Source organism: Pyrgilauda ruficollis, unplaced genomic scaffold (assembly GCF_017590135.1).
Source record: "Pyrgilauda ruficollis isolate IOZ18807 unplaced genomic scaffold, ASM1759013v1 scaffold51, whole genome shotgun sequence".
Classification (NCBI taxonomy): Eukaryota; Metazoa; Chordata; class Aves; order Passeriformes; family Passeridae; genus Pyrgilauda; species Pyrgilauda ruficollis.
Genome location: NW_024526711.1, coordinates 294,403 through 366,491, shown reverse-complemented (window position 1 = coordinate 366,491; position 72,089 = coordinate 294,403). Strand labels below are relative to the sequence as shown.

At 41.2% G+C, this 72,089-nt stretch overlaps 1 protein-coding gene across 1 annotated transcript; it reads right to left on the bottom strand.

Moving 5' to 3' along the window:
• Positions 1–15,435: 15,435 nt before the first annotated feature.
• On the bottom strand, positions 15,436–52,177 carry SH3BGRL2 (SH3 domain binding glutamate rich protein like 2). The gene is made up of 4 exons (XM_041480356.1): positions 51,755–52,177; positions 32,226–32,411; positions 20,767–20,847; positions 15,436–19,691 (listed from the first exon to the last, which is right to left on the bottom strand). Exons 1-4 carry the CDS (start codon positions 52,175–52,177, stop codon positions 19,677–19,679), a joined length of 705 nt encoding a protein of 234 aa, XP_041336290.1. The 3' UTR covers positions 15,436–19,676.
• Positions 52,178–72,089: the final 19,912 nt, after the last annotated feature.

Below are 72,089 nucleotides of genomic sequence, written 5' to 3'. Positions count from 1 at the left end.
GCTCCATTATTCCCTTTCTCCGGTTCATTTTCTGACTTCCATTCTGCCATTGCTCACTGAGGCTCTCGCTGCAAACAGGACCAGGGAGATGAGGAGCAGCAACACTCCTGCAGTGTCAACAAACTGCAGTGCCTGGGGACGGAAAAGCCGTGGAGGGGAACAAGTGGTCTCTACCAAAGGCATTTGTGTGGCGGGAATTTGTCGAGCTAGCATCACAGTGAACAGCAATGCTTCCTGTAGGAAACTCTATGAGAGAAAAAAACTCCAAAACACTCCAGAAGGTCCTTCAAGACACAGAAGTGTGGTGGTCATCCATGCCTGGCCACTGCAACACAGACATAGCTGAAAGTCTCATTCTGCTGCTCTCCTACAAGTGTGAAATTCATTACTCTGTAATAATGGGTGAATGATGAGAAAAAATTATAAGAAATATAAATGCTAGAATGTTTAATTTTATTTTACTTTTTACTCTATTTTCAGGGACAATACCACTTCAAAACAAGGGGAAAAAAGTCACAGCACAGGTGGAAAGAGACGTGGACAGTTAAAACTCTCCAAAACTGAATCCAGTGAGGGGCATGATGCAACAGGCTTCTTCAACTGTATCACTAGAAAAAGAATGCAGGAGATATATGGGCCTGCTGAGGAATTGTACAGGAGAACTGGTGACAGAGGAAATGGGAAAAACCAAGCTTGATGCCTTCTTTCCTTGGTTTTTATGGGTAAAACGAGTCTTCAGGAATCCCAGGTTCCCAGGGCTGGTGGGAAAGTCTAGAGCAAGGAAGACCAGGTTCGGTATCATTTCAAGGATCTGGGCACACACAAGTCCATGCACCCATCAGTGCTGAGGGCACTGGCCAGTGTCATTGTAAGGTCAGTCCTGGTCATCTTTGGAAGGTCATGGCAAGTGGGAGAAGATCCTGAGGACTAGAAGAAAACAAATGTGAGTCCCATCTTCAAGGAGGGTAAGAAGGAGGATTCAGAGAATTACAGGCTGGTCAGACACACCTTCATCTCTGGAAGGTGATGAAAAAAGCCGGTGTCCTTAATACCTTCTTTGCCTTGATCTTTTCCAGTTAAACCAGACCTTAGAAATACCTGGGACTGGATGTGGCTTCCTCCTTGAAGGGAAAAGGAATTAAAAGACCTAATTTTACACCAAGCAAATGGTCACTGTTAGTGTCCTTTTCTGAAATATAGATAAATATTCAAATTGAGGATACTAAAGGTTGTATAATTAATATTTTTAAAGGTAACTTGAACAAGTATGAAAATGCATCATATCACACTGAATTTTCAAGATAGAGGCATAGTTCTACTCCACTCTATCAAGACAGTCCCTTAAAATTTACACATACACACATATATATTTTTAATCTAAATGTAATATAATGTACAGGAAACTTCGTGCTTTAGGGCATTCAATGAGTGCCATGGAAAAGAAATCTCTGGCCTTTACCTGAATTTATTGTTATTAGTTCTGCTGAAAAATAGACATTTGATTTTTCCTGCAACCATTTTTTGTCTTTTGTCAATTTTGTTAAACTCCCCAAATTACAGCAGATTATCATCACTATCACACCCATATTTCTTCTAAATGCTCATGCAGACAAAGCAACCACACATCTCTGATGCAGCAACAATAATTTTGAGCAGGGCCAGCACACTGCCTTTGCAGTCTGAGACCCTCTGAAATTTGTGTGGACTGAGATGACCCCTTGGGCAAGGTCAGCACAATCTCAGCCACTTGCTTCCCAACCAGCTTAGCCAGTAAGCAGATTATGGATGCACTTGGAGTCTTTCTGAATGCTTAACCCAATGAGAGCCCTCCCATGTTTTTACTCCCAGGCCCATGGAGATGTGCAAGGCTGCAAAGGCTGTTCCATTCTCAATAAGACAGTGCTTGGTGCTGAACTATTATCTGCCAGAACAGCTGGTTAATAGGGAACAGTCCAGCATAATTTGTTCACAAACCAGCTCCTAAATGACGAGCACTACTCTTTCTCAATTCATACATGTCTCATTACGATTCACTGTAAAGAGGAAAAGCCAAGTTAGCAATGTACCTGTCAACAAATGTTTCACCTTACCGGCCCCTGCATTAAGAAACACCTATTGAATGCAAAGATTTTTTTTTTTCACAAACAAAAACAATGTTAAAAGCCTCATGCAATACTTATTTTCTTCATTTTTAGAGAAGGCAAGATGAATTTTATTACATTTATATTTAGGATGGGTGATAACACTGTGGTTTTTTCCATTGGATGACTGCAGTTTTATCTACCTATTTATGAGGTTGACAAATGTAATGGAAAACTCTAACAGATTGACAGATTACACCTGGGTAATTTCCAAGGTGTTCCAGCTCTGCCACTCCTCTCTGTGCCCTCCCACTCCATGTGTCACTTGCAGTACACTTCCACCCTTCTCTAACCTCCCACACAAATCCTTTGGAATAATGGGGAGTCCAGTGGATCATGCAGGGTGTTTCCTTCAGCATCCTGATGGGCTTCAGATGTGCACATCAGCTTCAGCACTGCCTGTTGGTGTCCATGCTCCTGCCAGTGGACACATCCCACCTCCTGATGTTCACAGGATGGTTTATTGATGCATTCTCCATTTCCCTCCACCCCCCAAATTCTGCTCTTCTTTTTCACCACCCCTGCCTACCTTTCTCCACCCAGTCTCCTCCCAAACAAACTACCTGGTTATCCCTGTTTTGCTACATTTATTTCCAAATGCCTGACACCACTACCTGTGCAATCTCAGCACTAAATGTCCTTAATGATACAGTTTCCTAGGCACAGATGCCCTTACAAGGCTCAGTTCTCCAGAGATCTTGAATTCCCCTTGAATTACCTCGTTCATACTAGTTTCAGTTGGCTTGTCTTGCATGCTTTCTGAGACATGATTTCTCACCTATGTCTTGATTCCCCTATTCAGCTTCAAGTAAACTCAAACACTATCTTGTCCCATATAAAGCTTCTCCTGTAACCCATTTTTTGGGGGGTTCAGAGAACATCCAGATTTCCCTTCCCTTTCCACTCACAAGTCATTAGCCTGAACATGTCCTTGGGACACCATCCTGCTCCCTGCAAAGGCATCATCCCAACACCACCCTTATCCTCTGCCACCCACAAGGCTTTCCTGGTCTTGGAGGGACACCCAGTCTGAGCACACCACCAGGCTGGGCACTACAGCAGGGGCAGGACAAGGGACAGGTACAACCTCCTCTTGACTGGAGGCTGCACAAAATGTCTCTGGGGCTGAGGTCTGCCTGGATCTGTCACCGCTGCAGGTGGGTTTGTGGGTGTCAAGGTTTGTGCTTGAGCAGGTGTGCACACTGCTGCTTTGGTTCAGGGAGGAAACAAATTTTCTGGGTGATAGAGCTTTGCTGAGACTTGACCAAACCTGGATTTGGCTAAAAGGAGGATGAAGAAAACAAAAGCATTTTGCTGCTTTACTTGACACCTGATGGGAAAAACAACAACAATTTTCCTTTCTAAGTATCTGGAAAAAGTATTTTCTGTTTGCAGATATTTTACTCAGAGGTGATAAAGCATTTATTGTAATAATTTTAGTAGGAATACAAGTTTTGGGAGACCTCTCTTCTCCTTGCAACAAGTCAGTTCCCCTCTCAGGCCCTGGCTGCAAATTCAAGACAAGCAATTTTGTGAACACAAAAATAGGAGGTTATAATCAGGACACCTGATGAAAGGGTACAGGAAAACACAGAAGAAATCTGGGCTTCCTTTGAAATGGAAGTGCAACAATTAAAAACAGGGGGTGATGTTTTACTACAAAAGCACAGATGAACAGGACTTTGCTTTTATTCCTATAATTTATAAAACTTTTTTTGAAGACAGCTGGCAGTGTGAAAGGAGTCATTTGCTCCATTGATTGATCTTCCTTCCCAACACCTAAACTAGATGAAATGCCACTTGAGCAGAAAAGCCCGAGTAAGCATTTTCTGTGTAAGAGGGTTTTTTGTATTATCTGGTATCAATAAAGACCTGATTATGTTCTTACCTGATATCAGTAAAGAAATTATTATATTGTTTCCTGATCTCTACTTCATAGGAAACATTTTTAAAGGTTATCATTGCTCGTGTCAGTGACATTTCTGCTAAGTTCTGTGCCACTCCTGCTCCTTCCTTTGCTGCCACAGCTGCATTCCCTGTAATCTTATCTAAAAGGTCCTTCTGTGTTGTTTCTAGTTCAGTAATCTACTGTGGTAACAAACCATAGGCAATGGGTATTTATAGAGGTAGCTGGAAGAAGGAGATTAATTAAAGGCCATTTTGAAAGGAAGATGGTCCCATTGCTCTAAAAAAAAGATATCAAGACCATGCAGCTGTAAATGCTTTGGAAGATTTACTTTCACTTTTAAACCAGATGTCTCTGTTGTGATTTAATTATGAATAAACTGGAATAGCTGGATGCTATGGGAAATCTGCTGCAAAAGCAGATGTCAGCCAAACTATTTTAGTTCATACAAAGCACTTGTAAACTCCAGAGGGTTATGGCCTCTTTTAGTTAAACCACAGAGCCTGCAACATATAGTGTTTATTGTTTATTTAATGCAGTTTGTGAAGAGCAACTTACTACGGAATGTTGAGATTGTCCCGTTCCCTGACTTGTCCTTCCCTGAAGAACTCTTCAAGGATGTTCTGCTGGTTTTTTGCATGTAAAATCAGGCACAACCACGTTAGTACCTTATTAGCACTAAGAGCATTTTCAGTCAAAAAGAAATGGAATGCAAACGTACAAGTTTGGAGAAAATCTTGAGCACAGCTGAGACCTTCAAAATTCTTGTAAGACCAAATTTCTTCGACTGGCCTTTCATTTTTATGCTTAAATGAGTTTTTTTTTTTACTAAAAGGTGGAACTTCTAAAATTACCATAAGCAGACTTTTTCTAATTTTCCTCCATCTCCAAAATCTTACCTCACAGTGACTGCAGCAAAGTTTTGGGCAATTGTAGCAGAACAAGCAAAAAGAGTGTGTTCCTGGAGGTCTGGGATCTGTGACACTGGTGAATTGGAGATGGATATGGGATAAAATGTGGAGCTCTCTTATCTTTTCCACAGAAGACAGGATTTGGGACCAGCATTAGATAGCCAGTTGCCTGCATTCAGGTAGCCTTCTGTAGTCATCCATTTACAGTAATGAGAACTTTGATGCCTTGTGCACACAAGAACATTCATTTACTTATCTTAAATTGAGCTAAGCTACATCCATCCATTACATCTTAAACTGAGCTAACTACGTTAGTATGTTTTCTAAGCTGAACAAAAGGCTAGAGGATGAATTTAACTTTTGGACTGCAGCTAATGTCCACAGAATGATGACACACTTATCCAGTGGTAACACCAGCTGATGAGGTGGGGGCACCTAGAGAGTTGGTATGATCATTTAGAATCCTTAATGTTGAAGGGTTATAATCAATATTTAAACAATTGAGAGCATCACTGTTTATGTCTTGTGGCTGCTTTCATCAAACCGTGGTTTGCTTTAACAGAGCTTGTGCTTCAGGTGGTTTGGGTTGTGAGAAAGCACAATGCTGTTTTCAAGATGCAAGCATGCAGGACCACCATTGATGGCAAGATTCTTCCTGCAAGTGCATCTTTAAACCCAGCAATGGGAGGGCTAACTTTACTCCAAGAATTTTGGTGAACTTGTGTCTTTCTACATAATTTCAGTCTGGCTGCTCCGTAAAGTGTGTAGGAGAAGCAACAGAGATTCACAGGGGCCTGTCTAATTGCAGCCTAATTTTCTGACTTGACAGCAGCAGCACTGAAATTCTCTGAAGGGAATTTTCCCATTTCTGTGTGCCTGTGCAGGGAGAGGCATTTCACTCTGCCTCTCCCCCAGCGGCGCAGAGCTCCTGTCAGCCTCAGCAAAAGAGCTGCTTCCCTGGAGAAACCACTCCTAGGAAGCACATACTGCTGTGGAGCAATAAAGCAATTGTCTTAAAATTGCCTTTTTTTACTTGAAAAATGCATGTGGATAATATTTCACTCTGCATATAATTATTAATCTGTATTTCAGCTTTTCTTTAATCTATTTCTAGGCAGAGTAGGGATGAAAACAGGACTTTATATAACCCTGAAGAAAGCATCTGTCAACAGGAAAGAAATAAGTACAAGACACTCGTTAATAAAACAGTAAAACTATCTGGAGACATAGCATTACAACAAGGAAGCTTAGTGCTCTAATTAAACCATCTGCCTTTGAAATTGATTTCCTTTAGCAACTGGCTTGATTGCTGGGGTGTCCCTGTGTGGCACTGAGCTGAGCCCCTGGACTTGCCTCCATCAGTCTTCCCTGGCCATGGAGGCACTGTCCTCCACACCAGCTGTCTCAGATGGTGCAAAACGGCCCCCAAAGCATCATTTTCATGCAGGAGTGCTCCAAAGAGGTGGCTCCTGTCCTAGGGGGGTGATGTCACCTAAGATAGAGCCATTTCTACCTCATCCACACACCTCCTTCACGAGGGTCTGTGCTGAAACAGTAAATGACAGCCTCACTGTTTGGAGGAACAGGGAGGAGGAATAAAGTAACCTTTCTCCATCCACAGAAGAAATTTCCTTGATAGTGATTACTGACTGGTTTATAATATGAAATAATAAATATTTGGAAGTCTTGATCCAGGGCATAACTGGAGCAACTTTGCAATTTTAAAGCTTCGTGAAGAAGTCAGGCCTCATGTCATTCAGCTCTACTGAAGCATCATCAGGTATCCACTGCCCAATTTATTTTCTACACATAACACGCTTTCACTGCAGATGAGCAGGTTTTCCTACTTTCTTCTTGTTTTGTTTGTCTGCTTTTCCTGATGTGGTGTGCAGAAGAAGCAGAAATGCCATTTCTGTCACCACAGGTATGAGGACCATGCTCACTGTTGACTCCTTTTTACTGAAGATCTTTCATCAACCAAATGAAATAAAATAAGTACCTGCAAATGTCAACCACTGGGATCCAATGCTTGCAAAAGCAAACGTGCAGGAGCCTCCCCAGCAGGAAAGTAGGCAGCAGTGGGGGTGGCTGACCAGAGCCAATGTGCAGAGCTGCTGGGAAGCAGTGGCACAGGTTACACACACTGCCTTACCTGCTCTCACTGAGCTCAGCCTTGTAAACCCAGAGAGCAAAGCTGAAAGTGTGGGAAAAGCTAATTAAATGCAGCACTCAATTAAAATCTCTCTAAACATTTTTATTAGTTTTGTGTAAAACAGTTTACTCATCCTTTTACTATTCTTCTCAGTTTCTTTATGAGGACAGACTAATCAGGGGAGTTGAAAAACCAAGGTGCAGGGTAATCTGTGCGCCTGTGAAATTAACCCTTTATGTGCCAGTTTGATGGGTGGTCTAAACAGAGTGCTGAGCTGCTGCCTGCATTCTCAGCTATCCTGAGAGGAATCATAGAACCAGAGAATACTGGGTTGGAAGGGACCTCATGGACAATCTGTTTCAACCTTTCTTGACAAAAACATTGTCTAGGCAAGATGGTCCAAGACACTGTCCAGCCAAATCTTTAAACTGTCTAATGCTAGGCAATCCACCATTACCCAGGAGAGATTATTCCAATGGCTGATTTTTCTCATTGTGAAAAATTTTCCTCACATATCTGGTCAGAATCTCCCCAGGATTAACTTTTACTCCTAGTATTTCAATGTGACTCCTTGTAAAAAGGGAGTCTCCATCTTCTTTCTAGTCATCCTATAAATATTGGAGCATGGTAATAGTGTCTCCCTTCTCTTCTCAAGGTTGAACAAACACTTTTCCCCATATGGCATCTTTCTAGTCCTTAAATTATCTTTGTGGCTCTTCTCCAGACCTTCTCCAGCCTGTCCGCGTCTCTTTTTGCCTAGTGGAGACCAAAACTGAGCACAGCATTCCAAGTGTGGCCTCACAAGTGGGATAATGACTCCTTTATTATTGTTGATGCTGCTCTTGTTGATGCAGAGGCAGCCCCTTGGCTTGAAGTGGTTACTGACCACCACCTGGGCAAAAGAATTGACCCTAGCCCAAAGAGCAGCAAATGGTTAAAAATAATCCCTCTAAAGCTTCCTGGAAATGGTAGGAATTACTGTTTGAGCCTTTTCTGTTGTTTTCTACGTCTGCAAAAGCTTGGTGTTGGCAGAAAGACACAGAGAAGGTGGTCTGTCTGTAATAACTTTTATTTTCTTTCTCTTCAGCTGTGCCAACAAGTGGAGCCTACTGTGAAAATATGCCTCTAAAATTAAAGCTAATTTATCAGGAGCACCTCTACTTATTTTCTTCAATTTTAAAATCCTTATCTTGCATTAACAGAGGCTTGAACAACATGTTCTTTATAGGCAGGCATAAAGTGCTCGTAATGCAAATGGATGTCAACAGGATCACACAATGCTCCTGGATGCTCCTCCAAGCAGATGGATCCCATCCAGCCCCCAGCCAGAGTCCAGTGGGGCAGGACACACACCTTGTGTTAGGGCTTGTACCCTACAGCACCCAGCAGCACCCCATAGCCCCCTACTGACCCTGAAGTCAGCACAGGGTGCCAAGCACATCCCATGGACAGCATTAGGGACAGAGGGCTCTGCCAGCCCCTGGCCCCCCTCAGCTGGCTGAGCACAGCCCGTGGGCTTCACAGCCACAGCAGGGGATGGCCCTGCCAGCGTGCTCCCATGGTGGAACTTCTGGTGCTGCGAGTTGGTTTGGCCAGCCTCAAATTTTGTGTTTGTTGGGGAGAGGAAGAAGAAGGCGCCCACAGAAGACGGCTGGTGCTTCACAGACAACAAAAAATGCCAGGCTAGTGTTCAAACTGGGTAAAACACTTAAAGGTGCCATGAGTATGGAAAGCCAGCAAGTTTCAGCTGCAAGTATCTCTGTGCCTGTGAGTGGTGCCGGGCCAGGGAAGGCTCCCCACACTCGGGGTTTGGTTACCTCATGTTTCACAGTGTACAGGCTGTCTGTGCTGTCCTCTAGATGTCAGTGACAGACAGCGCATCCCACTCCCTGCTTCCACCCACACCCCGTCATGGCTGGGCCAGGCTCTTCCCTCCTTCCCTTCCCCTGACTTCACTGTCTCTGACACAGGACTGACACTTTGTGGCGGCACCAACGTAGTTCATCCTCCAAAGCAAGCCAAGATGCAAATCCATGACTTCCATTTTTTGAAAAGGCCAGTTTGCAGTTTTCCCATGGGTTGCCACTCCTTGGTAACATGGCGCCTCACTATGCACTGGTGCACCACCCGGATGGCTATGAGAACTGGGCTGTGCTTTCCCAAAGCAGCTGTGCTCTCCTCAGAGGTGATCAGGTGATCCCTGATGGAGGTGGGGAACACCACGCCAAGGTGTGCACCAGGGTGTTACTGCAGGATCTTCCAACAACACATAGCCAAGGAGGGGCAGGAGAAAGAGAAGGCAATTCAACAACTTCCTGTGCTAGGTTGTATGAAGTGAACTTCTTATTAATGGAACTGCTAGTAAAATAGTTTACCATCAAAGCCTTTCTTGATGAAAAATGAGGTGATTGAAAGTGCACCTAAAAAAAAAGTCAACATACCTGCTCTCTTTGGGGCTCCTATCTTTCAAGAAAAATGCAAAAAATAATTATTGCATTGGCTCATTTTCCACCTCTTTATTCTACAAAGAAAGTGAGTGACATTTTTCTAAACATCCCTAATGCAAAGATCTTCAGTCAGCACAGTGTGAAGCCCATATTCACTACAGACCTCATTCTCTAACTTCACCTTTTTTCAACCCTCCACCTCCCTTTTTATTCCCCAGGATGTGAAAAAAGGTCTTCAGAAAGGTACAACAATTATATAGTTTGCCTTTATTGATCCCCTATAGTGCTAAGTCTCTAAGAGCATTTTTTATAACTACTGCTGCTGATTGGTTGAAGATATTGCTAAGTAATGTAGTTGGGTGGGATAGAGGAAGCTAAGAAAACTGAAATGTTTTTCTAAATTCAACTATTACCATCCCTGAAGACAGATTAATACAAATTTTAGGTCCTCCAAACACTGAGAGGATGTTAAGCAGGTCTTCATGGTAAAGAAGGTCCTGTAAAGTTGCAGTGGTCAAAACTCTCCCCAGACTTTAGCTGGGAAGAGCTGATGAAGCAGTCACCATTTCATGTTTCATTCTCCATGGTTTCATGACATATGCAACGGTGTTTTTCTTACTATTGTTATTATTAAACATAAGAGCATATGTCTCATTGGAGTTTGGAGAGCATTAACTCCACAGCACCATCTTCATGCATCTACTCTGGGGGCTTTTGACTGCCAGAGTGAGAGGTGTTTTCTGGTGAATGGCGCATTGCAATGTCAATTGATTATCCTGGGAAAGAAGATAATCAGTATGTTTATTACATATCCCCTTATAAAATATCCCAAAACTTCTCATTCGTCTTCATAACCTCTCAGCTGGTGACACAAGGCAGGGAGACTGATGTCAGCTGGGGGTGGTGGCAAAGAGAAGACACAATGGCACCGAAATTGCATTTTTACACATTTACAAAAAGGTGTAAAACAAGGAGAGAAAACTGGAAATTACACTGGTAAATGTTTTGGAAGTCTAGGTAGGATGGTACAACAAGGGGTGGGGGATTTAGTTGTAGGAGCCTGCTGAGAGATGGGTGCAGGAAGCAGGTTGGAGCAAACACCACAAGAGTGATTTTGATGGGGCAAAGGCAGTGATTTTGCTTTGACATTAGGAAATACAGGCAGCAGCACTGTGCTGGGGTGAATGAGAAGCAGCAGCAAAAACTGCCAGAGAGGGGGAAAGGGGGAGAACCTGAGCCCTGTGCAGAAACAGCAGGCAGCATTCAGCTGCTGAAAGGAAGGAGACAGACTGTGTACATGCTTGGGGAAAAGTGGCTATTGCCCTTGTCTTGCTCACCACAGCTCACAAAGAGAGCCAGGAGCACAACAGGTCTCATCCTCTCGCATACAGGATGCCATGGTGGAGCTGCTGCTGTCTGCCAAGGATAGTCATGTTCCTTGTTTGAACTAGTGGGGAATTGGGATCTGCCTTTACAAACATTTTTAATATATATGCCTATCTATTAAACTGAAATAAAATTTTAAAAGTTTTAAAAGATGGCTGGCTACCCATGGTCTTTTCCAGATCTGTGTTTCACTCCTGCAGCTGTTGTAAGTTCAAGGAGCGCATCCCTGGCTATCGATTTTTCTGACACCTTTGAATTAAAAGAAGGTTAAAGTCTGTCAAGAGAATATTTAATTCATGTATTTAGCAAGCACAGTTCTTTCATCTGCCCACACAATATGCCACGAAATATGCTAAATTGGAGCAATAGCTCGATCAGGGCTAAAATGAGAAACTGTTAAACAGCAACACTTCTGCCAAGACACTGAGAGCAAGTATCAGGATAATCTCTAATTACAAATTCTGCTAGCTGAAGTAATTAAAGCTGGACTTGCTTCATGAAGCTACTCCATGCTGTTGACTAGTGGGAATCTCCTTATCCAGGGGATCTCAATTGGCCCTGGATGTCAGTGCTGCCATCAGGAGAACTGGACTCTGCACTGGCTCAGCCACTTCTTCTACCTGACAAAAGCATAGCTAAGGCAGAAGAAGCCAACTCCTATGACAGGTAATTCCTGCAAAGGGAGATTTACTCAAATGAAAGAACAACCAGGACAATGAAGACAAGCTGGCCTTGAATAAACTTCAGCTGGAATTTAGAAGAGAGTTTCTTTTTTGCTGCAAGAGGAGCAGGATTTTGAGACAACCTTCCAACTAGCACAGCAGAGCCAAAAAGCCACAGGGAAAAAATATCAACCTAGACCTAATGTTGTGTTTTTAGCTGGAGCTGAGTAGTTTGATGAAATAGTCTCTGTGGCAACAGAAACAGCAGAGGACTTGTCTCTGTAACCCAAGAATCTCCTCTAGGCTGATTATTTAATGCAGACCATGAAATCTGTTGCATTGAAATGCCATCCCCTCGGCAGGTTTCAGTGGGTATAAGTGGGTTTGATGGATAATCACACTTTGCTCAGAGCAAGAATGTTCCAAAGGACATGAAATGGCCACTTAGGGCTTAAGTATTATAGTCCAGCTGGAGCAGCACTGATGCTACAGCAATTTACCTTAATGACTCAAGAGCATATTTCACAGCAATGCTGTACAGCTCTTCTGACCTAAAAGCCCTTTTGTGGCTTAAGCTCAAATTTATGCCACTCACAGAATACATCTAAAAGAAAAAAAAAAAGCCTATCCATTGAAACCAGGAAGAAAAACAGAGGACTTGAAGCTATGAAAACCCAGAGATTAAAAGGTGCTGAAGCAAAATTATACCATGAGTGCCAATGATTATAGAAGTCTCATGTAGGAAGACCATTACCCTGGGTTCAGCAGTAAAAGCCATTAAACAGACATTACCAGGGGCAGCGTGCTAGGGCAGCAGCAGGATGACCAGACTGCAGCAGAGGCAGTGCTTGTGGGACCACAGCCATCTCAGCAAGCAGCATTCCTGCCTTTTGGAGATGGCACATGGCTGTGTCACTGCTCCAGGCAGGCGGTGTCACCAAAGGACTCTGCAAGGGCTATTCCCAGCGGACAGCCATTAGGCAACAGCTGAAAGAGGACAGTATGGGTGTGTGGGCAAAGGAAGTGGAGCAGAAAAGCTGGAGCCCCATCCAGATACAGATTTAATTAGAAAATCCACAATTGAATGATAAATGTTATGTATCTGAACATATTACTGTGCTGCTCGTGTCATGCTCAAGAGTGATTCAGCTTTCTTAATTCTCACACCTGAAAGGCTGACCTCTTCACACCCACATTCTTCCCACCTCCCTTCATTAAGCATATAAAACTGCGACATTCAGAGAATCTAAAGAAAAAAGAAGGGAAGAGCTGTTAGCCTTAACATCAGGTTCCATGGGATGGATTTTGCAAATGAAGGATGGGCTGGTGCTTATGTGCTGCAGACTGGAGCCCCACAGCAACAGCACTCACACCATATCCAGCACTGTGTTTGCTTTCCTTACACACAGAGTGAAAGAGAAGTGGACACACAGATTGGCAGGAAAGAAGGAAAATTGGCTGAGGCTATCTTGGAAATGCATGCAGAAACCCTTAAATCTGGTAATTACCCTTTTCCTGTTGGGAAGATGTGAACTGGAAATATTTAATGAAGAGGAGTAATGGGGTAGCAGCAGCTGGAGAAGCAGAATGGGACCAACCTGAGCTATCTTCAGCCAACCTCACCTGCTACAGCTCCTTATTATTTGCCTGGCCTTGCCCCTGGGCTCCTGATCACCTTCTGCAGGTTTGTCTCCGTGCCAGCACTGATCTGCTCCTCAGTCCTTCAGTCACACACTGGTGAAACAAATCCCTCATGCCTAGGTGCAGTGGTGGTCTGGTCCCTTTGGGAGTCAGAAAAGCAGTCACGGCTTTTGCTTGGCATCTGGGGCTAGAAGTCCTCTACACCCTCAACTCTGTTACGTTTACAGTAACGTGTTGACAAAATCCTGTTGATACCAGAAGTGCCTCACCCAAAGAAACAAGGCAAAAATCAAAGCTATTTTTTTCTTTGGGTTCCCAGCAGAGTAATTCAATCTGCCAGGTTTATTTGTGGAAGGTGCTGTAACACAGAGAGATGTTGGCTCAGCTCATATTTTTCATATTTTGATAGTCATTGATTGCAGTGGAATTGACCTTGATCCCCAAAGAGGTACAAAGGAAAGATAAGCACAGGTTGCTGTGTGGAGTGGTTGAAGGGGATAGAACCCCTGGACCTGGAAGTGTGCACTTTCCCTGGAGGGTGAGGTTCCTCCCCTGAACTAGATGTAGGTACTGTTGACAGCTAAACTGGATGGGGCAACATAGCAGCTAGAGATTGGCACACATTTCCCAAGGTCTCTGCTTCTCAACTCCCTGTTTCCAAATCAAAATGTAACAATGTCTTCTTGTCTTCTGAACACAATTTTTCAAGGCTCCAGATGACCTTTTCTTTAGAGTGCTAATTCCTTAAATCTGTAATTTTCTCTTTTCCAAATTTACCAGGGGACTGAATTACATGCAATGGTCACCTTTAAAGAAATCATATAGAGGACTTATACCCAAAATGTTTGCTTGTGCTGCACCATGCAGCCTGAGGAGGTGAGAGCTACTTCAGGTGAGACGATCAAGGTACCTTCAGCAATAGCTTGGTTGAAGTCTAGGGGATGAATTAGGCAAGTCCTTCTGGCACCTGAAAAGCAAATCAAGCAAATGTGAGTTCAGTAGGATTTTGTAACAGCCCAGACTGGCTGCCCTGGGATAGGAATGAGCTGCAGACAGACTGGCACACGCACACTTGCATGTGTACAAACACAGTGATGACTTCCAAGGACTTTTTTTGCACTGATGCTGCCCTGGCACAGGGAGCAGGTGCAGAGCTGGGATGCATGGAAGGCTTGACCTTTGCCTGCTTTCTGCTGTCAGTGTGGTCCCCAGCAGACAGGTAGGAGGAATGGCAGTGCCACTGGTTTTCACACAGAGTGCAGGCTGTGATGCAACACGAGCAAAGTGACACAGAACATCACCTCCTCTGCAAACCAAGAGGATCCTGCCCACCCGCGTGGCAAAATCTGTCTGCTTCTACCCACCATGGCATAAGAGCTGAGCTACCACAGCTCTGCTCACTTCAGAGCGGTGCTACTGATCCTGCAGCAGCTCAGATCCCACTGCAGGCGTTTCAGGCTTGCCTATTCCATCTGTACCTCTTCTATGCATCCTGCCTAAAGCAGATGGTGCAGAACCTTGCTCCAGGGTACAGCAAAAGTCACAAATGGAGTTCTCATGGCAGCAACCACAATAGACTGGGCAATTTTTAGACAGGAATGGTAAGGTATTAATAATTATTTACTAGACTGAGAATCAAGGGAAAACTGTAATTATGCAACCTGTACCTTTGGTTAGGCACTTAACTGGTAAAATTTATTAAATTACCTTCTATGGATTGGTAAGTGGATAGGCAAACAAGGAACTCACATTCCTTTCAGACATAAAAAGCAGTGAAGGTTTTAACTCTAGGAACAAAACTTCATTGTGTGAAAACTTCCTGTCGCCAGTGTCCAAGTCACCCCAAAGGATCTGCCCTTTATTTCCAGGTAACCAAAGTATAAAAAATGGAAGACAATATATCATCCCTTTTTTTCTTTACTACTATTTACCTGGGGAGACCCCAAACTAGCAAGTATTCTGGTCACATTGCAATTCCCATGCAGCCACTGGGGTTCAAAGCCAAATAACATCTTACAGAATCAGGCTCACCCATCCCAGGTGAAAAGTTCTGCAGTGCTTCCACCTGCAGAGGCTGCCCAAACCAAAGCACCAGGCTGCCACCAGAGCAAGCCACAGCAAGAATACACTCATGTTTTTTCATTGTTTATTCTAGCACATACAACACAGTGCAAATTTCTTTTTTTTTGAATTGCAGTTTATTAGATGAACACAGTTTAATACATTACGTGTACACAACCTAGGATGCAACATGCTCCCTCCCCTCCCGAGTTACAGAACACTGACGCCGTGAAGGGAACACCCCGTTTGTGACCCCACAGGGATGTTACAGAGGGCTGGGAGTGGAAGCTTTGCACACAGGTAGGTCTACACAGGACAGGATTACACACATGAGGAAGAGGTAAAGACCAGGAAGAAGGGAGTAAGCTGGATCTGCCCTGGCTGAAGGACTGCTCTCAAGAAGATGTTCTCTGTTTTCCCCCGCAAATTCCTTAGGGAGCAGGAGGGTTAAGCATAGGCCATGATGCAGCTGGAGGAAAGCAGTGGTGCATGGTGTCACACGTGTCACTGCCAGCCAAGGGCCCTGTAAGAACCACTGCTCAGGGTGCCAGAGCAAGCTGTGGGCCATTCTGCACTGGTCCTCCACTCGGACTCTCTGTGAAGGGTGCACATATGGGACTCCATCCTCCTCCCACTGTCCATGCCAAGGTGTAGAGAAATCAGTGAATAAGTTACTGCAAACTAACGAGATTTGGCATTTTCCTGGTGACCACCCCACTCCTGCACTCCTGTGAAGGGCCACAAGGCAATTTCAGGGTCCCACTTCGGAATCATGGTATTGCCTGAATAGAACACCTGAAATAAATGGCCTGTTGGTGGAGAAATGTATAGGGAGGGACAACCAAGAAATCCACTGAGAGCTTGGCAGCTACTCTTCCTTTCAGTGAAAGCACTTGGACTGCTAAACATTAGAATCAGACACTATTTTAAAGAAAGTGTAAACATGAATTTATGGGCTTTACTCCAGGTTCACTTCCCTTGGAAAGTTTGATTCTAGACAGTCAACAAAAAGGAAAAGAAAATTAAAAAACAAAGTCACCTAGGAAAAATCAAGAGTTCAGAAGACTCATCAAAAACTGTTTCAGTCTTACAAAGCATGTGCCTTTTGACTCAGGCATCAAAATAAATTTACTGTATTCTTAAAAAATAGCAATATAGAAACTACGCCTTTCTCAGTTCAAAGTTTAAGCACATCTAAGAAGACCCCACAGAAACAGTCCTCTTTCTGGCAAGGCACTATCCAGTAGTGTGTGGCACAAACAAAAACACCTCTATCAAAGCCACTGATACAGTGAATGTGCAAGTGCACATCAGCCCACACAGCAACTTTAGCTAGGTACAAAGATTAAGTTTCACTCACACTGCTCTCCATTTTAAGAAGTGGGGTAGTTATTAGTATTAGCTAGAAATTGGGATCATTTGGTTCTTAAGCATAACTTTATATGCCAAAATCTTAAATAGAATTAAGAATTTCCTATTTCTTTCAGTAAATGTCTCTAGATTCCCCAAACCTTTTAAATTATCTGATAGCTACATTTCATTACTACAAAACTGATTTTAAAAATTCCTGATCATCTTGTGTAACAAACTAGAAGTCTACTTGCTTTAATTACAAAAATAAGGCTGTCATTCAACAGACAAAATTCACATCCAAACATATATACTTTTTTTTTTTTTTTTAAACTAGCTATTTATAATTCAAAAGCACACATTCTAAGGGACTTACACTGCCAATCCATGCAAGCAAGCAGGATATCTTTGGAGCTAGTGTTGTCCTCCATACAACTGACTATGCCCACACACATGCTCTGAAATAAGCCGGGTTTACTTAACAGCTGAAACAAGACTAACTCTCCACTAAACAAGAGCCTTCTATTCTACAATTATCAAAATTCAAAATGAGCTTTGTGAAACTAATTTCATCCCTGGAGAAATCAGTGTGGCTTTTCCTTTCACATCAGTAAGCCTGGGATTTCATCCAGGATTACCCACGTGTATATGCTTACACACTTAGGTAAATTTTTCAAACCTGGGACTTCAGGCAGTTCTCAAAGTTTACAACGTATCAAGTACATGATAAATCCAGGATGGCTTCTCTGCAATCAACTGCAAAATTACGTACATTTATATCTCTATTCATTTACAAAGTTAAATATTTTAACTGAATAGTTATATTGAATGTGGTGAAGTTAACAATGTACAGCTCCACCTCATGTCGTATTCCCTTCCTATAGTGAGGTTCAAGTCTCATGAAAATATGGGATTGGTTACAAGAATGACACAGTAGCTTGACACAAACAACATAATTCTTAATAATGCACGTACACACATCAATGCCCTTTCAGGATTCCTCTAGAAGAAGGTGCTCTGGTAAAGATTTTGACCAGTAAATACTGCCACAGACTTCAAATCTGTGTGTGCTCTTGCTCCATCTAGCTCTTTAGCTCAGCTGAGCAGCCAGGTTTGTTCAATCTGGTGAGAAGCCTAAGAGGTGACCCAATGACAGCCTGCAACTGTCCTGAGGGCTGTTAAAAAAAGAAGGGTGCCAATCTCTTACTGTGAGTGCCAAAAAGACACAGCAAAGGTAACAGCCTCAAATTAAAGCCTAGGAATCAAAGCTGGACTTTAAAAGATAAAGTTTTCACTAGGAAAGCACTGCAGCAATGTCACAGGTTACCTAGATAGTTATGAGATCTTCATCTCTGGCTATTTCTAATGCTCTGCTAGACAAACCCATACCTGTTTCAAGATAGTGTAGTTCTTTGGCCTGATTTTGACAGTGCTGCCTCAAAAGACCTTCAGCTGTCCTTTCCAGCTGACATGGCTGGTATGCCATGATTACTGATGTCAACAGAACATGTGATTTGTTTCACAGTGTTGCTTTTGTTGTGATAGTGCTGCTTTCTGACACTTTTTACAAGTCTGGCTTCCTTCAAACCATCACAGTCTGAGTGATGCTGTGATTGCAAATTAGCTTTTCTACATAGTGGTTGTCTGCCATTTACCCAAAGACATAAGGACATTCACTGTGATGGCACTACCTTGCCAGTATGAAATCACTTTAGTAAAAGCTACATCACAGCATAACTGTTATTTATGTATCAGGATTTGATTCAAAATGCATGATGCAATTTTACTTCTGTCTAGAATGCATTTTGTAATAATTATTGGCAAGTCATGGATCTAAGTTCTGCTGTGTGCATCAGTGCAGTCCCACTGGAATAATCTCCACTTCCTTTACTTATTCCTCAGCTGAACAACCTCTCTGGCCTCAGTTGGCAAAGCACACACTCAGTTTTCTCACTGTCTTCGAGGCACCTCCACGTCACCACATCTGGGGATATAACCAGGACAACAGCTAGGCAAGTTAGGCATGCTCTTGGACCATGGTGGAGTGTTTAACCATCATGGGACTGAAACCTGGCTCTCAAAGTATCCCCCTGACTCTCATGTGGCTTGTGGTGGAGCTGTGTGTTATTGAAGGTAAACTGAAGTTTTGGCAAAATTTCATTTTAAGACAGTCCAACCATAGAGCTCCAACCTTGGGTGTTAAGACTTTCTCATTTAAGAGATAACTTCATATTATCATTAGCTATGAGACCCCTTTAGTTCTTCTGAGCTCCCCAGTATTTCCAACAAGTGTTTTACTGAACATTTCACCTGCATTTGGAAACATGTCAGAATATTTCACTTTGGCACCTCCTTCATGATAGCAACTTGTTTTGAACAGTCAGTTGTGATATGCATCATTAGACAAATCAAGTCTTCATTAACTTCATTAGTTAAGATTAGCAGCCCATGTCTCTTAAAATAACCATGATCTAGAATAAACACCGCAATAAATAAATGCAGAGCAAAAATATGGCAGTTACTGGCTTTGACCGAGAGCTCAAGATTGATGCTTTTTACCTTCTGGATCATAGCCAGCACAAACATCATAATAACCAGCAGCACTTTAACTACCATGATGAGCTCATTTGAACTACAGTAGTGGGAGGAATTAAAGAAGGTAAGGACTATAACTATATAAGAACACCCATGAATGATACAAGCCCTACACTTTCACTCCTTATTCTCAAACACACGTGCCTGTAAGAATATCAGGGTCAATTGCAAAAGCAATCAAAAGACAAAAGTGAAACATCAACAGTGAGCATTTTTACAATGGAAGATGAGTAGCCCACCCTTAATCCTATTTCATATGCATGTTATTAGCTCCACATTATTGGAGAGCACCATCTCATGGCAAGCAGACTATGACTACTGACACGTTTGCTCTATCACAGTGATCCATTAGGGAAGCTGTTATGTGCTGAAGAATAGAGTCACTCATTCAGGAATGTGCTTGTTGGTACTTCATATGGGCTTTCTAGGGTTCTGACTCCTATTGAAAAGAGAAAAAATAAAGAGTATTATTAATTACGATTAACAAAATATTAATGTTATTAATACATTGTCATCTCCCATACCTGTAACCTTTGCATATAAGGTGACCCTGACCCCAGACCACCTAGGAGCTGAGGATGCATCTCTCTGAAGTACCACCAGACTGAAGCAGGAGGTTTATAGAGAGACCTCTCCAGGCCTCCAACACCATATTTTCTAGGAACAGAGCTGCATAAAAACTGCTACTTCAGATTGCATCAGAACATCATCTTTCTCCTAGGACAAGTTCTCCAAATTACAAAGTGAGGCAGGCTGCCAAAATAACCTGCTTCTGTGGTTCTCTGCTGAGGTTCCTTCCTACTGCTGTCCCTCAAGGGGTCCAGAAATAAATGAATTCCTGGCAGAAGAAGAGCTTTATAGATACCCAAGAGCTACCACCCAAGCCTGAAACAGTACTAGTACCAAGTATATCGACAGTATCCAAGGAAAGAAAAATCCTCCCCTCTGTGTCTGATCTACTGCCAAAAGGTGTACCACACATTCTGTTTGAACAAGTGTCCAGACTTCCATATGGCAATAAAATTTCCTCTGCTACACTGCCCTCAACAGAAAGATATTACCTAGCTTTGTCTTTTGACCTCTAGATATGTGTTTGCTAAAACCGAATTAAAAAAAGTTAATATTAGTTCTGACTACTCCAGCATTTCAGCATTAATTAATGCCTAATGAATAAATGCTGAGCCATTATGCCAGGCTTCAGAAAGTCCAGTGATTAAGTTCTGTCTCCTGTTATAATTAAGCCAGTTACTTAGAATTTAGGTTGATAATGTGAAGGAAAATATAATCTTTAAATTTAATTTATCTGCTCTCCCAAATTACTTTCATGTACATGCTTGTTTTCATTTTAAATGCTTTACTTTTCCTTACAACCCTCTCAATTACTTCATTAGCACTAGGTATGGATCACAGCAGGGATGCATCCAAACACAGAGCCTCATCCCACACAGGGATCAAAGAAAATTCAATCTCAACATCTCAAGAATTCCATGGAAAGTCTGCAATACTACACTGACCTTTGATGTCAAAGTAGGTTTCAGTCCAAGAAAGGAGAATACAGTGTTGCTCTCCTTTGATTCAAAAAAGCCATCATAATCCTGGATAATTAAAAGAAGAAAAGATGAGTCAACATTTGCATCCCTATTTTCCTTATTGACATTACCACACCCTGTATTAGAATAAAGAGTGACGTGTAGTAATGCTCAGAAAAATATTGATACTTACCCCTATTCTCCTACCCAAACCTAAAACCTAAAATGCAATGATATCACAAACTACAGGGACAAAGGAAAACACATAAATTCTCTAACTTCAACATCTCTCACTACTTTGAAAGGAAAGTATAAGCATCAAAAGTACTTGCATCAAAAGAAACTCCATTGTGGGTATATTTTCAAGGTATTTAAGTGCAGAATTTCTCCTAGAACCTTTATGGTGCCCTAGATGAAGACGCTTTACCAGCATTTCAGCAATTGTATACTGCTCTATCAGTGTGAACTGGGATAGCAGTGTGCAGTTGCATAATTATTCAAACAGCCTCAGCCTCCCCAAAAACACAACCACAGCTGCACAAGGGCAGTTTCTCAGCCTGATCCTCTATTCTAAAAGCATCTGTGAAAGACACCAAAAGGCCAGCAGGAGTGTATAATGGTCCTCAGCCCTCAGATATATTAGCTGACATAAGCAGAAAGAGTAAACTTCTTAAGATGTCCTTTTGTTGTTGTCTTCATAAAACATGGCATATGCTAACTTAGGAATTAATAAAAATTTACAATTAATTGCCAGAAAGTAAATCCAAGTAAAGCAGGCAAATCAACTAAACCATGGTGTAAACTGAAAGATTACTGAAAGGATTCCCAACAGTGCCATGGATTAAAAAGGAACAATGTAATCACTGAATACCTAGAGGAGTAGTAAGTAATGCTGAAGCTCTGCAGAAGGATGTTTTATTAAGCCCTTAACCTCTAAGAATGGGACTTCAAAAGCCGCATGGACATATTAAACCTTAAAAAGGTCTGTTCTGACTCTTCTAAGGCAGATAAAAACCCATGAGGGACACAGGCTGCTTAAGCAACACGCGAGAAGACAGCCTGTGATCTACCTGAGAAATAACCTTCATTTGCTCCACGGGGCCCATCGACAAGTGACTCACACTGTCTGGGGCTGAAGGTAGGGCAGCCATGGATGAGTACAGCCCACACTGGGAAGGACCCTTTCTTTACCATCAGGACAGGCCTGAATTGCCTGAAGATGCCCATTACAGCCCTCTCCACCAGCAGGAAGCTGTTGCGGCAGAGACCTTTTTGGGTCCCTGCCAGGAATATTCTCCCTCCTAAGCACCACAGGCAGTCTTCACTAACCCCCAGACACTTCTTTGTCTCAACAGTTTGTCCAAGGAAGGTTCTGTGTTTGTTCAGGTGAGTCATCATCTCTCAGCACTGTTTTCAAATGCTGGTATTCTCCTGAAGATTCTTAATCCCAGTACTTCAATTAGCTCAAGAAGTATCACTACTCTAAGACCATGGGTTTTTCACTCTTTGTTAATAAACTGGTAAGAAAAACAGAGCAGAGAAGGACTCAGAAATGGAAAATAATGTCATAAGAAGAAAGGCTGCACTTGTGGCTCTGACAATGACTGACACTCAGCTAATCCACCAACACCATCTGTGTAACCTAACCTCTGTAAAGTAATTTAATACTTAATAATAAAAAGCTGTCTTCAAGTACTAGTTATCATTTTACTTCCAGAATTATTAAGTCCTGATTAGTATGTTTTTTCCCACATTTTTACTCATTAACAAACCTGGATTCACCTACTGAAAAAATTGTGAAGGTTAAATGGTGAGCAAAGTATATGTTTGAAAGAGCACAAAACCCAGTGGATTGATTCATTTTAAAAGGACCTGAATATTTAAGAACCACAAGAGATTATCCACCAGAAGCAATCTCCCTGATGTTTTGAAATATCTGCATTGCAAAACATATTTAAATCCTACTGACACTTACTTTCATGGGTAGTGGGGGAGAAGAAGCATCATGCTTTTAGACAAAGTAGAAGTAAATTTTAAATAGGAGAATTTTCCTAGTGATGTCTGCAATTACAATCTATGATCTCAAAATATTCAAATGCGAAACAAAAAATGTTACAAAAATGCATAATTATCCTGTAAAATTTTTAAGAAATCACTTTAGCACAGTAGTTTCTTAAGAGATTATTGAGAAGTATGATCTCAATGACTCAGTGGTTGTGTCATGAGTGGTAGGAGTTCAAAGTGGGCATCCCTGGCTTTTCCTGTAACACAGACGAGATAAAGGATTCTCCAAAAACACCCTGCCTTTGATCTTACCATTAGAAGGAGAGGAAGTCTGTGCAGATTTGGGCCATGTGTAAAGACACTAAATCCATGGGTGAGGACATAAAAATTCTAATCTCAATAAAGGACATCACACTGCTACCAGCAGTAGATGCGGAGGCTGAAGAAGGAAAACAACACAAGCTCAGTGAAAATGAGAATTTCATACCCAGGCAGGAGCTTAATTCACTGGTGACCCAAGGGGTTCCATTTGGAAAAACCCTGTGGACATCCTGCCTCCCACAGAGAAAGGACACCACCATTCACTGGTTTTGGCAAAGCAGAAGTTCCCTTTTTCTGCACCATGCTTCAGCACTGGCAGCAAGTTACTACAACCCTCTTACCACTGCCCCAGGCAGCTCTACCCAGGGAGTGCTGTAGCTTTGCTGGGGTCAGTGGAGCAGTGCTGTCCTGCCCCTGTGCACAGAAGTGGCTCCCATTGTCAATGGGAGGCCCTCAGACAGCAGCAGTTAACTTAAAAATATACAAGTAGGACAAACTGCTACCCACTGCCTCACTTCAAGAGGCAACTATGTGTACAAATATATTTTTGACTGTAGCATTTAAAATTATGAAACTTGGTGCTTTCCAGAGCTGCTAATCACACTTCATTAATGTATAGAGTTCTGGCAACATCAGTAGCTGATCAAAACTGACTAAAAACTGAGTACTAAAACCAGTAGGACATGGAGACAGTGCACATGAATCATCAGCAATGCAGAGATGTTCAATCCCTCTGGAGAAGTTGAAAAGCCAAAAATACAGATGATAAATCCCACGACTGAGGGTATGAAACATTACCAAGAAAGACAAATGCCAGTTAGGATGAAAAAATATATCTCAGGATGGTTTAAAGGGATAAAGAAGGGACAGGAGGATAAAGAAGGTAAGTAAAAAGCTATTTCAAGGCAGAAGGGGCTTTTCAACAGGATAACAACTAGCTGACTGCTTTAGGCATGGTTCCTCGCCCTTAAAGTTGGTGGCAGGTCCATCACCCACCAGGTAACCTGAGCAGGACACAGCCTCTCTTTTAACACCACAACAGTTACAGCATTCGATGCACTCAATGAGCTGCTAGGGAGTGGATTAGCTGACCTAATAAGCTCTTGCTTTTTTGAAAATAAACTGAAGCCACTGTAGGTGAGCTGCTTGCCTGTAGCTCACCTATAAACAAGAAAAATCTTGTTGGCCTTGTGTGGCCCGAAGCTCTGCTTTGGTCTCCCAGCTCCTGCTGAGTGACTCCAAACTGGGATAGACACAAACTGTGGCTGCAAAGGTCTTCAGGACCAAAGTTACCCCAGAGGGTAAGAGAAGGAAGGCTAGGAAAGCTGTGAAGCTCACTGTGGTGGCACGATGCTCGGCACTAGATGTGTTAGTGGACACATGGAATGCACTTCCAGAGCATACTAAAGATGCTAAAGGTTTCCACCAGAAGGATCAAGTTCATGAAAGAAAAATGTAGTAAGAATTACTAAATATGTTAAAGTGACATTTATTTCAGAAAAATAACTAGAGACAAGGAAAATACTCGACCATTTTATGTCTTGACTTGTTTGTGGCATTTCCTAGGCTTATGGCCACTGCTGGGACAAAAGTGGGCTTGATGGACCTTCAGTCTCACAAATGGAAGGCCATTTATGCTAATCTTAAGGTGCATCATACACTAAGTTTTAAAATGATCATAGAATCAGAAAATCAGAAAATTACTTGGGCTGGAAGGGACCTCAAAGATCATCTAGCTCCAAGCCCCAGTAATCAGCAAGGCCATGTGATGTTGTCTGTTAAGTATGATGGTAAAGGGAAAAAAAAGAAGCCAAAACACAGAACAACTCAAGCCTCCAAGCCTCACACTTCCACAGCTTTGTTTCTAAAATTTGAATCTTTGTGACTTATCCTGGAAATAAAAGATGCTGTAGCTGCTTTGCACCTCTTTAAAAACAGATTAATCAAAGGGAGGAGAACTTTGTTAATGTCTACATTATGCAGTAATCCCAAAGACCATCCACTGCCCAAATGCTACAAAAAACTAACACCAGCTTTGAGACACTGGATAAGCATTCAGGAAATCTGACACAATCATTCAGGAAATCTGACACAAATGTCTTAGGTTCTTCTGGCCTTCATGTGCGTTTTATGGCAATTTACTCCAGTAGGAAAACCATTGGTCCTTGGGAATTCTCTCCTCTTTAGAAATCCCTCTTCCAGGGTGGGTTCCAGGGTAGGTTCTTCTCTCAACAGCAATGGCCAAGTTCACAAAGCTCAAACTGGCTACAGCATTAGCTGTATCCCAGCTGTGATGATCACTAGACCTTAAGTGTGATGTATTCCTTAAGTGTGATGTATTCCTGGAAACCAGATCACTGCAGTAATGTAATTACAGACACTGCCATAATTAATTTGGCTCAGGATTTTGTTAAGCAGGTACACTCAGGATTGTTTAAATAAACACTGTCACTGCTGGGAGAAACTATTTACTGCACACCCAAGTTTAAATTTGCAGTACTGCAGATCAGCATAAATAATTATTTGGGCTTCAAGGAACGTAGCAGAAATGTGAAGACATTGGATCAAAGTAAAACACTAACACAAAGTAGATTTATAGTTAGCAATTTTACCTTCACTAATGCACTGAAATTAGAACATTACATCTAATGAACTTTCAAAGCCAGCAACTGTGAATAGAAGTTTTTCCAGCAAGTTTCTTTAAATAAGCAAGTTGGTTTTGTTGCTGTTTGCTTTTAGTTGGCAACAAGAGTGAGCTCGTTAAACATCTCAGGCAAATCTTTATTGCTTACCACACCAAGAAGCAGAAAAACAAGAAACCCACCCAAATGTAGCTTGCATAGCTTTTCCTAAAATTTTTTAAAGTGCATTGATTACTGGACAACACTTACTGATTACTCCGTTGGCATGCTGTTCAAATGTATTTCTCTTTGTCAATATTTTTAACATAAGATTATGATCTCTCTGTTCTTATAAAAGGGGCGACATAATTGTTCCTTCAAGTAATAGTGAGGAACTCCTAATTTAAACACATTGAATCAGCACTCTGCTACTGACTGAGTTAATACTGTATGCCATTGAAAATGAGCTGTTAACATCCTCCCTGAAAAGGGCAGTTCAGTTCTCCAGAACAGATGACATTCATTTACTGATCTGATTAGGATTACAATGGAAAACTCTAATGCAGCACAGCTTTCCTTGGAGAATGTGTGAGTCTCTTTTAATATTACATAAATATACAAATAAAAGAAGATCTTGTCTGTACAACATAGAACAAGCTAAACATGACAGTTTTCATTACCTAACCTTCTGATAAGATCTCTGCACAGGATTTTTAAAGAGCTTATAAAATTGACTCTGCAAAGCAACTTGTTACTCCTCTACTAAAGGCCAGATGTTTATTTTGGTAATCTGTCTAGTTGTAGCCGTCCAGTAACAAAGGCTTTAATAAAAGGGAGCAGATGTCAGCCACAGCTCTATTGTTTGGACAGTACAGGACAAACTCAGGCTGATGCGATGTTTGCCATTCATGCAGCAACGGTGCCAGGGTACACAGACATCAACTGTCTAAGAACTGATATCCTTCACCTCCAAGGCAGGGAGTCCACATCCAGCAGCAGGGAGTCTACATCCAGCAGGACTTCCCTCAGACAAGCACTGAAGACCTCAAATCCAGTGCCTAGGGCCTACCTGGAGTAGGGGAATAATCAGGGGAGTTAGTGGCAGAATCCGAAAGTACTATGGAGATGGTAAGAGCTGTCACCTTCACCTTTTGTGCACCTTCCAGCTCACTGTGTCTTTTCACAAATTGTTTGGATAAGAATATTGCCAAATCAGACACAACAGGAATTTGAGAAAGGGAGAGATGGAAATACCAGGGAGTTAAGTATGGTAGTCAGCCTGTTACATGAGGTAATGACTAAAAGACACAAAATGTTGCACAGTAGCTCTGCATGCACATATTTTAACTTGGACCCAAGTGGAACACTAGTGGACTAAATTACTTATTTCATCCTGGCTGTTCTCTGACAACAGCCATGGCCTTTTCTAGATATTGTTCCAAAATACTGCTTCATCTGTATTCTGTGCAGTACTGTGTGACTTCAAAGTATTCCTGCCACTCATATATAATTTATCCTCTATTTTAGAACTCGCCTTTTAAAAAGACTTTAGTTAAAGTAGTCCAACATCTTCAATAATAAAACCTGTTTTTTCAAGAAAGTATGGTACAATAGGAAGTTTCTGTTCCATGGAAAGGAAAATTAGGATCCCAAACAAAATTTTTTAATAATTATGTCACACTTGCTGGTAAGTTTTGCATAATATCAGTGTAATAAATATAAACATGAAAAAGAAATGTGCAGTATTTTCTACTATATCCTGTAAAAGTAACAATTCTAATTTTGCACCAGTCCCTTTTAAGTGTTCTAAAATACATAAGCACCCCACATTATTATATTTAGGAAATAAAAAAAGTCTGCAGAGTAAGGTATCTCCAGAGACATCTTTGATACCTATCATTTTTATATGAAGGGATCATTTACAAAACACCTGCTACTTCACTTTGAAACAGCTGAAGTTTATTTAGTCCAAATAAAAACTGTTGTGCTCAACAGGATTGCATTCTCTCCACTACAGGGTAAACAGCGACACTATTATACATTACTGAAATGAGTCCTGACTTCTCTGAGGAAAATAAAATTATTGGATTATTTATTTTTACTTAGTTGCTGAGCTTCTATTTTTTAAGCCGTGACACTGGGCAAACTGGCTACTCTAGACTTCGCCTCTGGTACCACATTTCCCTTTATAAAGTACATATTACACAGAAGTAAAGCTCTTTTCCAGGGGACACAGAAAAGCAATGGAGAAGTGGATGGCAAAAGCATAGGCACAGTCTGGAAATTATAAATAGCCCTTGTGAATGATCTGAGCAGAATCCTCCCAACATGGAGAAGACTCTTGGGCAGGGGTTCCTTTCCAGCACCAGCTCTGACTTCTGTATTCCTCACTTGAGACAAAGCCTTAACCAGGAAGATAAACAGTGCATGTCACTGGCCTCAAGTCACATTCAGCCTAGAGTTTGTAGGTGCCTGTGAGCCAAAAACTGCTGCAATACAGCTGCAAAAGGTAATTAAGAACAATTTCACACAGAGCTTAAATTTGCCACACAGGAAACTACTTCTGATGGCAAAAATAATTAGTCAAGAAAGTTTTAGCATCATTAACCATTAACAAATGTTACATGATCTCTGAGCAATTCACATTAACTTTTATCTAGCAAAATGATCCCTCTTCTAAAAGCAGACTGGGATCCAAAAAATACTAAGCGAATCAGATGAGACATCTCCAAGGGTGCAGAGAATCAAATGTAGACTTGCTGGATACCAAATTAGCCTCACAACTCCTCCAGCCCCTAAAGTGAACACACTACAGCAGACATGCTAAAGTGAATTCTGCCACATTGTTTGAGTATCTAGAGACAGAGTTCAAGCTCTCTGTACCTGTAGGCACAAGAATAACAAACTCTCCAATGACAGGCCAGGGCAGAAAATCTGAGGTGGCTCTAGCCAGTTTTGTTAAATTCTTTTCTTTCTTTTATCAGTGAGCAATTTACTTAGTTGTAATGTGACACCTATAAAAAGGGAAGAAAAAGAAATATGCATGCATCTTTTCATCTTAAAAAAATCCCAGAATAGAATGATACATAACAGGGCAAAGAAATCAGGGCTACAGTAATTGTCTGTGTACTGAATAGTTTCCCAAGAACACAGCACCTCTTTCAGCAGCCTATTTAACTTCTTTCTTGTCTATATGCCTTTGCTGTTTTGTTGGAGTTGACACCCATATATTACATTTCAGGGGAGAACAATAAATATCACGTATCTCTGTCTCTACTGCTGCCCACTAGGCACTCTATCAGGAATTACCATAACACTCTAAACCATATGAACAGCTTCAAAGGAAAAAAAAAAGTCAGCCTGCTATGTAAATATTTTTCCTTTGGCTCAAATTCCCACCTGGAGATAGATTTCCTTTTAATTTTGGTTGGCCTAAATTTCAGGCAATCTCCCTTCAGCGGCAGATTTCTGCATATAAAACTGTCACTGTTCAAAGTGCTAACTTGCAGCTTCACAAGAGTGCAGTTTCACTGGGAAGTGGTCACTTCTAGTCTAAGAAAAGTTGTGTACTCAGCTTTGGAGAATTCATGAAGAGGAATGTGTGCTGCACAGGCCTAATTTCAGACATTCAGTTTTCCAGCATTTCTGGCTTTCTGCTGCTACAGGGTAGAGAACCTTTGAAAAGGATGTTATGTAGACACTCACATACCCATGTCACTGAAGAACATGGAAACAAGGAACAGGCAGACCAGGTTGCCAGAACTGAAATGGCTGCAGTGGACCTGGATTGGGAATGTAAGGACAAGCTGACCACAGCTCAGTGGGCCCGTGACACACCAGGATACCTAGGAGGAGATGCAATGTAGAGACAGGCTCATGATCAAGGGAGGGACCTGACCACTGAAGTCACTGAAAGATAGACTCTGTTCTCACACACAATTTTATAGCAATGTCACTAAGATGAAACAACAGACTAAAGTCATGAAAATATGTAAATTATAATATTGTTTGTGCTATAATATAGCACTTACTTATCAGTAAAATTATTTGTGTTCTTGTGTGCTTGCAGCTCTTATCTTGCTTACAGGAAACAAAAATTGTTCCTGCCAAGTACTTTATTTCAAAATCTATTAGCATAACTTATTACTGAAAAATTGGGAGCGCATCTCAGAAGACTGAGAAAAGGAAGAGATAAATTAATGATTAATGATTGTATCTGCAATTACATCAACTCAGAAAAACCGCAAGGTCTTGCTCACACTTCAAAACACAGAGTTGGTCTCTTGGTACCAGAAGAACCCTCTCCCTGTGGTACAAGACACTCTGTGAACCAGTAAACATTGATCATCTTTTGGTACCTTTCTCCCCTCCTAAATGAGCTGTCAGATGCTCAATTGGTTGACAAAAATTCATTCTGGATACTTACTGAAACCATGAAAGACAAACTTCCTCTAGCCTGAAGTTACATCCTGAAAAGTGATTATTTCAAATGGTGATGTCCTAGCCAGGAAAATCTAGTCTTAGATAAACCCCTTGTGCACACTGCTGAGTTTTTTTATTAAGGAGAAAATATTGAGAAAAATACCCCAAAACTATTAATGCTACTACTAACATAGAAAAACCAGTACACTATGAACATAACATCAAGTCATGGACATCATATGCTCATGAACTTCTATTGAAATAACATGACAAAAATAAAAAGTGCACCTATTTTGCTTTGCACTGTCTGGCCCTCATACCTTTAGAGGAACAGCAAGGGGCCTGACCAGTTTGTATTGTAAGTAAGTGAACAGGCAGCAATAATGCATAAAACAGCATAAGTACATAGAAAGTCTCCTGATAAGACTGTAGAATGCAGAAAAACATACAGAGTTTTTTTAATAGATAAAACTGGATTAAAAATTGCCTGGACACAAATCAGAAATGATAAGCTACAAATTTCACTAACTCAACTAACAGAAAATTCAGTATTTTTTCAGTTTAAGTTACTTAATAGAGATTATACTTTAATTATTTATGTCAAGATAAACACATGAAAACAGTCAATGTGGATATGACAGAGATAAGATATGCAAGGTTTGCTGACTTTTATCTAATTGTAATATTTTATCCCCCCTTCCAGCACTGACCTCCTTTGCCTTCTGCATGTTTCGCCTCCACTCTATTGCCTAAGGACTTCATTAACTAATGCAGCAGGTTAACTCATTAATGTTGGAGATCCTGCACATACTTTCTCCTTCATCCTATAAAATATAGTTTCTTTCAAAGCATGTTTGCTCTTTAAAGATGTTCATGCAGACAGTGAAGTCTAGTAATACGATTAACTCTGCTCAACCAAAATGGCTATCAGCTCAGCAGACAGATTAATGAGATCATCTCACATGTTGCATGACATCTTCTGCCTTGCTAATTCCAAATAGCAACTTCTAAGACAAGGTTAAAACACCCTGTAAAAGTGATCCGAAAGGGTAAGAAACAACAGCTTTAAAATGTTGTGTTTCCCAGGCAAACTACAATGTCATAGAAGAATGTAAAGGTTATTTGTAAGTGAGGGGCTGATCCATAAGCAAGGGTAATAATCCCTTCCACATCCCAGATCCATTTCTTTGATTGACTTACCTTACCTGGAAATAAGAAGATAAGAGTTATACTGCTGAGGTAAACAAGTAAGGCCAATACAAAGCACATGGGAAGGATGTTAAATATTTTGCTTAGAGAAAGCAGTTAGCTGCTGCATCATATCCATTCTCTTTGTTGCAGAGAATCCTAAATCACTTTTTATATCCTTCCTAGATTAAGCAAACAATTGCACTGCAGTCAACAGGCTCTCAACAGTTCTGAGCAGCACAGTTGAATCCAGCAGGGACTAAGTCAGAACCACTTTGGATGTACATATCAAAGGCTACTGCTTCATCTTGCACTGGTGAATGGAGAAGCTTACACCAAGAAAACTGACCACCCATCAACCTGTTGTCAGATTTACAGCAAATAGTGTTCATTTATCCTAAACACCCTGATTGCATAAAGACGCTCTGAGCATAAATGAAATTTACACCGTGACAGCAGCAGAGAAAGAGCTTAATTACAATAACAATAAAACTCAATCTAGCCAGTGTTCTCATTTACTGTGCCAAAGACAGACTTGCTACTGAATTTTTGTGCTTGGACTAGACCCAAGCAGCAAAAATTCCCAGCTTACAGTGGTCTCACCAGGCACTTTACCATCAACAGGTCGTACATGAAGCTTGTGACATTTCTGATTTTTACATTCCTGGAGGGAATCCCTTAGACAGCCCTCAGATTTACAGAAAAATGACCTGAATTTTCCCTGTATGATCATTACCTGATCCTATTGCCTCATTAAATTCAGATTCTACTAGAGAAAGCTCAAAAGCAAGTCCCATGTGTAAATGGCCACCTGAGTGTACTAATATATTGTATATAATGTAATATAATATATATACTAATATATTGAGAACCATAACAGCTGCTTACCCCACAGTACCGATCATCACTGAATATCTGTGGTGGCAGTGGATTGCCTTGTGCAGGCTGCCTGTCCTCAGGAATATTTTTATACATCCATTGTCTCTTCTCCTCTGACATGGTGATATCCACTTCTTCAAACTCTATGCGGTTGGCTTCTAGAAACCTCACCACATCCTGCTGCCTCTTCTTTATCTAGATGGAAGAAGGAAAATTAAACAATCTAGAGTCAGAGCAAGTCCTCCATAACACAGACATGCTTACAAATCTGAGAACATTCCTCCTCTCCCATCCCACTTTCATAGGATGGGAAGTCACAAACTCAGAAAGACAAAGGACGAAGAAGAATTTTTTTTTTCAGTTTTAAATTCATAAAGTTAAGCATTGCTGTTTCTTTACATGTTGACAAAGGTTATAGTTCTTCACCTCACTTGTATAAGGCTGTCTGTTTAATTTAGCTTTGGTAATTTCAGCCTTTACCCTCTAAAGATATTTTTTAAAAGCAAACTGTAAGGATCTCTTCAGAAGTAGAAGTTAAAAGAGGCAGTCGGTTTTCAAAGACATTAGGGGCTACATTTTTTAAGTATACAGGCACCTAAAAATGCAAGGTAAATAACCTGGCAAGTCTCAGAAGAATTTACTCCTGAAAGTGTTCGCTGAGATGAACATGTCAGTACATCTGAAAAAAACCCACCCCAGCTCCACACATTTTTGTTTCTCTAGACACCTACACGTTTTTTTAAAATACAGCTCAACAGTTTCCCAAACAAGGCTTGTTGACTATTTAGCTAAGAATGTCTGGCAGCATAATACACATGCCTGAAAGTAAGCATGTCCTCTCTTGAAAATGAACTTTTTTGAGGAAAAAAAAAAAAAAAAAAAAAAAGAAAAAGAAAAAAAAGGCATGAGGTTTGTATTAAATGTATGGGGTTTCTTCCCCTCAAGGAGATTATCATCTTCATACAAAGAGGCAGAACACCGAGAATACTGGCAGTTTTTCTCTCATTGTAGTTAAGATTGGTTGGACCCAATGATCTTTTCCAACCTTAACAATTCTATGATATTTAGATCAGCCCTTAAGAGCTATCTGGGCTTCAAGAAGATACAGTCAGGTAAAGACAACCTCTGCTTCAAACAGGACTTTATATCAAGACAGCGACCTTTGAAATGAAAGTCTGTATACTTTTTGCATCAACCTGATGAAATTAATACTTTCAGAAAGGAACTATAAATTATGTGCCATATTTTTACAGCTATCATCACAGTGTTATCTGAAAAAAAATTCAGCTTTAATAATTTTACAGTATTCCTGGAGTGTCATATCTATGCAGTTGCTGGCTGGCATAAAGCCCAGGTGAATGAATCATGCCTATGGGTATCATATGACCTAGATACTAGTTGGAAATCAGAGAATTTTCAAAATGCATGTGCTAGTTGCTCCTGTCACACAACCAAACCTACCTATCTAAATGCATCACAAAAATACATAATGTTGGAAGTAATACTGATGAAATTCTTATTTCCTTGAAATAAGGCAGCCATCCCAAGAAACTACAAACACAAAGCTTTGAAACAACTGCTGTCTTTCTTAAGAAGTGGATTGCACAGTAAATTTGTGTCGCGGTGTCTTATTCTTTTTCCTTTATTTGCACACACTGGTACAGTTTTTAGGCATATGTGGAAAATCATTTTCATGGAGAAGGCAGCTCCTAAAGTTGCAAGCAAGTAATGCATTACCATCAACAGCAAAATTACTGCATCGTCATCACTGGCGATACCAACAGCAATATGCTTTCTACTACATCCCTAAAAACTCGAAGTGAAGTAAAAGACAAAAACATTTTCCTCTGTCTTTCAACAAGAAGCTGCAAAAGAACACAAAAGAGGCAGACACAGAGATATTCTTAATACAAATATTACATACCTGGTTAAACAGAAAAGAGATGTCTAAAATTATCTGTGGGAAAGGTCACTTCCTTATGGTGAAGTGCTATCAAAACTCACATGAAATCCCTCCTGCACTGGTCAGAGCAATGAGCAAACTCCAGAGTGGCTGGGCCAGCCCTCTGGCCCCAAGGCCAATTGGCATCCTCCAGCCAAAGCTATTAAACCTTCAGCCTCTCAAAGCTGCTGCTTGCAAACTACACACTGGGAATGATCCCTGGCATGGTGTGACATCTAAATCATGGCCACGGGCTGCTTGTGAGACTTTAAGTTAGCCTTGGCCAAAGCTGACTGTGCCAGCAACCATTCTTCCAACAGTTCCAGAGTGCCAGAGTGCTCCATTCTCAGAGCCAGGACATGCACCAGTACAGGTGTTTCTTCATGGACCCATTTTCATCCGCTGTCTCCCTGTAAACTGAGCAACTTAGATTTAGTCAGATCCCTATCATTTTACAGTTCACACCATTAGAATTCTCCCACAAGCACAAATTTTCTAATGCCTCATTTTATTTTTATAAAACTAATTAAGATGTTGAAGTGAAGTAAATTGGGGTTTTTGGTTTTTTTAGCCATAAGCCTTACAATTCTCCACGTGACATCTGTATGAGTTATCAGCTGTGGATGTACCAGCTGCATAAACCTAAACAAAATAGCCTGAAAATTTCAAGCCAAAATTTCTCCTCCCCAATTTATTTGATTCAGGCCTATAAACTGAAACAAGAGCATTAGTTGTATTTAAAATCCTATTAAATTACGCCTTGTTGTTTAAGAGGGATGCTCAGAGCATCTGCCACAACAGAAGCCAGCTGATTGTTCCCCAAGAAAACCACAGGACCTTTGTCTCTGTCTACAGCTGGATGTGTGCCTCAGAAGTGCGTCAGCCTCTCAGTCCTGCCTGCAGCTCTCATCTGGGCTCCCCCGGAGCCCCAAGAGCTGCCAGCATCTGGCCACAGGAAACACGGAGCAAAGGCAGCACGGCACAAGGAGCAGCGTCAGTCCCTGCCTGCTCACCAGCCTGTCCTGTCAGGAGCACAGTGGAGAAAAACACATCCTCATTCGACAAACTACAGAGGGGATAATACTCTCTCTAAAGTATCTTGCTGCTACCAAGGTTTCTTGTATTTGATGAAACTGAAGGGAACCTGGAAAAAAAAAATCTCATTGTCAGAGGTACCATGTTAAGAATAACTTGGTTTGTAGCTATTCATACGTCAATTTGGGAAAGTGTTTGTAGTCTTACACGACAGACTACTTCAGCATCAATATATTTTGGGCTTAATATCTTTCAGCACACCAGAAGACACTACAAAATACACCTTCAAAACATATATCCACTGTGAAGGTTCAGAGGAAAGTCTTTATGCAATATGATCCTAATCTATCTTTAAATGCAGTGAGAAAACTCTGATGGAGTTAATGGTCTGCTATTATAGTCCAGTGTTTGCCTCCCCTATTTTTAGGAGGGTAATTATTTTCTGAGCATCATTTATCTGAGTTTGGTTTTAGTGTTAATCTATATTTCTATTCACAAAACTAAGACAGGAAAAAAATCCCCAGAGACAACTCAATTTTATCCTCGTATTCAGAGCTGGTATCTTTATTAGGATTAAAAAGCGGCAAAAATAGGATGCCCATTGTGATACATAAAATTGCTAAAATAAGCTAATCACTTAATCAGTAACCCAATTCATAAAGGAAGTCTATGGTAACTAAAGTATTCTGTCTTTCTGTCCTAGTTTTCATTTCTTTATACTGATTTGCAACAGGTAACAGGAGGATACATTTTCAAACTGCTTTGGAGAAATATTTCAAAGACATACTCAGGCTAGTCCAGGTGGGACCACTGGGATTATCTGTTCTGACTTTCAGCATCCTTGAATTAATTCCTCTTAGGAGTAAAGGGTTTCTTCAGATTTCTTTTCCTGTCTAAGCTCTATTCCTGAGCTGACAGTAACAGAGAGCTGGTCTTTGCAAAGTGTTCCCACAGTTGATTGACTGTCTTTACTTGAAATATTTGCTTGCATCTTCAGAATCCATCTCACTTCAGCCAATTTTCACATCTTTGCCAAAACTAAAAATGGTTCTGTTCTAAGATTTCTGTTTCCCACACAACTAAAATCAGATCCCCCAGCTAAGCTGAACACTGATTTCTGGTAGCAAGAGAAATCGTATTGCCCATTCAGTAGCAGAATGAGAAAATGAGGATGCTACCATTACAAATCATGTCCAGGTTGGAGCAGAAGTTTAGAAAAATCAGATTACTTCCTCTATCCAAAGTTCCCTGGAAGCTTCTCATCACTTCCAACAAGTAAAAGTTTCCTTCTTTTTTGCCCTGTCTATGCTTCCTGAACCTGTTTTCAGAAGTTCTCCTGTCCTAGAAAGGCTTCTCTACTGATGGCTGCTGAACCAGAGCAGCATACCATGTGGTCTCTTCATTACTAAAATGAGCTGCACCTCATCATTCTATACTATTTTAACCAAGATATTCAATACCTTGCAAAAATCTTAGTAGTCCACAATTTGTCTAACTCAGACAAGATAAATGAACATTACTTCTACTCTACTGTATGCAATATTATTCAAGTCACAATACTAATAGGAACTGTGCCATGATGAAAGAGAACTTCTCTGCCTTTTTTCATTAGCCCAGTTAACATAAATGGGACAAAGCAGACCCATTCTCAGTTTCAAATTTCTTCACAGTGTCAACAGGAGGAATGTTGCTAAGTGCCTGGTTCTCACAAAGTGGATGTGGAAGCTTGGTTTTCTGCTGTAGACTCTACCCCCCACCTTCTGGAGAAAGGCACTCCCTGGGTTTCTGTCCTCCTGCCTGCAAGTGGAGGGAATGACAGCAGGTACCCTCCATGAACTGGCTGGTGACTGAGATGTGCAGCACTGACTGTTTTACAGTCTCATCCTCTTGGAATTGAAGGAACTGACAGCCTAGCCTGAACTGTCCACTCTTTAGAGAGATCCCAAGAACAAATAACCATCTTTCTAACACAAAATCCCACCCCAAAAAATATTCAGACCACACATGGTGACTGAGAACAAAGCCTTGTGAGGTCATCTTCTAACCTGGCTTGTCAAACCACAAGCACATTTTAGAAGCCTGAAATTTAAAAAACAAAAACTGCACGTCTCAGTTCATCTCAAATACTTCTTTCACAGCCTGGCACACCTGTGCCTCTAAAGACAGAGATGATCCTGCTGATTTTCTTCCTTCTTTTTTAATTTGGTTACTCTTTCCACACACCTGCCCCCACTCCAGAACTGCATCAGCCACATTATCCACCCCCTGACTCAGCCAGAAACTGAATGTGTTGCATTTGGCAGGGGCACCTTTATGGTGCAGTTTGATGATCCAACTCAGCAGATCTCACTGCTGGCTGTCACTGGGATGACACAATGTTCCTCCCTCCTGCCAAGCAGCTCCTGCAGCTTTCCTCACACAAGCATACTGCAGGAACCAGGGGAACAAGGGAAGGAGCATCAATAACGTCAGCACCACAATCTCATCCGTTTATATCAGGAACAAAACTGCATCCTAAAAAAATGGCTCAGCCACGGCTAAAGGTACAGGTATCTGAAACATGAACTGCCTAAGCAGCATCTGTGTTACATAAACACAAGCTCAATTCACTCCCACAACTGAAAACATTGTATGTGAGCCTCTGCTTTTACAAGTCATGCAAACATAACTAAAGGGGCTGTTGCAGTGTAAAATGCAGATGAAATATTGCTACTGCAGAGGATTACTTATCTTCACTTCTCACACAGATGTGGCTTAACATATACTCACAGATAATAAGGAAACACTATGCCCTAACAAACAAACCGATAGAAGCCCTAAACACATTAAAGGAACAGAATTGTAAACTGTGTTGAAACATCCTCTTTTTATGTTTCCACTATGTTTCTGTTCCCATAAAGAAGCAATAAAGAACTATCCCACGCATTCATAAGCTTGAAATGCAAATCCTCATGGTCCTTTTACATTTGAGACATGTAGTGACAGAGATTTTCTGCCAAATTTCTCTTTTCTTTGCCTGACTTAGGAAAGGAGAGCATAACTGACCCCTGGCAATTTTTATTGCAGTGAAATGGCAGCACCGTGACAGAACTTTACAAAGGTTCATATGATTAATTCATTGTTCTTGGCACAGGAAAACACAACTAGCTATGTACATACGAAAAAAAGGATGAGAAGCTGTGATGAAGAGAAAAAGGTTAATAGAGAAGAAGATTTTAAAATAAAAATAAACAAAAATCAGTATTGCATAACTATTTCCAAAAGTAAAGTGAGTGGCTCTCCACTGTAGCAAATACCGCATTGCATCTGACAGAAGGAAAACACTGTCTTCTCATAACAGGCCTCCAAATAGCACCTGAATGCTTCATCCTCAAAAAAAGAAATGCTTCAATATCCTATAAACTAACCACAGAACTTTTCAACCTAAAGAGGAACAGAACAGTGTGTGAACAGAGGCCACATGCAGCCAGCACTGCCCTGGTCTCCTGCTAGCAGCAACCTTCCGCTTGCACACAGAGACATAATTAAGGACACACAATATGAAACACTATTAAAGTGGGAGGGCAATCTGTTCAGCTCTATGCAAAATTAGTCTGCAGGTCTCTGGGAGCTGCTGAGATACTGCTTAGCCAAGGACTCTGCACCCCTCTGCCTCTGTGCAATGTTTGTATGGTAACTTTGAAAAGAATCCAGTATTTAAGAAATGCAATTAAAATTTGAGACAGGTTTGGTTTTTAAGAGATTCTTAATCACAAGCAGTCAGCAAAGGAAAACATTTTCTATAAAGCTACAAAGACTGTTAAACTGCTCCATGCCCAATGCCTGCTAGCCTCATATTTTCCTAGCCAGATGTTGCACTCAGATAAATGTATTTAAATCTATTTCTGTGTGTGCACATATGTCTATCACAAGGTGAGGGGAAAATTTTATTTTTTAAGGCAGTTTGTCTGAAATCGTTGCTTTCTGTGCAAGTAACAGAGTAACATTCTGAAACACAAAGGGGTCTTTAGCAAGCATAAATAAAACTATCACTGCTAAAAACAAGAGATGATGGGAACTTGCTCACAGGTGTACTAGGTATTATTTCAATAAGCACAAATGGAAAAGGAGAGACAGAAATGGAAGAAACAGAAAAAGGGAAAACACCAAGAAACGAAAAAGACAGCAGTCTACAGAAAAATCACCTACAGACAGTGCCACGCAGGGTGCCTTTCAGATGGGTGCAGCTGGAAAAGCCTCTGAAGTCATACCCAAGTCTACTTCTTTTGAATTCTTCTGTATTTTGGGAAACAGGACTTCCCACCGATGTACACAAATAAAGTAAGTGATTCTATAATTTTCTACTTGCAGTAGGAACAATGTGTTCTTACAGCGTTGAAAATTCATTTACACAGGAGTCTCTGACGGACTGTAGGAAAACAGATGCTATAAACCCCAAAATTTGGCTCATTGCTTCCTCGTCAAAAGAGTAAGAATGCCACTGATGCTGGATCTTCCAATTAATGGTGTGAATTTTCTTCTATTGCATCAGTGTGAAACTAAAAAATTCAGCATTGCTGTGGAAATAAAAAATGGCTAAAACAAGGTGGAACTTGAAGACTGCACAGCAGGAATTGAACCAGAACGTGGAAGTCTCACTGACGGTACAGGCAGCTCCAAATTATTGGGACAGACTAAGAGCCAACAGACTCCATGCAGACCGAGCAACACAGCCAGAAGATTCCCTGCCTAGCCTGGAAAGCAGCAGGTGACTGCCAGATTAAAGGTCAGGATGCAAAGCTAGTTGTTCTAGTAGGGGAGCTGGCAAAGCCTGCTGCCAGTTCAGATTATAACCCACAGGAAGAATCTGTGGACTTACACTATCCTGAAAACATTTTTATTTGACAAAATGCATGCTTGAAATGGTATTTTTGCTGCAGATAAAGGATCTTTCCTAGTCATAGGTATTTTCTTGTGAGGACACTGGGAAAGCATGTTGGTTCTTCAATGGTTCTTCACCTCTAACTAAAACAGAGGGCAGGTTACCAGAGTTTGCCCATAACTTCATCTGATTTTAAAAATGTCTCAGCCAACAGTGAACCAAAAAGTCAAAATTATTAGAATAATGTGTTAGGACCTTTTTTTTCCTTTTCAATAAAGTGAGGATCTTAGTGGCTAGCACAAGAGACAGAAGAAACTTTGACCAGCTGGGAAGATCTCAGGGATTTGTAAAACATATCCTCAGCTATCAAGAACGTCTCCTGATGGAGAAGTTCTAGTCCTGCAGGGCTAGACTATTGCTTCAAAAGGCTAACAATTCAAATCTTAGCTGGCAGCTAACTTCTTTCAATAGATAAATGGTTTTCTTTGCAATTTACCGTATGTTTCAGTAGCTCAAGAGGGTGGTTAAAAAAAAAAAAAAAAAAAAAAAGTGTTATTTTCATGCATTTTTCCAGCAGAAACCTGTCAAAGATGCCAGAGAATAATTTAAATCTCCTGTTTGGTATTCTACATTTAACTCCTCTTCGTACTACTCCCTTTTGTCAAAGTGGCATATTTATAGCAAGTATTTTGCATCACGAAAGAAACCCTTTCAACAAGCAACATCTATCTTCCTTTTCAAAATACATACACATAAATACAAGTATGATAACTGCAACCCTTATTATTTCAACTACTTTTCAGTACCTACTAACTAAATGCAAGGTGTTCTTTGATCTCCATGCTATATTACATTTATTCATATTTAGTTCTTCTTATTTGGTTCTGAGGAATATACTTTGCTCCCCAGCAAAGTTCCAGTTCAGCAAGGTAGGTGAGAACTGTCAAGTCAAATTATTGGAAACTCAATCATGCATAGATGAACAGAAAGTTGATCTTTCAGTCTCACAGTTCTGCAGAGTGAGGAATAGTTTGGTATCTTGCACATGGGAGTCCAAAACTGCTACAGCTAAAAATCTGCAGGGATTAAAAGATGTTGCTTTGTTGTGTGTATCAGCTTGCTTGGTAGAATTATGATTTTGAGAAATAACAGGATTAATCAATTTTGTTTATTTTCCTAAAACATTAAATATTTGGTAATTGATTAAAGTTCACTGAAATAGCACCAAGGGCAGCTTTATAAGCAGGTTTTGGAAAGCAAGCAAATGCTCTAATACTCAGCAGTGTGGCCTGGCAGGCAAGAGGGCAACCCACAGCCTTGGGTTCACCAAGCGCAACATCACCAGCTGATCCAGAGGGTGATTATCCCACTGCATCCAGCCTGGGTGCTGCCTCACCCCGAGTACCGTGAGCAGTTCTGGGCCCCACAGTTTAAGAAGAATGTGAAGGTCCTTAAGTGCATCCAGAGGAAGGCAGCAAAGCTGGTGGTGGGGCTAGAAGGAAAGTCCTGTAAGGAGCACCTGAGGGCCCTGGGCTTGTCTAGTCTGGACAAAGGGAGGCTGAGGGGTGATTTCACGGCTCCCTACAGTTTGCTGAGGAGGGGAAGTGGAATGGGAGGTGCTGATCTCTTCTCCCTGGTATCCAGCGATGGGAAGTGTAATACTTTTGTCAGGGGAGGCTCAGACTTGTCATAAGGAAGCCTTTCTTCACAGGTAATCAAACACTGAAGCAGGCTTCCTAGCTTGCAATTGTTTAACACACATTTAGACAATGCCATTAATAACATGTTTTAATTAACTTCTGGTGAACCTTGATATGGTCAAACAGTTGGATTAGATGACCACTATAGGTTACTTCCAACTGAAATATTCTATTCTACTCTAAATTCTGGAAAGAAAAATAAAAGTTTAAAAACAGAAAATCCCCCTAACAAGAGATTCACACACATTTCCTATTATGTAACATGTTTACCACCTGAGCTTTTAAGATGAAAACACAGAATTTATTTTTTTTTGTGACGAGGTGAGTCAGCAGAACACAGAAAGTGTTTGAACTAGTTCTCTGTATTTATCAGTCACATTGTTTTGTCACAATGAATAAAGCATTCCCAGCTGTATTTTCTGTATTTATTGCAAATGAGATCTAAAAGAAAATTTTCAGCACTAAAAAAAGTAGGTCATGTTTCTTCCTTCTCATTAGCTTTAAGCAGCAAAACCCGGTGGCACAGGAATATTTATCTACCAGAATGGATAAAAACACCTAGCAATGTGTTACCAGGAGACGTAACAAGCAATTAGCCTGGTTTCATCTGGGTGGGGTCTTAGTTCTGTCAGCTCAAGATACCAGTTCTTCTGGCCATCTCCTGCCATAACCACGAGCTGCACCCTCTATATTTTGTCACTCACAGCCCCTAGCCCAACACCCAGGTACACCCAACTGCTGCTCCGGCTATTTCTGAAACCAGAGCCAGTGGACGCAGAATGTGGATCCAGAAGATGCCACGTGCAGCAGTCTCCTGACAGCAAGGCAGAGGGTTTAAGGCACATTAAGGCAAGCTTGGGGACTGCAGTACTGTCTAGCACAGCAGTGACATGCTGGGTTTAATGCAGAATCCTGTTCCTACATAAACACAAGCTCACAGACATATTATTCTCATACAGGTACTAATCCTCCTCCACGAATCTGGGGGAATAAGTGCTCTTGACCACTTGGAAAAAACAACTAGTCTTTCCTTGAGAAGGACTGTGCTTGCATTTACTTGTTCTCTCACCCTAAAGGAGCAGAGATACTATGATTCCAACACGCTCCCATGAATTTCAAACACAAGTTTGTGAAATAAAGTTGTCAATGCTTTTGCTATTTCCTCCTGACAGTTACTATCCACACAGCACAGACAAGTCGTTCTGCCAACTACAGATATACACACCCCTGACAATGCACTTTTAAAAAAACAGCACTAACAGCAGTGCAAGTCATCCAGATTTTGTTGTGCTACCTTTTTGCAGATATTTACAGGTTTTCTCAGCACTATATGAAACTGCAACAGAAAAATTCATTGTGACTCAAGACAAATGTCGTATTTCAGACAAAATTGGACTGTATTACTGCAACATTTTCTCATGTTTTGTAAGGCTAGGAGGATGTATTTTTCTAAAGCAGGGCTGACTGCCACTGCTATTATTCAGATCAGTAACAAAATTATCTTTGACTCAGCTGAGCAGAACAAGGTTTCTAACCTTATTAATAAATGTCAACATTATTTCTCTTTCAACAAATGCAACAATATCTGTGTAGCTTGTGTGTTTTTGCAGCTCTGTATCTGTAAATTCTCTTTTCTTTCGTATTTCTGCAGACTCATTTCTTAATGACAAGGTGCATCCCCAAACACAGCAGCCATCTGATTATTATCCCATAAAACTGCAGATACATCTCCTGTAAGGTCAAGAGAAGTCACCTCCACACAGCCAAAGGTATTGCTGAACACCACGCTGCATAAACCCACTGACTTCCAGACTTCCCTGGGGCCTGATGCTGGGAACCTTTACTAGAAAACAGACCTTGCTGCAGGCAAGCCAGTTTGATGAGCAGGAAGGGACTGCTTGCACATCAGGGCCTTCATAGCAGCTGTCTTCTTTGATCAAAAACTAGTTTTCTATCTCTTTTCTAGTTTTAGCTTCTTAGCTGGTTCCTACTGAAGAATGTGATGGTATCTACATCCTTTAAATGCCACTCCTGTCTCTGTTTCTACATAAACCTATCAGATCACTCAATTAGAGATGTTTCAGAAAGACTATCTGACCCTAGGAGATGCAGATCCAGATCAAAGGTTTAAAGCATACTTGAATTGCATTTCTTTAGATTGGACAGGGATGATAATTTCACTAACCCTGCAGCAATTTAATGACAGGTTTCTGTTGCTGATGCTCTATTGTTCATCAGATCAAAGGAAGCTTCCTTTCAAATGAAGGCACACAAAAACTCACTTGATTTTTTCTGAAAAACACAGATTAAGAAACCAGTCTTTAATTGATTTGTAATGTTATGACTAAATTGTTCCAAATAATCACTCATAAATATTTTAATAGCACTGATAATACCCAATATCATCCTCTGCAGCATACCGCAATGCCAGGAAACAAAACAAACTTGTGAAAGTTTTAATAGAATTTCCACGGTTCAAGTATGTATACATAAACATACATATATATATCCATATCCACATATATATATATGGATATTTGTATTTCTACATATATATGCATGCATGCAAAAGTACATATCTACCTATGCATATTCAAACAAAATACAAGTTGATACATATGCAAATATCACTCCCAGGCATTAACTTCCGCAAGTTTATTCCTTGCAGTAAAATGATAAACACCTTGCGTTTTCCCACTTTGTCCTAGTAGGAATGATGGGTATTAGTTATCCAGGGATAGAACAGCAAAACCAACAATAACAAATCCTGGAACTCTTAACTGTGAAGACAAGTTCTGTCCTACCCAAGGCAGATGGGCAGCAATAGAAGGGCATACTATCTCTGATAATTCACTTGGCTCCCTGAACAACCTGCATCTCCTAAGAACTTCTCTTCAGAAATCAGCTAGCAAGACAGTTACTCCCTTTTCTTTGTACCAAATTCAATTACAGTGAAGTACAATATTAAATTTAGACTAAATAAGCTTGTTTACTGATGTAAATCAAATTGATTTTCCCTTCCCCCACTAATGAGATAGAAATAACTTGTATTGAGTAGGTTCCTCATCACTGTAGCTCTTAATACCACAAAAGGAGGATACCCACATGCCTTAGACTCAGCCCCTTCAAAATGGTGATATCTTACAGTAAAGTAGCACACTTGAGTGGAAGAAGTGCCACAGCTTTGAACAGAAGAATTAAAAGATTTCACCCCAAAATACTTCACAGATGGAGGTCTACAGCCCACATAAGACAAGAAAGGAAGTTTTGTGTTTGTGTTCTCTAGCAATAAGACAAACTATGTTAAATGAATTGCCTATACAATATTTATATCTCAGTCACTGCTTCTGCTCAGTCACCAACAACTTTGGGTCATTCCTTGAAAGATCAGGTCACCCTTTGTTCATCTACACGAGACACACTGAAATCTGATGTTTTCAGAAATGACAGGCAACAGTGACTTAGGTCTCTGAATTGAGTCCATCAGCACATCCAACAGGTGCCAACTAAACAACAAACCAACCTCAAGAGAGAAGATTATGGAAACAATATCTCAGCTACTGAGGAATTCAGAAGCTGTTCTGAGCTTTGGCACCTATCTGCAGACCAATTTCATTGACAGGCACAGGTAAGAAACACTACCACCGCCTCTACATTTACCCTCACCTTGCCAAGGAAGAAAATTTGCCAACTTAAGGGACTTGTGAAATGTTAACTATCTTCTGTAAAACTTATTTAAAAATTAAGCTGTTAAAAAACACTGACATACTTGAACATGGTCATGCTTTTTTGGATACAGAATAGATTCCATGGAGTACTGTGTTTCTGTGTTCATTACTCTTCTTAGCAAGCTTCCACACTACAAGGAAAACAAAGACTGCAGCATTTCCTTTTGGACAGACTCCCCTGGGGGCCAACACTTGAGGCTGCAGGTGAGGAAGCTGTTGATCTTAGAGTACTTGCTAGCAAAGACATACACTCTGGGTTACCAGCTCAGTGACAATTTTCTATCTTCAGGTTGCACTCAGATTGATAAACATAAAAGTAATACTGTTATTATACAATGAAGAACTTCCTTAAATGCTATTTTTCCAGAACTCCCAATTTATGAACATTCCTGAATAACTTGTACTAAAAAATTGCATGCAAGTTAGCTTTTACTTCAATATTCTTTTTCATTTATTATAATCAAATTCAGTTATATGCAACATCCAGAAATCACTGGCATTATGACCAGAATTAGGAAAAATAATTTGTAGACTTTAACAATCTGGGTGGAAGATTAAGGAAAACAGGTTACTATCAGTGAAGCATGTCCACTTGGGGACTTGTACTCTATAGAAAAACAAAGGGGAAAAGTCTTCATAACCTCAGTCAGAACAATACCTCCTTTGAAGTTTTATTACAGCTGATTGTAATCAAAGGTCAGTAACAAACTTTCTGCACATGACACTGTGTAGTCCAAAGTGTGTTTTTAAAGTAGCATTATTTCTGACATGATCTATCTGCCAAGAAGAAGTGTAAATATTTGAAAAGCACTAGAGCATACAGGAATGGTGCAACAGTTAGGTACTAAATACCATACACAAATTCAACTGGCATCCTTGTGACTAGGGTTCACACTCAGCTCCCTCCTGAACACATTCCTTAAGTGATCTGAACTGCTGTTCACATGCACATAGTTCTCTCCATCACAAGGCAGAAGAATGGAACTAGAGTTTAGACTTATTTGGAATAAAGACCTGAAACCTAGATGCAGACACTGAAAGGTGAAAACCAACTAAAGCCTTCAACATTGACCACCCTACCTCACAGAATTCAGTCATGAGTGAGGCTCTCAGGCTCTCTCTGCCACAACCCTGCAAAATAGGACTGACAGAAGCCAGCAAAAATGAATATGAGTCACCTGTCACCTGACTTGATCATAAGAAACTTGAGGAAGAATGAAGTCAAGGGACTAGATCCAGGGAGTCCCCACATCTCTCCTATGCACCCACTGTAATTGCTAATGTCCAAGACGTGGATACATGATGTGTCCAGTGACTGAGCAAGGATCCAGCTAGCTTCTTTCTCCTGTTATCACTGCTGTGGTTACAGCAGTGCTCTGTAGGTGCACAGCCAAAAGCACCACCACCTTGAACAGGTGAAGTGACACAGTATGATGTTCGTGTGGGATTCATAAATCAGGCTTTGAGGATCCAATCCAACAGGTGTATCCTCAGCATGCTGACAGATGTAGACAACACTGTGATTAAGCACTTAAAATATGCTATTTCCCATGTAAATATTGCAGGATCACTTCCAGCTGTAAAGATTATTGTCTCATTTCTGAAAAGCTAGCTTACCTGCTGCTCTGATCTGATTTTACGAATTTCAAATATTAAAAAATCATTATAATATTTAAAACTTTAAAAGCTTATTATTTTTTTAGTTGAACTTGCATAAATCACAAGCAACAAGCTGTAAGTCCCTCCAAATGACCACCATAACTAATACTGTTTTCTCAAAAGGCACTTTTATGACTCAACCAAATCACTTTCGGTTTTGACTGTTATACTTTTGGGGTAAAAAGAGGCAAACAAAAAAAAAAAGTTAAGGTGGTGGATATTCTAGAAGTGACATATTCTAAGTTAACTTATTCCACAACTCCAACAAGAAGCACAATCTTTCTGAGGAGTGCTATGACAAATGTTGAGTTACAATGACTTTTTACAAACAAAGGTGGAGTTGAAATTCATCATCCATTGGAAACCAGCTTACCCTTAAGAATGCTAGCACTGTATTCGTCTCCATTACATTACCCAACAACAAGTGAACCAAACAAACATGACTACAATTATTCTGACATTCCAAAGTTTTATAATGTGATTTAAAGTCATTCCAGGAAACAAAAAATCCAACTCATTTGACCTCCATAATACGCTTAATCAAAAAGAGAGCTTTAGTCTCATAAAACCAATATTTGCTATAAAAACAATTTAACAATAACTGTACCTATCTTATCAAGCTTCCTAGTAAAAAAATCCATAATCCTCTTCAGTCACAAGAGTCAAAGTCCAAGTTTTGGTCATTTAAAATAGTCTGTTCTTTTCAGGTTGCTGCTGTTCCTCCCCAAACTCTCCTGTCCTCTCAAACATGTTCTCCTGAAGAATGTGGCTGAGCTGCACTTATCTTTGTGAACTAAAAAGAATTTATTTCAGTGACCTGTTTTTCTCATCTTGTGAACATACAAAAATTTCAGTGGAAAATTGTTTCACGTATCTCACTAGTCAAAGTAGATTGTACCTGTTGTGCCATCATTTCACTAATTTCCCTATATTATCTGCTCAGCTCAACAGATGAAGCTTCAACAAATTAATACCACAAAGGAGAAAGTACAAGTGAGGCAGCTGTTTGAAGGTTTTCCATTATTTAACAGCTCTTCAGTGACATTCCCCTTACCTGATCTTCAGCCCTCTAACTGCAAGACTGAAGTCTTCTCTGGTTTGGCATTTCTAGATAACAGCAGGAATTCCAAACTTAAAGTTACTTAGCTCATACTACCAGCTTCCTGACAAACGTAAAGGTGCTTTAAACCACTGAAAACCATTTAACTATGAGTCTGCATGTAGTACAGTAACACAAGTGTAAATTCTTATTGATAGACTGGATAAAGTGAAACAGATAAAATGACAGTCATCTGGGAATGATCTGGTGAAAAACATGGGCATAAACTATTTCCTGAAAACAGTGAAGTACTGCTGAGGGAGAAAAGCAAAGGCTACTTTTAAAGTAACCCTTCTCTTAGGCACAAAAGAACATTGATTGTCCTTATCAGGGAGGAGCAGCAAAGCCTGCCTCCCCAGCCCTACAAAGAACTGCTTGGAATTCGAGACACAGCTTACCAACACAAGTAGAAATTCAGGTCAGAAAGAGCAGGAGACAGTAAGGCTTGTAGAAACATGCCTGTCTGCCTATTCAGAGGCTTCGCATTGCGATTCGATTGAATCTGCCTAATGCATGCTTAGAACAACACGAGGTGATTTAGAAAGGTAGCCGCACGCACAGTGCCTCCCTCCTCCCTTCCCACACCAAGGTCTCAGAAACTTCTCCACAGCGTCCCTACAGGCTGAACCCCCTGTCCAGCTTCCCTGAACACCGAAGATCAATGTTTCCACTCCGGCAACAACTACCTTTTGGGATCTGTGAGTTATTTTAAGCTCATGAAGCATTTATAGTCACAAGTTTTATTAAACAAACAAAAAGCAGTTGCAACAATTAACCTCTCGGGGGCCTAAGAACTTTCAGATGTTTGGAAGATGCTGCAGGGAGAACTCCAAAACCAAGTGAAGGGCAAATTCACATTATTCTTGGCTCCTTCTCATTCGCTTCAATGACTTCCTTTTCTCACTCTTTGGAATGACCCTCAAAATACTTCATGCACTACACTCTTATAATTATGTGTGACAATTATATATTTTTATCTTCTTTAGCCCAAAACAAATTACACCAAGTATCAAGATCAATAAATACTTTAATAGTTTCTAGATAAAGTTATATTTATGCAAACTAAAGCCTTTCCTGAGTATACAATCAGTGTATTTCTCAGGAATGCTTCAGCCAAATGCCTATCATTTGACCTGGGTATTCTGAAGATTTCAAAAGGAGTTATACACAGAGTTTAGCTTGTTATATTTGCCAAAACAAAAGCTTACTCTAGAGACTAGATGGACTTTCCATTTTAAAATAAAGAGTAATTTAACAAAGTATCTCCAGAGAGTTGGAAAAATAATTACGTCACAATGACACTGCTTTTTTTGTCAGTCAGTATTACATATAGAAGTTTCTGGTCGATTACAGCAGGTCAGATACTAATCTGAGAAATATCCACTCCTATAAGCAATTAGTCTACAATTTGAATCAAGTTGACTTACAGGTTATTAAACCATTTTTAGTAGGAGACAGAGTAGGATCTATATGGGGTACTCATTTTTCTCAATGGGGAAATATTCTTACTCATGAATTGCACAGGACCCCAAAAAAATAGCTGATGTAGTGCTGAAGAAGATGACAATTGTATGACTCAAACACTTTTTCTTTCCCTAATGTTTAGTTCTAGAAGGATTATAATAAGTTTAAAACTTCCCTTAAAACTGTTTAAAGACATGAAATACAGTAACCACCTTCTTCTCCAGATGCAGATTCCCACATAACTAGCTAATAATAGTGTTTTCTTCGTCATTTTCCTCCATCCTTAGCCTAGATCTAAGGACACCCCCTGCAAAGCCTACAGAAAAAAAGGAAAGCCTCCGTGATGCAACACTGAGAACAGCAGGAACCTAGCCCATAATTAAAGTTCTTTAATGCTATGACAACACAGATGAAAAAAAAAAAAACCTGACAGAAAAGAGATGTCAGAGCTCTGGCCCTTTATAACAGTACCTTAAATCCCTGAATCATCTGTTCTGCTCTGGTTAGGCTGCACTCAGATGTATTACTGACCAGATGAAGAAAGCTTACTATCACCAGCATGCAAACTGGTGATATTCTACCCATATTCTGTCATCTTCTTGTTGTCCAACCCAGAAAAAAAGTCAGCAAGAGAACTGATGTGCAATTTAAATTGCTTGTCAAACTCAGATTTGGTTTGCTAGGTTAACAGATAGTTATGAGGATTATATTGCTCTGCTAACTGCATATGTACCTTGCAGGCAGACAGGGGAAGTAGAAAGCAGAGTCAAAAACTCCAATCAGTAACCTCCTTGCAGACTGGAGATGGGGGTGACTGAACTATGTGGCCCTTTTCTACCCCTCCAATGAAAACAAAATACAAAACTATGTATATTGTTCAGCCCATGGGGCATGAAACAGAAACTAAAACCAGCAATACTACACTACCACAGCATGAACCAACTGCCCATGCAGGGAAGATGATGTTTCTCTTACGGATGCTTGATGAACATGGATTACATAGTTCTGAAGATGCTGTGTTTACTCAGTTGGCTACTGAAATGGATAATTAGTTTTTATTAGCTGTAATGCAGCCACTAAGCATTTTGAACACTTCATGCGAAAACATATCAGAACACATACCTGTCATCATGTTACTGAACTGAAAACTAGATCCACACAGTAAAAGGCTGAAGGAACTGAATACACAATAAACCTTCAGACAGGAATGTGCTACATCCTTCTGCAACACAGAAAGTGCTGCTGCCTCACTGCTGAAGCATAAAGAATATCAATTACATCTAAATCCTTTCAACATTTCTTATTAAAGAACGAATTCAGTAGAATGTTTATGCCCAGATTTCCTTTATAGAAAGCTGTCACTTTATATGAAAATATGGAAATTCATAGGTCACACGCATAATTAATTAAACAAGAGAATGATGTACAAGCTTCAATTAAACAGAGAACGCAGTGACTTCAAAAGCAAGTCTGAGAAGAGGTGTTCCTATTCCAGAGTATTTCTTAACGCAGAGAGGTGCTGGTGGCCTGCAGCCTGTCCCTAGGCTCTCCTTGTATTTATCTGTCCACCCTGCGGTGGGTGGCAGGCACCGAGGCACCGCACCTGCCCGGGCTCGGCTCCCCTCGGGATGTTCTCCCCTGCACCGCGGCGCTGATCGCCTCCCAGCAGGGAAAGTTTAGCCCCACTTAACGACCTCTAAGACCCTTTATACACACCCAAGGTTTGTCCCCTACAAAGGTTTCGGGGCGCTTGGTTTGCCAAAGGCAATTTACCAACTAGTTAAGCTTCGGCAGCCTTGCGGAGGAGAGTTGTCTTTTCCGCCCCCACCGCACACGCAACCGCGGCAAATTCAGCCCCGCGTCCCAGGGCAGCCCACGGACGGACTCGGGTCCGTGCCGGCGTGCGGGGACAAGGCTGGGAGCCGAGGGCAGGCTGGGCAGCGCGGCAGGACGAGCTGCCAGCCCCGCGCAGTCCCCGGCCCCGCAGGCTGAGCCCTGCCCGCGGCGGCCGCGCTCCCTTCCCTGCTCCCCGCCGCTCGCCCCCACTCACCGCCACCGAGCCCGAGGAGGAGGCGACGAAGACGCGGATCACCATCTTCACCTCATGAGCCGCGGCCACAGGAGCGCTCGGGACGGGGCAGCGAGGCTGCGAGGAGCCGCTCCCCCGCACGGGACAGGGACGGGGCCGGGGCCGCCCAGCTCCACCTCGCCGCCGCCCCCGAGCGTGACCACCGCCCGGAGCTCCCCCTGCCCTGCCCTGCTCTGCCCGCGCAGCCCCGCTCTCTCGGATGAGCCCGGTCCGGCTCCCGGCTGGCAGGAGCAGCGATAGCGGCGAGAGGCGGGGGTGTGTGGGCGGCGCGCAGGGACCGACGGGCGCTGTAGTCCTCGCCGGGCGGGGACAGCCGTAGCACGGAGCCGGCAGGGAGTCAGGAAGGAGCCTGCCCGCCCCCAGCTGCCGGGGAGACGGAGGCATGCGGCAGCCTGCCCGCCCCAGCCGCCTGCCCCAGCGCCCGGGGCTGTCACCGTGCCCCTGGGAGAGGCTGAGAGGGGCTTGTGCCGCCCTCCAGGTGCGCTGCCCGCAGGTCGAGGTGAACAACCTGAAATTGCTCCCCCCGCCAGGAGGGCTGCTCCTCGCTCCAGCTCAGGCTGCTCCTGGTCCTCCTACCCCATTGGGAGCCGCCATGGGAGATCTGATTCGCTGGGTCCGGGTCTGGCCCGCTGGTCGCCGCTTACTGCGGAAAATGAGCCGTTCTGGGTAGGCAATCCTGTCAAAGCCAGCAACAAGGCAGGGACACGCCAGGACACTGGGTGACAGGGCTGTCCTACGCCATGTATCCCAAAGGAGTTAAACAGCGCTGCCCGTTTTCACTCCCTGGTACGGATGTACAGCTCCCAATATTGTCAGCTGTGGAACAGACGCTATTAATCATCAGGACAAGCAGATAACCCCAAATAACCCTTCATCAGTCAGCTCATCTGCAAGTGACCAAGGGCAACTGCGTCCTCATCAGTTTTTGGGTCTGTGAGGATGCAGACTGCCTTTAAAGTCCAGAACCACACAGCTCACAACTTTACACATGTCACTACAGTCGTAACCCTCAGCCTCTTGCTTCCCTGCATGCAGCCAGATGGTTGCTCATTCCCTCTGACTGAATTTCCCCCTCACACCTTTTCACCCCAATGATGAAGTGTGCTGTGTCATCCTCCTCCACACCTTTGCATTGCCCCTGCCCTCACTGAATTTCCACTGTTCAGTCTAAGCACAGACCTCGACTTGCTGCTAAATATATTCTTAAAGCTTGTTGTACATTTTAATATTGATTATTTATTTTGAAATCCTGAATTTCTTGAGGAAGATACCTAGCAGGAGCCATAAAACTCTCAGTACCCTCTTAGAGCTTGATTTATCTTGTGGGATTCATTGAAAAGCTTTCTACTGATTTCACTGTCCTCTGGACTGGAGCTTAATATCAGGAATATAAGGTCCTAAAATGGGAATTCAAATACCATTCTTGCAGAGATGTATGCATTACTTTGCTTTCATGAGAGTGCTTGCTGAAAGAAAAAAAGAGTAAACTTCATTAGAGTGCACTTAGGTACAAAGGTTAAGATTTTCTGGCTTCAGTGCTCCTGTCTTCACTTGAGCACAACTTTTACTATGGGAACCACAAACTGGTGATCGACAAGGGTTTATTGTTTAATTGCTGCTGAATGACCAGGAAAAGCAGCAAAGGAGACAAACTTGTTTTTATGTTGGTTTGTAAGGCAACACCAAGCAACTTGTTAAAATTCTGTGATAGGTGGGTAATTATAGGAATTTGCTGGAAAATTCCCATTACCTTACTCAGTTAATTTCCTTCAGGCTGCAGGATTATTTCTGACAACAAATTTTCCTGTATTTCTCAAAGTTTTTCTTTACAAGATGTAGGTGCTTACTTCCTACTTATTTCTCTATTTACTCACTACTAGAAAATATTGGGTTTAATATTCTGTTTTGGCCATACTCTCATTTTATGAAACAAAATCAGGGCAACTCACTGCAGCTGGTTGTACATGATCCACTCACAGCACTAATACATAGCTTTAAACTATAATATTAATCAAGTCCTGCTCACTAATATAGTTCATAAATACTGCAAAGCAGAAAAAGTTACACTGATTCTGAAGGGTGCTGGACACCTTTAACTCTCACTAAATAGAAGAGAATGCTCATACATCTCAGAGACAGTCTTGACACATAACCAATAACCCAGAGAAATCATGTGGCAATAGCATTATATGGAAAAAGCATGAGCTGTAAATAAGAAAATTAGGAATTCTAAAGGGACTGTAAAAACTGTAAGTAGATTCTGAAGGGTGCTGGACACCTTTAACTCTCACTAAATAGAAGAGAATGCTCCTACATCTCAGAGACAGGCATTTTTTAAGATTGTTTCCTCTTCATAAGAGAATCCTCTATTTTGTTAGCTCCAAAAGCCACAGATAGAGTCTCCTTTCCTTGTGGAAAACAGACAACTTTAATTTCAGTTCATTTGAAAGTGCTTATAAGCTGCATAAATCCTCAAAAGCTATGGGGGAAAAATGACAGACAAGACACTGCACATTTTTCTTTTTTACTGTTTTTAGAGTCTCCCTTTTGTTCCTGTAGCCCTTGGGTTGGTCATCTCCTACAGTTTGAATTTCAAAACAGAGTCTGAGCAGCTAAACTCATGGCCAGAGCTGATAAACTCAAATTGAGCTAAAGTACCAGAGCTCATGAAGATCTTCCCTCTATCACACTTGGCACAGTTTCAGCCAAAGCTTCAGCACCTTTATTCCCCACATATTTAGAGAAACCATCAAAGAGTAGGGGGCTCCCTGCCCACATGCAACTTGACAACTAATGCAACAACTTAATTAAAGGATCCATTAAAACACTCTTTGGAAATGATTTTGAAACATCTCAGCCTGTATTTCAATGAATTTTCTTGTATTTCTCAATTTTTAAGTATATTTGTAATATTTTGGCCTAAAAATCTTGGACCTAGGACTTTTTGGTAACAATTTTGATGCAACATGGGAATTGAACATCCAGACAGCTATCTCATGCCTCTCTTTTGCCAGTCCTTCCATACACATAATGAAGCTAGTTCGTTGTGGAAGTAATCCAGAAAGTTAGGAAAAATAAATGTTACACTGAGAAGCTGAAGATTTTAAAGCTTGTAGAGCAGCATCTTACTTTATGTAGCTCCTAAGGAGAGAATTGTTCCTCTGTGGTGTGTAAAACCTATTGGATATCACCCTGTGATGTTTTGCATTTTCAAGTACTGTACAGGTTAAGACTGGACATCACCCTTTGTCCTGCAGCTGCTGCTGATGAATGTCCTGAGGCCACACCTGTAACTCCATTTCTGTTGTACAGTTCTGGTCGCTTGAAGACAAAACAATACAAACTTTGAGTTAAGTAGAAGAAATGTAATAAATTAAAAAACATTGCTGAAATGATTTATGAGCAGTTTCCCATGTTTACAGGAGGTACAGAAACACCGGAGTAGACAATGTGAATTTAGGGGAGGCAGGGGTAGTTTCTAAGGATTTTGTGGTAAGAATGATTCATTGTTATGCCAGATCTTCATGGAAGATTAAACAGAACTTTACTGCTGCTACGGTAACAAAGTACACACAAACCCAAGGCTCATGAGTATGTGGAAACAGAAGTATAAAAGTACAACTTTGAACAAAGAACATTCTCATTATGATAAAAGGTATAGTAAGATGTATCAGGCATAGAATAAAAATACGGGAGAAAAAAAAAAATTATGTTCAGGACTGAAAAAATTGTTAAGGTGGCTTTATTTCCACCTGAAAGAAGCAGTCTGTCCAAGGCATTTTAGAAGTTTTCTGGTCTGTAGGTTGTTGGTACCAATCAATTATTTCTCTGGGTTCTGTGAAACACTGCTAAGAAACAGTGAAGTCTCATAGATTCTGCAACATCTAAATAATTTAAATTTCTAAAGAGGTCTTTATCACTCTTTTAAAATTCCAAGTATCAATACATGTTGAAAATTACAGATTTAGAATGCCATTAAAGCTCTGAGAGTTCAGATCAATCTTTTTTGGTAGAAATGTGACTTTCCATAGTATGGAGAAGAAAATGAAATTAAGGGGTAGAGAAGACAGTGCTCCAGCTTCAACAGAGTATCATCAGCTGCTCTTGCACTGCAGAACACCAGAGAAAGATAACTGAAAGGCTCTAAACCATACAAAATGGCCAAGATAATGTAATGTAAGTACAGGACTGTTTCATTTGTTGAGTAATGGCACTCGGTGCGGTGGCTGATAGCTGTCTTGGCCAGACACAGCTTGAAAGCACATGAGATAATGCTGCTTGGAGCCCAACTCTCTGCATACATCCTAGAAGCCACTGTATTTTTAAGGTATCTTTTTGTTCACAGAAGTAACCAGGACACATTTTCTCCGTTGTGCTTAAATGCCTGCAGCTGTGGGCTGTGCATACACTTATGAATCCTCCTCTACATGCACAACAGGTCAAGCAGCTCCTAGTCAAGCTCACTCTAGCCTTTGCAAAATTTTTTGGATGTTTTATTAATCATTGTTTCTCAGTAACAAACTCAGTTTCATCCAAGACTCTGTTCTTTCCAGAACCTTCACAGTGGCCAGAAGTTTATATTCAGAGCATTTCTCAGTTTTTCCCACAGTCAGATTTTAGAGATAACATCCCAAGATAGAGTTCTTTCTCTTTTGAGTTGAATTACTCTGAAGATATGATGAAGCCCATGTGTTGAAGTAGGCTCTTGGGAAGAGACAGAGCTGGAACAATTTTGAGAAAGCTATTGATTCTTGCATTTACAAATTTATGGCATGTTGAGTAGAGCAGAGAGGTACATCTGTTCTTCACTTCAGAATTATTTCTGTACCATCTCTTTATAACTGACAGAAGAAAATAAACCCAAACAAACAAAAAAAAAATTTTAAATTCCAGAGATCTTATGTAAATCTTCCTTTATGCCATTAAATCTAAATGTACTTAGATAATTACAAAGCTGTATGAGTCCATTCTTCTCAGGGTGTGCTCTTTAGTTGAAGTCACAATCTGCTGCTCTTTAGTTAAAACATGACTAGTTTTAGTATCTGTGGCTGCTTGATTCCCTCCATTAATTCCTAATTCTAAGGAATCTGAAAAGAAAAACATTTTCCTGTGAAGTTCCACATTTGATATTGGTCAGTCATCTGACTTGCTCAGTCAACTGGATCTGGAGATTAAAACACTTTTCATGTTCTATATAAATCAGTCATCATTCCTTAAACTTCCAGCTACACAGTGCAAGGAGTTCTAGAGTTCATTTTCTGCTTGGGTCTTTAACGATCCACTGTAACTGAAGGTGGTGGCTCTGACTGAGGAGCAGGACTTCCGGCAGGTTTCAGTCAGTGTCAAGCCTTCTACCTTGTCTACACTTTCAGCACAAGGTACTGCAAGCAAATCAGGCCCAACAATGTCAAGTGCAGTAGGTTTGCATTCGTATTTCTGCTGATTTGAACAACCTTTAGTAATCTACATTGCTGCAGAGGGATGAAGGATGAAAGCCCCCACAAATCTCTTTTCCCCATCTGCCATTCCAATGAAACCTAAATTAGCAAGCTCTCAAGATGTGAAGTGCACTCAAAGAGCAGCCATGGAGCCTTACATTCCTGCCAGCCCTTTCCGGGAGGGATCTTCTGCCAAGCCCTCGGAAAAACAATCTACTACCACATTCATTTTGGCTTTTTTTCAGCGGTTTTCCCATATCTGTTCAGTTCCACTCTGACAAGGCACTTTAGAAGACTAATTTCTTGCAGGATACAGAAGTGGGTCGGCAATAATATTTACACATGCAAGGACAGAAAGAGTAATCTTGCAGAGAATAAGGAGCAGTTGAGTACATGAATTTTGGCAACTTGCCTAAAGTGTATGCACTAAATGAACTAAAAATAGTTACTATTTTTATAATATTTAGGAGTTTTTTAGATGTTTCACAGAACAGAGAGGTGGGAAAGCATCTCAAACATGGAAAGCTGATGTAAATTTGAGGACAAGGATTAAGTATGCTCTGCATTTCAAGCATCGGTTCAAGCCCACAGATGGAGGCCACTCTCCCACTGAGGGGACACAAGACTGTACTCGGTCACAATTTTGAGATGATCTTTAGGAACCATCAGAAAAAAATCTTTGGTCCACCTTTAATCTTCATCTCAGAGGACAAAGGTGTCCCACGTGCAGCATGGGTGGCCCAGTAGTGGTCTGCTGGCCCCTACCCTGCCTGAGGTGTAGCCCATCACTCTGCAGAAGCGAGAGCTGACAGAGCTCTTCCCCACAGACAGGAGGCACAAGCAGCATGAATTTAACTCCGTAGAAGCAGTGCAGACAACTACAGCCAACCTGCTGGCATTCTTCTGGACCAGGGGAGTGATGCCCTGACATTGGGCATTGTTGGCTTCTTGGGAAGGGGCCAAGGAGAATGATAGAGTGGAGAAATCACATGGGTTCTGTTTCCCAAACTGGAAAGGGGATGACCAAATCTGGAGAGGGGACTAGCAAGTGGAAGCTGAAGCTGGTAGAGGGAGAAGGCAGAAAAGGAAAGAGTGGCAGCAGTAATTAGGCCTGTGCTGCAGACAGGCTATATTGACCTACATGGGAAGTGACTGCAGGCTGTTTGAACCAAGAGATGACCCTTTACTGCCTGGACAGAAGATGAAGAGATGTGGACTCAGAGCAGGAGCACACAGAATGGAAACCAGGTGCCTGGCCTGGCACCATCAGGTTAACATAGATACAGCCTGTGCAACCAATACACTGAACAAAGGAACATGTAGGAGGCAACGTAAGCCAAACAAAAAGGCAGCCAAATGAGTGTGTCAGGTGATGGGTAGAGAAATCATTCATGTCCTTCCATGCATCGCCTTACAAGTCTCAACCCAAACTGTTTTGAACTAAACATGGACCTGCCTGTCAAAGTAGATGTACATTTTGTAGTCTTTGGTAGTACAACCCTGTAAAATTTGCTTATTCCCTTTAGATTTGTAGAATAAAGTTGGTTACATTTTGCATTTCCATGTCCTGTGTTCTGCACAATGTTTTCCCTGATCAAATCTTTGGTGCAGCTGCTACTCTGTCTCAGAGCTGCCTGAGATTTATTTTACCCTGCTATAAAGGTACTGGGGAGGTAGTGGTTGGAAAGTAGTATTTTCCATGGGGGCTAATTAACCTGCAACTGTTGTTCAGTTGTAAAATGTAAAGTGGTGAAAATGCTAAATGGAATTTTAAGCACTTCCCAAAAGCCAGCTACAAAACTCAGTACTGTTACCCCAGGCCACATCTGATCTTACCATCTCCTCCTTGCAGAAAAAGAATGACATTCTTTGCATCCATGTCCTTCCACTGGGAGAACTGCTGGTTGACACAATAAGTATGTATGACTTTTGTCAGTGAAGGCTCAGCTTAGGCCAGCTTCCAGACTAGTCAGAGCATGAATTAGATTATAAGAACAAAAAGCTAATACAGCCCCATTTGTTTGGGGTTTTTTACTTAACTAGAAAAGGATGATGAAAAACATACAACTGGTCTTTATAGGAAATCTGTAAAACAATCATGGCTTGATCAAAATGAGAAGTTAGAAGAGGCTAGCAAAATTAATCTTGCTGCAAGAAATATTTTGTCAATTCATCAGAACCATCTTCTCAATATATACTTTCTATTTCACTAAGCAACAGACATCATGCAGCCAGCAGGGTCAAGTCTGCTGCTCTGCTAATGGCATGGCAAGGGTAAGCATGTCAAAGCTACCATTGATTTTTTTCTAAATGCAGCTAGACTGAACAAAAATTACTTTCAGAATAGAAGATATAAAATAACTAATGAAGGTATGGCCAAGCAACTATGCTGCTAAACCTATTTTGACAGCATACCTGTCTCAGTCATAATATATTTTAGTCATGGGCAGCATAGGCTGCTCTTAGATAACTCCTGAAAAAGAAGCTACAGTATTTTAAAAACCTTACTTGTCTAAATTTTCTTTTTTGTATACAGGAAGTTGTCTTTTGATCACAATTTTTCCACAAATGAATAAATATGGTATAACAGTTCTATCAGACCCTAAGTGGGTGAATATTTGTAATGTCACTTTCAACACGTAAACCCCCTCCACCCCTCAACCAGACCTATTTGAAAGAACAGGAGATAACTTCGACTCTATACTAACTTTTTAATGATGATAACTAAAGTTTAGGAAAGTCTGACGAACACTGAACTCAACACAATTGTGTCATAATTGGATGCATTATTTTTCAATGGAATCTAGATAACAGGATATGCAACATGCCCATTCTCAGTGGTTTTGGACCACATAATAGGCTGTACTGGAGGCCAGTGTGAGGGGTTCCTCCTCACATCATCAGCGGTTCAAAGACTAGCAAGGGTTCAGCAAACATCTCATGGGAGAAGGGAAAAATATTGTTTCATATACCCACAGAGCCAGTTCAGATCTTTCATTTTGAATCCCCATTCCACTGAAGTCTGCAGCTGCAGTCTTTATTGCCTTTGAGCAGACCTCACTCAGACAAGTAGCATTCAGTGAAATAAATGGGACTATCTGCATGAAAGACAGATACTCCACAACATGGGTTGCAGATTCAGGCTGAGAGACAACTGTAAATCATCATGAAAGCAAGAGCAGACTGCTTTTTAGAATGTGACTGGCAAGGCCCTTACAAACCTTCTATTGCATGATCCAGTGGTGAGACATGGGCCTAGAGAAATCGAGCTTGGTTCTGATTTTAGCTGCCAACCTAGGTGCAGCAGGCAGAAAATCAGAGAATCATATGCATCCTGCATATCTTCTTGAAAGCAACTTCTGAGACACAGTCTCTCTTGCAATATTTCTTTCAGGATCTTTCAATTTTGTCACTTTCTGCCATGTAGCCATTAAGCATGACAAGCAGTAAATAAATGTTAAACATGGTCTTCATACCTCCAGACATCTCCGTCTTACTCAGATTCAGCTTTATCTGTGGTATCTTCATGCTGTCTCCATGTTAGTGCCACTTCCAAGGCTGGGCTGCATCGCCTCTTAGTCTGGAATTGTATCTGGTTCAACACACATGTTGAACCAATGAGAATTATTTTGATGAGACTAGGATATAATGAAGATCATGGCTGAAGATAGAGTTTCTCTCACAGGCTGGAATTCATGTATTAAGAATAAACCCTTTACGTATTCAGAGCAAATTTCTCATGAGACTGATCAAAAACAGTGCTGTGAGCTTCCCCAGGAACTAAGGGCTATTTATATTTCTTGGTACAAGTTACACTAACAAATAAAATCAAGTAAACTGGGTTATAATATTTCTCCTATGTCTGGAACTTGCTGAATTCCAACAGAGATAGGAACCTTTGTCAGTGAAGCAAATATTTTTTGTCTGTCACATGGAAATTCATGTCTTGTTTTAATATGGGAAATGAAAGACTGTTTCCAAATAGGTTTAGTGCCATGGAGCTGGTTCTTGCACAGAAGCAGCTCTCTTATCTTACAGTATGGCCTTACTAAATTCAAGTTACATCTGCCTACATAATGTATTTTTGATATTTATATTTTTCAGGAATTCAGAAGACTAAAGCAGGAAAAAACAACAACAAAAAAGCAATCCTGCATACAGTCTTAATCTCAGCTCCCAACTCTCTGTTTCCCTCTGTGACCTTGGAGTTTTTTGCAGTATTGATTTGCAGCATTTCCTAAAATATTAGTTATTTTCTGAAGGTTTTGCTGTCCTCTTGCTAATTTTTTTGGAAAGGAAAAAAAAAGTTTGTTTTAGTAATAATGAATGATTCATTGCCCCTACAGATCATTCAGGGACACCATTCATAGTTAATGATTAAAATGCAGTAATAAAACATGAAATGTTTGAAAGTCAATAGTGATGCCTCTGAAGATAGATCTTTGACAGAAATTGCTGACAGCATCAGAAACTCTACCTCTATAAATATAGTAACACAAACATAATAATTTTGCTCTTTTTTTTTTTCTTCTTCTTTTGCCTTCTCTTCCTTGCAGGCACCTTTTGTATGTGCAGTTTCAGATCAATATTAATATTTTAGCAAGATGGCAGTTTGCCTATAATTTAATTTAGTATTTTTCTTTCTTCATTTAAATTTTTACTCATTTTTAGCCTGCAGTGATTATTTGCATGGAAAGAAATTGTCTTCAAAGTCTATATTTAGCCTGATATATCGGATTAGAAATGTAAGCCAATCATCCAATGAGGTTAATTTTAAATCCTGTGGAAACTGAACCACTCTATTCAGTTTTCTCAGCACTGGCACCCAACTTGTGTGAGGTCATATGACCTTTAACTCCAATGTCAAATGTAATTTTCCACCAAAAGGAGTATATGCAATACTCTTAAAATAGTCATTTTAGAATTTATAAGGAGTAAAAACCTGAGCAACAGCCTTTTTTTTTTTTTAAGTTGATGAAAGGAGGGCTGTGATTGTGTTTTAAAATATGCAAAGAATGAACAGAAATTTCAAGACTAAAAAGAAGAAGCTTGTGCTCATTCTACTTTTTCTACCACAAGCAGTATTCACCAGTTCGTAGTTCAGGGTCACCCATGAATATTGGTAGACCTGCATTTTAGCCAGTGCTGTATTTATTCTATTTAGTCAACATTAATATCAGTTAATACTCTTTTGAAGTTCTACATCTGCCTTAACTGCTGCTTTCAGCTCAGTTTGTCCCCATTCTGCCCCTCCAAAAAAGCAAACATTTTGAATATTTTTTTTTAAATAATTTTGTGATTTTCTTGGCAGTGACTGTCTAGGGATGACTATCACATTCATCAACTCCATCAAACCTATTTATATCTATTGGTTAAAATCCAGCTTGTGATCACTGAGCTGCAGATGGAGCTCCCTGAACAGCCAAGGAGGGCATGCATCCGTGCCAGGAACACTTGGAGTCACTGTGGAGAAAGGGCTGAGGGGATCTGTCATTACACAGTCTTTATCCCATCAGCCTCAGAGAGGTGGCAGAAAAAGGCAAAGACTGCTACCATACCTAAGTATTAGTGTCAGGACTTTCAGCAGGCTTCAGGGGTTTTCTCAAGGAAAAAAAAAAAAAATAAAATGAAATTTACATGTCATTAAAGACAATATATAGGGAGTAGATGTGATGACCAACTTCTCATGAACCATTAACAAAATATTAAATAGATGTACTTTTAAAGTATGGAAAATGCAGGGTAGGAGTTCTTTTTAAAACATACTTTTCCAGCAGAGCTTGTTAAATGAGATCAAGGCAGTTCTAACCTATAAACTTCTGGATGATCTGCGACAGGGATATTTTTGTTTTCTAGGGCATGGGCTCGCTTGAATATTTCATTCCTCAAAATGCATGAACAGGAACTGAAGAAAGGGTTTTAGAAAAGAAGGAAGACAGAATATTCTCCTTTAAGGCTATTAGCCATGGAGAAGGGTCCCACCCCTGTGCAGAGCTGCACTGGTTTCAGAAGAGCTCCAGTCCAGGTGGACATCAGGGTGTCTCCTCATGGAGCGCTGCAGAATTAGGCTAAACCAAACATATTTAATATGATCTCAGAGAGCTAAGCTGCTTATCACTGTGTGACAGATAATACATTATACAGCTGAGTAGCTAATAGATTAAACAGAGAAAGGCTGATGGCAGGGCATTTTCACTTCCTTTGGCTTACATTTTCCCCCAAGGAACAGCACTGTGAATTTGGAAGGTGCAGGAAAGATTCTCAGCTTCCTCAGCTTCTCCTGAAAACCCACTTAAAAATATTTATAAAGTAAATTCTGTCCTCTGTATGTGAAAAACTGAGCAACCCTTAAAGTCACCGTGTTTCATAAATCTTGATATGAATGGATCCTAAACAGGAATAAGGAATTAGTAATTAGCTGAATGTGTTATTACAGGAAATCAGTCAGATGTTAAGAACTCTTTAATTCAGTTCTTAAATTTCAGTTTCAAAAAGAGGTTTCAATCTACAAAAGTACAAAGGAAATATCTCTGCTAATGAAAAGATATCTATATTTAGTTGTACTGGTGTGTACAAGTCACTGATGATCCCTGTCCAGAACACAGCCTGAGAAGGATCAGGATTTCACGTTGGTAACTATTGTCATAAATCACATTAACAGAATGAACGAGCTAACAGCACTTGCATGAAAATAAAAAGGTGCTTTTATTTTCTGAATTTATATTTTAGGAAACTGTGCTTATTTACTCAAACTATTTTAAATCTGTAACTCTGTCTCCTTCCCTGTGAAAATGTGACCACAGCCAGTGCCATGATGTTCATGGTTCAGCCAGCTCTCTCCACAATGATCCCTGTGCGTGCTTTGGGAGGCAGCACAGGCCAGGGCACACTCCTGCCTTGGAAACAACAACACTATTTCAGAATAACTGCATTACAGACTAACATAGTTTGAAGGCACTTCTGGAGGCCATCAGTCAAACAAGCTGCTCAAAGTAGGAGCAACTATGCTGGGTTGCCTGGGCTGCATCCAGTTAAGGTCTTAATATCCCCAAAGCTGAAGACTCCAAAACTTTCCTGGGCATCCTTCTTCAGTGTTTGACCACCCTCATGGTGAATAATTTTTTCCTAGCATCTGGTCGGAATTCCCCATGTTGCAATGTACATTTAGCTGCCTCTCATGCTTCCACTGGGCACCTCGGGAAGAGTGTGGATAAATCTCCCCCACATCCAGCAGGTAACAGCAGACAGCACTAAGCTCCCCCTGAAGCATCTCTTCTGCAGGCTGAGCAAAGCCAGCAGCCTCAGCCTCCCCTGCAATATCTTGTGTTCCAGCTCCTCACTGGCTTGGTGGTCCTTTACAGGATTCAATCCAGGTTTTAGATGTTTTTCTCGTACTGGAAATCCCAAGGCACATTGCTGAGTCATGTTCATCACTAGGACCCCAGGGCTTTTTCTGGGGAACTGCATCCTGGCCCGTGCATCCTGGCCCGTGCATTTCTGGGGAACTGCATCCTCGCCTCATGGGGTTACTCAGTCCCCAAGGGCGACAGTGGGGACTGCAGAGTCCCACTGGCTGAGGCCACTGCTGCAGGGCCTGCAGAGCCAGCAGGACCGGGCTGGGGCGGCGATGGGGTCAGCCCAGACGCCGCGGTCAGCAGGCTGCTCCATAGCCACGGTGCATGAGCTGAGGTGCCATGTGCAGGGCAGCGCCCTTGGCACAAGACACGCAGCTGGAAGCAGCTGCCGATGGCAAGCTTGGCCCCGGCTGCATCCCCTCCACAGCACTTTGGAGACCACTCTTGTCTGCCGGGCACGGAACGAGCCCCCAGCCCAAGAGCCAAACCTCAGGAGTGGGAATAAACACCCAAAACCCCAACAAACTCCATCCCTCGGCCAGCTCAGTAATAAAGACATTAAACAATACTGGCTCCAGCTTCCATCCTTGAGGGATGCCTCCAGTTACTAGCAAACCTTTGTGAAAAAAGGCAATTGGATGAAAGGAAGAAGAACGAATTTAAAGGCGGGACGACGGTGTTTCCAACCGCTCCATCGCCTTTCAGGGCCGGGTTTATTCGCTGCCTGCGCCGGTGCTGAAGCCCCATCTAGAGCACCGCCGCGCTATTGCGGGAGCGGGCACCCGCAGCCCCGGGGCGGGCGGGGAGCCAGGGCGAGCGACAAAAACCTGCTTTAAGGAAGTGGAAAAGGAATAAGAAACCGAAGGCAAAATGGCCTGCTCGGCAATCCTGTGCTTCTGCCGTCAGGGTCCCTGGCAATGGCACCGCGGTAATTTGAATTTCAGACCTTGTATAGAAAAAGTTAACGTTGAAGGACCTTTTTCACGCAATAAATATAATCTTGGGTATGCTCGGTAAAGCTGCTTGGGTAACTACAGGCAGCTTTAGCTAGCAAGTGTCATCGAGCAAACGAAGAGAAATGCTGATATGGGATACTAATGAAGGAATTAACGGATTACGGGTTTATTAACGTCAGTCGACACAATTTCCCAGGAACCCGGACTGTCAAACAAATTTGATACTGTTTTAATGAGATTAAGCATTAGACTGATAATGAAGATTGTGGCTGAAATAGTGTCTTTGCCAAATATTTAATATAATCTTGCATTATAAAACAACTATAAACAAAATCAATGTAGCATATTACATGTTAATTTTTAAAACCAGTCAAAAACTAGGTCATAAAAATACACTATAGCTGAAGTGTTTTCATTTCAAGGGATTGCATATTTTTCAAACTTATGGAAGAATCTCTTGGGTATGGATTTTTTCCATACATTTATCAACGCCCTTGAGGAGAACTGCATCACTGTACATAAAATTTGCGATATTACACACAAATTGCTACTAATGTGAAAAACAATAAAGGTAATAGTTCTATTATACAGATTGATCAATTGTTGAGATAAAAACATTGTCCAATTTTGTTAATTCAGATGTGATCAAAAATGCAAGCTCATGAACCTGAAAACCAAAACCAGAATCAAATATCTAGATCTGGGACTGAGTCCTAAAATGCAATAGGGCATGCCAAAACAAGCTGGTAAGAAGTAAAGGCGTTAATCAACAGCAGCTAACTGTTGATGCCACAATAAAAGTCCTAATCATATATACATATATGAGATATGCATACATGAGAATTTTAATGACACACTGTCTTAGTACAACCAGTGTCATCAGCTCCAGCATTCCTTGTCCATAATACGTATTCTGGTATTGCAGAATCACAAAATGTCTGATGTCCCAGGGACCTCTCAATATTGTCTGAGCCAATACCCACCTGCTCAGGCAGGGTCAGCTATGGCAGGTTGTTCAGGACTGTGTCCAGTCACATTTTAGAGCATCTCCAGGGATGGAGATTTCCTCAGCCTCCCTGGGCCAACTTCTTGTCTTTGATTGCCTGCACAGTAACAAGTTTTTTCTTATGTTTAAATGGAATTTCCCGTGTTTCAAAGTGTGTCCATTGCTTCTTGTTCTGCTGTTGCTGAGAAGCACCTGAAACCTTTACTCCCCACATCAGGTGTTTACAGCCTCTCATCCATGAGATGCTTCAATTCCTTCATGGTTCTTCACTGGACCACTCAAGTATACCCATGCATCTGTTCTACTGGGGTGCCCAGAACTGGTCCCAGCACCTCCAAAAGTGTGCTACCAGTGCTGAACAGAGGAGAGGGTCCCTTCCCTCACGAGCTGACAGTGCTCCCCCTCGCAGCCCCAGCTGGCACTGGTTGCAAGAGTGCACTTGTGTTTGTGCGTGTTGTGTTAACAAGGGTGCTTGTGTTAATGTTCATACCTCACACATGATATATCCCAACACAACTTTACCTACATCTTGTGTTCAACCAATCTGCACCTAATTATCTCCCTGGCACAAGTACCCAGCTTTCCTTGTTAATGCTGATGCTGTTCCACATTGGAAGTGACCTTGGAGGTGGGATCTAGTTAAAACCATGAGGTAAGCTAATTTCAGCATCCTGCCCTGGGAACCCCTCCAGCCTGCTTAGCCATAATTATTCACCAAGTGACAAGTAGTCAGTGTCAACTAGGTCTCACAGGTTGTACTTTCAGAGCACTGAGGACACAACCCACCAGCTCTGGCAGACATTGTTAAGGTAATTTTTCATATAAAATTCCCACTTCCCTAGAAGGGCAGCTACAGTCAAAACTGAAGATGAGTTTGACTCAGAAAAACAGATGTACCCCAGAATACCTGAGATACAGCCTCTCACCTCCTTCTGTAGGCTCTCATAAAAGTAAGCATATTTCATGTTTAAGGTAGAAGCACTTCCTTCCACTACTAAAAAATGTGCATTTTCTTGCTTGCAATTAGTTCCAGCTTCTCACCACTAAGGTTTATTACACCTTTCTACCTCTGGACTAAAAGTCCTCTATCAAGAGGAACAATAGAGCTCACCATCAAACAATCTCTCAACCTTTATTAGTATTTAATCTTTTCTTGGGTGTCTCTCCCTGTAACACGGAGTTTTATGTATCCCTGGTGATTCTTGAAATGTGTTTGTGAAGCCTTTTTAGTTTTTCAACACCCTTCTCCAAGTGTGGACACCACAACCGCCTACTTTAGTTCAGCCAACAAGTTTGACTTGTGGCACAGAAAGATATGATGCCACTTTTATCTCCAAATTGTTATCTCCTGGCAGCACCCAGGGAATGAATTGGACTAAATCTCCAACAATCAACTCTTCTTATATGGTTTTTTTTTTATTATTATTATGACTTTAACCACATGGTGACCAGAAAAAGTTAAGGCAAGTGAGAGTAAAGCCTATTTCACAATTTTGTTTGGATGGACATATCTCCTTTTTCATTGATGATATGAATTGTCAGAGGACTAGACCCTCAAACCCAGCATTAGCTTTTTTAAACATCTCCATTGCAGTCCTTCAATCTGTCTGAGCAGACCCAGGATTTTTCTTTGACTCTGTGAAACATCCCTCCCCTGCAGTCCAGGTTAGTTCAGTCATTGTCCTTGCTTTTCTGACAACTACACAGTGACTGATCTCATTAGTTACTAGGTTTTAGAAGAGGACTGACAGTTTTGATTATAAAACAGAAGGGGGAAAAAAATTCAGAAAGAAGTCTTCATCAGTCTAAGCGTCCTTGAAGCACAGTATGGAACTGTATGGAGGCACAACATTAAGAGTGTAATATTCTAGCATTTGGGAAGGGGGGAACTTCAAATCCTGAGACAAAAAGCATGTTCATAGAATCACAGAATATCCTGAGTTGGAAGGGACCCACAAGGATGACTGAAGCTAATGTTATTTAGTACTAATAAGGAGAATTCCTGTAAGTTGATGAATACATTGCAAGAGTTTGTGCACTGCAATCTGTAAAGGCTCAAATGCACCCTACAAAGGATTTTAACAAATCAAGGATATGAAGTCAAAAATGCTGTCACCAAGCTGCTGTCCTACTCAGTGGTGCCCAAAGTGCCCAAGGCACATGTTTGGCTCAGAGGCATCTAAGCCTTCACAGTGATGGGCAGCTCTTTTGGTCATATCTCACAGATAATTTGTCTACCTACACCAAGAAGTCTGAGCTGGGGCACATCCAAAATCCAAGGACCCCAGTTTCAACTCTCTCCTATGAATGGGTTCAAATCCCTACCTCCTACTTGTCCAGAGTCTGTGATACACAGGACTGTAGGCTGAGATGCTGGCACTTCTTCCTCATGGGAACCATTCCATTTTGCATTAAAAAAAAAAAAAAGCAGAAAATTTGATTACATGATTAGGTGTCTAGAAGTGGTGTGAGCTGTTCTGATCTCTTTCTGGGCTTAACACTACTACTCAAGGTGAGTCTATGTTCTGAATAGATTTTTTAAAGGGCACAATTTTTCTGTGTAACTGAAGCAATAAAACTGTCTTCAAAGCAGTTCACATTGAACACTGAGCCAAATTTATTTTGATATAACATTAATTCTTTTTGCTGGCATCAAAGATGCATTTGACCTCATTCCTCTACAACATAATGTATATCACAAAACTGTACAGCGACAGAAGAAAATTCACTTTCTATACTAGCAATAAAAATTAATTTTAAAGCCAAAAGAGATGGGATATTCAGAAGCAACATGCATTGTGTATGATTAAAGAACTTTTCCAAAATTATTTGGTCACTGCTTTTTTTTCTTTTTTTTGTCAAAGACTAATGTACATATTGTGAATATGAAATTGCAGCTTATGAACAAGCAGCAGAAACAAGTCCACAGATGTCAAGTTTGTCCTTCAAAAAGTGGTTTTCTGGAAAAATGTTATTAAAACCTTCCAAGAACAAATGCAGCATTTAATATAAAACTGCCAGATCCTGAATAATATGTGTGAAATTTTCCTCCCAGTAGCACATGTCTTCCAGAGAAAGATGTCCTTAACTGAAATGTCTCCTTCAAATAATATCTTTTTCCTAATGAAACATTCAGTACTTGTTTGCTCAGCATCTTCTCCACCTTCCCAGGCTTTACTGGGCTTTTTTGTAATTTAAATTGCTTATAAAACACTTGTTGCTAGACCATTCGCAATAATTACCTTGTTTTAATTTGTGTCCCTGCTAAAACACACCTATATTCATGACATAAGCTGTAAAAGCTTCGCATTATAGTAACGGAACACCTTATTTTATTATGTGGAAGTGTTAACTCATCACATTGTAAATTTTATTCCTGTGATTCACCAGCAATCACTTCATGTCATTCACTTAGTATCTCTCCACAAGGCAGCTGTGAGCTCAAAATCCAAGCAGGTATACTAACAAAGAATTCTGATAAATTTGTAAAACATCTGAAATCAACTAGTGCTGTGAAGTATACATAAACGTTTCTTTCATTGCACTCTATCTGCCCTTTAATATTTCAATATTTCACAGCCTTGGAAATTTGTATTGTTAAAAACAAATCCCCATGAGAAATGCCCAACGTGCTTCTTTTATACATCCTCAAGTTCAGCTGAGTTCACGGAAGCCCTTTCTCCGGTGCCTGTCACGAGACACAAAAGGGGTGTCAGGAGTGCTGAAGCAGCTCCAATACCACCACGGTCAGAGAATACTCAAGAAAATCCTCTTGAGGGGGTTGAAAGAAGTCATAGTATGAGAAGTGACACCAAAGGACATCCTTTCAAAGAGTTATAACACTAAGCTGTCAAAGGTGAGCTGTCACTTCTCAGCCGATGACTCAGGAGCACTTGTAAAAAGAAGCAGTGGAGAGGTCTAGGGTCACACCAGAGCCCAGGAGATGGGAGGGAAGTTCTGAAAGTGATCTTGGGCTTTTGATTTCTAAAGAGAGATAAGCACGAAGTAGAGAAAAACATCTGGGCTTCAACAAAATCACACCTTATTTTGAAACATGTATTAAAAAGTACAAGGAGACCTTGAATATTTATAATGTCAAAACAGACTAACATTTATTTACATTACACTTCGAAATATTTTGATTATATGATTGCAGATAGCTAAGAGTAATGGGAAGTATGTGCTTATACACAATGTATGTTGTATTCAGAACAATATTCCAATATATATTAAGGAAAAAGCTTTCATCAGGATTCTAAATATGTATATATTCATGCTCCAATATAGAGATCTCAGTCATCTCATAGGCAGCCTCTACGGCAGAGGAGAGAGGGCATGATTTCCAGTGGGAAATTCCCATAGGCAGCAGTCTTCTGCATATCCAACAAGTTCATTTCTGTGGTGCCAAAGCCCTGCAGAGCCTCTGGGATGTGCACAGCCCTTCACTGTCTGCCCAGTGAACACAAGGAAGCACAGCAGTGCTGCCTCATGCTTGGTTCCTGCCTCGCCAGATCTACCAGGGAGTTGGAGAGCCCACGTGGGATGGCCAGCATGGCCTGAGAGTGCAAGGGGAACACAGGGCAAAAATCATCTTTGTAGCCACCATGGTCTTCAGTGGCTGCCGCACCAGGGAGACCATGGAGAGGAGCAACACAGAATGAGAATTGTGTGCATTTGTTAAAAGAGGTTTGCTAATAAGAGTGCCTACACCCAGTCAGTCACAAACTCACAACTAGTGGAATTTACAAATGCTCTAGGTCTGCACAAGCTCAAGAAGAGCTTGCACAAATCCAGATACTGGAATAGCCCAGTTTATTGAAACAAAACCCAAGAAGGCTGGGGATTACTGAATGCACTAAGTAGAGGCATTAATGTATATAGTAAAAGCACTAACCGGAATGTCCCTATATACATATGGTAAATTCACTATCTAGAGGACCCTAATACATATATATTAAATGAACTACTCTGGGGCATTACTAAGTATAGTAAATACACTAACTAAAGGGTGTAGCTCACACTGGTCACTGGAGCGGAGAGGTGCCAGCTAGCTGCTCCTCATGTGACCGGAGGGGGCCACAAGAGCGGACACTCCCAGGCTCTCTCTCTGAGGATAGCCGGGTAGTGGTGCAGTCTGCGCGTGGGTGACACAGACAAGTGCAAGCTGTGAAATCCCAAGGAACGAGAGAGCGGACACTTGTATGGATGCCCAGGAAGCTTTACTCCAAGATGGGACCAGGGACAAGCGTCAGTGGGAAAAGGTCTGGGGAGGCTCTTATAAAGGGAGTGGGCATAAGGCGTGGAAAAATAAGGCAACCACTAAGCAAATGCAAGGGGAGGAGTATAAGATATGGCAGAACCAATGAGGACTGCACAGGGGCGGAAAGAAGCCTCGGAGAAAAACCATGGACTAGACTAGGGATCATTGACACAGAATGTTCTCGAAAGAAAGGGGCGTGGTTACAATGACAGGCAGGGGTGGTGGGAAGCACCATAAGGATTGACACAAATATATAAGGGCATAAGGGGAGGAGCAGGGGA

Excerpts from the sequence above, each read along its gene's own strand:
- SH3BGRL2 (XM_041480356.1), bottom strand. The coding sequence starts at position 52,177 with ATGCCTCCGTCTCCCCGGCAGCTGGGGGCGGGCAGGCTCCTTCCTGAC. Across the intron at positions 32,412-51,754 it reads CCTCCTCGGGCTCGGTGGCG|ATAAAGAAGAGGCAGCAGGA; the intron begins GTGAGTGGGGGC and ends TCTTCCATCTAG. Across the intron at positions 20,848-32,225 it reads GTGATGATCGGTACTGTGGG|GATTATGATGGCTTTTTTGA; the intron begins GTAAGCAGCTGT and ends TTAATTATCCAG.